At 48.0% G+C, this 66,854-nt stretch overlaps 1 protein-coding gene across 1 annotated transcript; it reads right to left on the reverse strand.

Moving 5' to 3' along the window:
* Positions 1-25,618: 25,618 nt before the first annotated feature.
* On the reverse strand, positions 25,619-41,596 carry LOC144122718 (uncharacterized). Its single transcript, XM_077655814.1, has 7 exons — positions 41,070-41,596; positions 40,648-40,952; positions 39,675-39,904; positions 32,079-32,215; positions 26,614-26,667; positions 26,213-26,385; positions 25,619-25,623 (listed from the first exon to the last, which is right to left on the reverse strand). The coding sequence occupies exons 1-7, from the start codon at positions 41,282-41,284 to the stop codon at positions 25,619-25,621; spliced, it is 1,119 nt and encodes a 372-aa protein (XP_077511940.1). The 5' UTR covers positions 41,285-41,596.
* Positions 41,597-66,854: the final 25,258 nt, after the last annotated feature.

Here is a 66,854-nt window from a genome sequence, read left to right on the forward strand (position 1 = left end):
TCAACTTCTGGATTGTTCCAGTGAAGTGCGATTCAATTCGACGCTTTTAACCTTCCTGGTGGCGCAGGACATCCTCAACGAATGGCATGCGAAGTACGGCCCAGCAAGATCTTTCCTTGACAAGTCGGTTCATAATTGAACAAAGGTAGACATGTATTCCGCAAATGAGACATTAAGAGTAATTTCGCCTGCTGCGTTTTTTGAATGTCATTTCCGCGGCTCATCTACCTACATTCGATGTAGCAAAAGCCATGCTTCCGCCACAAATATGAATAAAGGATTAGTAATCCGCGAGTGCTTTCGGCCCTCAGGAAAAAGTATATGCACATTTTTTTCCGGCAATTTTAAAATTTTTCTTAAACTTCGATTGAAGAGACTTTGCAGGATTCGGAATACTTTGCCCACAGAATAAAATAGAACTGAAAAGCATTCTGCAACCCAGACCTCCCAGTGTAGTTCTGCGCGAAACAGCATACGGCCATAGCTACAGCACTGAGAAATCGTAAATAAGAAAGTAATGCCCACGGAGAAATCGAGAGCGTTTTATTCTCGATAGCTTCCGTGCGCTCGATATATTGAATCAGGCTAACAGGTGCTACTTTTTGCACCAAATTTAGGTATTGATTGCTGCCTCGCGCGCAGTGTGTGAGCGGTGCAAAAATAAAAGTGCATTTACGTTACCGACACCTCCTGTGTGGAATAGGCGCTCTAAACAACGCTGTAGCACCAAAGTCAAACGCAAGCGCGATTAAGAGAGGCGCGTACTCTAGAGCGTAGCATGGTACACGAAAGAATCGAAAGGCGGCGGCTTTTTCACATTTCCAACTCACACGCAGGGCGGCAGGAGCAGCGAGGTCTGCATGCACCTCTCCAAGATGTGGCCTCGCGGGAGGCAGGTTTCGCGCCTTTGATTCCAAATGCAGGACTGGTCTGCACCCTGGTTGTTCCGGTGGTCGCCTGAAGTTGCGGTGCGAACGCAAGTTCTTTTCTCCAGGTCGACGTGTGGATGGGTCAGCAGTCGAGGGAATTGTGTGCGGCAGTTGACCCGACTGTCCTTTCTCAACTGGAAATAATGATGGCCGGGAGCTTGTTTTTCTTCACGAGACTGATCTTATATCTACCGAATACGCTGCACATTCCTATACGACACCTGCGTCTTCCATTGCAGCAAATTTTCAGAATCTAAGTACAGATCTCAATACGCGTGGTACTCCGGAGAACTGTGGTTGGCTCCGAGGTAATTGCCATCCCCCAGACTGTTCACGCCACATTAATTATTAGTGAACGTGGAAGGAACCCTAACTTGAAAAGAAGTTGAGCTTTCGCGAACATGGTTTGATTTTATGCAGGAGATGTTTCTGCACTCTCTAAAAACTATTCTGAAGTTAGTGACCGGAAACATTGTAATCGATTGCAGTTTGTGCACAAACAGTTATTTAAGTTTGAAATCATCAACCTCGAAATGAAAAAGAGAAATATAACATGATATTATATAGCATGCTTTCGAAATAGCGCCGGTAAGCAGCGCCCATTGTAGGAGGTGAGCACAGGATATTAATAAGTTCGTGCATTTGGTCCTGCGAAATCAAACACATTAAGAACACTGGATTACCATGAAAAGAATAAACTAAGGCCATTCAGGCTCTATCAAAGATTTCGTCAAGCATTTCGTACAGGCGGATCTTATCGTGGCAGCACGTGAAACACAAAGTTCACATCAGGTTTCTCATTATTAAAGCTACGAGAGGGCACGTTGAAGTGCTCTCAGCGACGCTAATCTGTATGTGGGTGGTAGCCATACTTACCTCGGGGGTAGCTGGATGGATGGCGCCCGTGCACTCTATGGCCTTCCACTTTGGACGACCCTGCGGCGGCCGCATAGAGAGGGCTGTCCCGGATTTTCCTCTCCCTTTCAGCGACGATGACGGGCTGCTGTTGCTCGGCGACGAACGGCCACACCACAGCCTTGGCGCTGCAACTGTCGTAGCATGGCACAAGGCAAGGCTGTGGCTTCAGTGAAAGAAGCAGGGCCCAGTATTCTGAGGGAAGAAGCGAGCGCCGAACGCCTTGAATATTTTTGGAGCGGTTCCCATCGACATTGCTGAAAAAATAAAAGGGGGGGGGGGGGGGGGTCGACGCCGTGAGAAAGAACCGGAGCAAGTTGGCGTTAGAGCAGTGCACACAGACAAGACAGAACGTGGACCCCTACCTGGAAAGGCGTTGGATGAACAGGGCTCGGCGGGAGGAGGTCTCCTCGAACACCCTGCAGGGCATCAGGAAAAGCTGCGAATCGTAGGTCGGTCCCTGCCGCTTCCCGAAGTTGCAACAGCGTTTTTGGTGGTTCGATTGATGCTGCGTGCTGGTGGCCGCGGAAGACAGAGCTGCACTTCGCTGCGCATATGAAGAGCCACCCGCGTGGGTCATACCCCGCAGGGCGAGCTAAACTCTACTGCTCGCAAGCGGTAGTTTGGCTGTTGGGCGGCGAGAACACCTGGCTGCCGGCGGCTGACGCAACAAAAGGTCCTCGGGGGCACGCAGAAGCGAGAGCTCGCGGTGGTGGAGCCGCGATGGCCGTGAGCACTGGCGCCCTCTTCGTTTTCGTCGCACGTGTTCGTGCGCCATTAATATCAACGCAAGGTGGCCGACGAACCATGGGGCTCATATCAGCGCACTGAGAAGGGTGTGATGGAAAAGTGCGAAAAATATAAAAAACAGAATTGAACTCACACTCTGCAACGAAGGGTGATTGGTAGATGTTCACGATTTCTATTCTTCGCCCCTGAAAACTGCTGCTGCCTCCAGGTCCATGTTGATGAAAAGACCGCTGGTGGGGCGTTACGAAAAAAGCCACTTCCGGCACACACAGTGGCCAGCACGCCTTGGCTGCAGTCATCTTAACAAACCCTTAAAGTTGGAGTTTTATTTTATGGCATCCTATACAGCACTGACACCGGCGACATCTGCGCTGTAGAAGGTTCCCCACGAAAATTAAGTGAAACTGAGAGAAATGACGGAAACACAAGTCTGAAAACAACAAAAGATGATGGCGACACGGCAGAGAGAAGCTAAAAGAGTTAAGTTGCAGCAGAAAAATCGAAATACTCAGCCACAGAAAAATAGTGAGGTTCGTAATCATTCTTCCACTCATAGTAATTTTTCGCTAGAGTCTAACCGAAGTGCGACCTCTTCCTTACCTTAAAAATTGGTTGGGAAATGAAGAGCAAAAGCAAAAATTAAAAATCACAAGGCGTACAACGAGTAGAACTTTCATCTTTGTCAGCTCGATGTATGGAGCAAGCAAACTGTAGAATCACAAAGTAGCAAAGAAGAGGTGATCATACATCTGATGGATAAGCGAGGAAACAGTAGGATAAAACTGACGGTAAGTTTCGGAAATTGAAGAATGTGCGAATCAAGTTCAACCTCACTCAAGTGGCAGTTGCAAGATGAAGCATACTACAGACATGACGCAATGAAATCAGTTACAGGCGATCATGATCAGAGCTTTCAAATGTCTCTACAAATTACAGAAATATAGAACGTGGACTGAAATTTAACATTACATTGACATTGTTAAAAGCTTCGACTACCTCCCAATCTGTCGTGTCATTACAGCTGTCGATAAATCTTCCCAGTTTTGGACTTCTTGACGGAGCCCACGATTTTTAGAGTGGTGCTCTAAGAAACCACTCTGATAAGCTGTGTCCTGTGCTTTTTAATAAAATCAACCCATTTCTCTAATAAAATCCGCATGTATAGCGTGTTTCATAAAAGTGTTTAAAAGAAAATTCAGTGGGACATTTTCTTGACCTTAAGTGCGAAAGGCGAAAACCTTTAGCGCGGTATTGCTGATTGTGTCACTGATCAGTGCTTAAAATTTTAATTAAGCACCCAATTGTTGGTTAATCCTAAATGCTGGAGACACTGGGGGGCGTTTGGAAGCATCCGTCAGGTTCGACGACTTTTCGCAAACACTCTCTAGCGTCCTAGACAAGGAGAACTACATATGCGTTGGCAGTATTTAGAGTAGTACATTTCTTCGAATGCGCATTTCTTCTGCAGTAAAAACATTCTTCTTTAAACTGAACACGTCTATGCTGCCTGTGAAGGCGTGGCTTAATATTAAGGAGATGCTTGCGCCATGGTCGGTCAACGGCCGCCTGAGCAGTTCACCAGAGAAAATTGACCAATGTTTTATTCTCTGCGTCGACGCTGTCTTGTTCTGGGATATTTTACAACGTACAATTAAGAAGGACATAGACATTACACCCAACAATATAAGTTTTTTGCCTGCGGAGAAAAACTGTGTTGTGCCATATGATCAATTTATCTTGCTGGGCAATTTAGTCTGTGGATGGCCCGCATGATACATCGCGACGAAGAATAACCACGGTTGTCGAAATCTTTGTTTCGTGAACAATGCTCTTTGGTGCGGGGAGTACATGCTGCCCTGCAAACGCCGCCTAGCTGACTCCCATATCTGGATGCTCGTGTGTACCTCCCAGACTTTTGGTGTTTTGAAACGACGGGTCATGCAGGGGTATGGTGGCCTGGTGTTTTGTGGCGTAAGCATGCGCAGATTTATCTTTTCGGCACTATTTCTATGCTGTAAAGAAAAAAGGAAGTAGCGTTGCCAATAGCACGCTTTGCTGCGGAACGGAAGGATGGTGTTTCGAATCCAATCGTGCACAAAGACGTTTTTCTTATCGAGTTTAAGAGCTTAACGGGCGGACGGACTGACGGACCCAAGCATGATCCGTTAAATGCTTTCGCCTTAAAATTAGGCTTTTAATACTTCCTTAAAGGCAACAATAATGAGTACTTAAAACCGATTTCTGTACAATCTGTCTCGCCAGTGCTCCGTGCTATACAAGCTAGATGAGGAAGGATCGAGAAGAGAGGCAATATTATCAAAAAATGCTGCTTCCCTTCGCCTGATCATTCAATTCGTACACGTTTATCTACATACATGATTCGAAAGGGAATCTAACGAAAGGAGACCTAATCAGGAGATCGAACACAACGCAATGAGCCGGATTTGGATTCCGCGCATGCACAGTTCTACAACCGTGCACGCGCTGTTGCAGTCAACAATATGAGCTGCATTCTTCATGAATGATAGTGGCACAGGCTTAGCACGAATGATAGAGAATGTGACTTGGACTGGCGCCAAAACATCAAAGAGATAGTCGTCGGGGGGAGATAATGTAGGCGCACTAAGCTGCCTAAGCTCGCGCGCCCGGCGAGTTTATGCCAAATGCTTCAGATCTAACAAAACAATGTTATGAGCAGTGCGGAGAGCTTCAAAGTTTACACATACAGGACGGAACATTGGGCAGCGCACTAGACTGCCCATTAATTATTTTCTTAGATCGGCAGCCTTCGTACAAATCTCGTAAGGCGCGCGAGATGAGGGAGCTTGAAGCGCAATTTTTGGTTCCAGCGATAAGGAAACTGCAAGGAGAAGGAATAAAAAGAGCGGAGAGGAGAGGAGTCCAGTGCTTGCAGATGAAGCTGGCGCCTGGGCGGGAAATACGAACTGGACACGCAACAGCACAGCGGCCTTCTTGACCTATAGGAATTTCGTTACAAGGCCTGACACGGACGGCTTTTCTTGAGAACGAAAGCTTTAATGCCATCAGCATTCAAGCGGCATCGGTAATGACGTCGCTTCTTGATATCTTGAACACGCAATTACCGCGTTCATCCGTTCACGCATGAGACTGCTGTGGAAATGATTTTCAGAATGGGCACTGACAGGATGTCCCGGGTTTATAGTAAAGCGCTGTTCTTCCTGCTTATTACCAATCTAGCAGGTGAAGGTGTCGGCTTGTCTTATCAGATGACTGGATAAATGATGTTCGTGTGCCTTGTGGTATTTGCCGAGCCGAATCAGAAACACTCAGTCACCATTCAGAGTGACCTATTGGAGGTGACCTTGCGTTCTACTAGCGCCGCCCCAGAAACGCGTCAAGCTCGCTGTGCGCAACAGTCACGCGTTTTCTTCCACTTTTTGCGCTGGAGACCTTCAACACGCCGCGTGACTGCGGCACACAACGAGGTTGACACGTTTCTGGTGCGGCGCTGGTACATAGCGAGGTCACTTCCAATGGTTGTCTCTGCATGATATGTGGCTGAGCGTTTCTGGTTCGGTACCAGACTCTACTGCACGTTGCGCTTGCGCGAAAAGCTTCCACTAAAACAGCAATCCAACTTAGTTGTGTTCGGTTACCAGCTCGATTCGGTTAACGATTGAGTATAAATGAAAAGCTATTAAAATTACAGAGGTACCGGGAAGTAAGGTTCAAAAAAAGAGGATGAAAATAGCCCTTAGAGAATGCTCTCAGCAGTTTTTCTAATTCCTGGTACTCGTCCGTGGACACTGCTCGCTAAAGCACATAGTGCGTTGACTTAAAAAAATTGCATACTGCTCAAGATTTTTCATTTTCTATGTACAAGTTTCTGAGAGTCTTCTGATCGGCGTCGCTTCTTTTCGGGAGCCAATTGTCACTGCCGCTTGTGCAAAATCTCTCCCGAAGAAGTAGATCCACTAGGAGGCGACCAAAAAGCTATAAATACATTGTCAAGAAAATTAAGATCACGTCATAACTGTCACCATTATGTTTACAGTGTGGACGTCTGGTGCATCAAATGAAAATTACCGTTACGAGAAAACGCATGCCTACAACACCGTCTCGAAACGCTAGTTACACTTAACTGGACAAATATACCAAAATATAAAAGCAGTCTATACTTTTTCATGCACCCAATGGCTAGGCGACATGGTAGCCACTTTTGTTGTGCTCGAATTTCGCATGAGGTGACCTGCTTGTCCTCAGTCAATATCAACATCTGCGTACACAGTGCCAGATATTTGGTCAGGTCATACATCTTCTGCTTGCAAGCGCTCCAGCATCGCACCTAGCTCCTTTTTTCTCAAGAAAAATAAGTTTGAACAGTCCCGTGAAGGGAAAAAAATAATTACCTTTTTTTTTGTCCAGTAAATTTTAATTCCTCATCTTTCTATAGAATTGATCGATAGTGTGCGGGGCTTCTCGACATTTCAACCTAGCCTTCTTTAGCTCCACAAATTGATAGTAGGCTATTTAAGCCCGCTAACACTGCAACAAACCATCCTCCTAAAGCTAAAGTCGATTAGAACTATATTCCCGCCTCCACTCTGACAATTGAAGAGGCCAACAACCTCAGTATAAAAGATACGAAATGCATTTTATTGTTTTTAATCGTCGCAGCCTGCATAGTAATAGAAGCCAGAATAAAAAGAATGCAAGTAGATATATAAAGAAAAGGACGTCCTCGCTGTCCAGACGCAGGTCGACGACCCCAGCAGCAGCAGCAGCAGCAGCAGCAGCAGCAGCAGCAGCAGCAGCAGACAATTAGCTGATGGCAGCACCACGCAACCACTCTTTCACCGCCACCCCTCCAGCCGCGCCGCCATCGGACCATAACGGTGCTGGGGGTGCAGCTGATCCACGAGGCCCGAAAGAAGGGCGGGTGGCTCTAGGTTATCAGGGCCGCCTCCTCGTATCCGCTGCTGTTCACAGCCAGTATACGTGGGACCACAAAAAAGCAAGGCACCGAGATTGCCAGGACCAACTCCTCGTCTCCGCTCCTCTAGGTAACCAGCGGACGCGGAAAGACAGATGAGCCGGGCGCCCAGCTTGCCGGGGCCGCCTCCTCGTCTCCGCTCCTGTGGGTAGCCAGTGGACGCGGAACAACAAGGAAGCAGGGCTGACAGCTTGTCGAGGCCGCTTCCTCGTCTCCGCTCCTCTGCGTAACAAGTGGACGCATGACAACAAGGAGGGAGGGCACCCAGGTGTCGGGGCCGCCTCCTCGTCTCCGCTCCTGTGGGTAGCCAGTGGACGCAGGACAACAAAGGAGCGGGGCACCCATATTGTCGGGGCCGCCTCCTCTCGGCTCCTGTGGGTAGCCAGTGGACGCGGGACAACAATGCAGCGGGGCACCCATCTTGTCAGTGCCACCTCCTCGTCTCCGCTCCTGTGGGTAGCCAGGAGACGCGGAAAAATAAACAACCGGGGACCCATCTTGTCGCGGCCGCCTCCTCGTCTCCGCTCCTGTGGGTAGCCAGTGGCCGCGGGACAACAAAAGAGTGGGGCACCCATCTTGTCGGCGCCACCTCCTCGTCTCCACTCCTGTGGGTAGCCAGTGGACGCGGGACAACAAATGAGTGGGGCACCCATCTTGTCGGCCCCGCCTCCTCGTCTCCGCTCCTGTGGGTAGCCAGTGCACGCGGAACAACAATGGAGCGGGGCACCCATTTTGTCGGGGCCGTCTCCTCGTCTCCGCTCCTGTGGGAAGCCAGTGGACGCGGGACAACAAAAGAGTGGGGCACCCATCTTGTCGGCGCCGCCTCCACGTCTCCGCTCCTGTGAGTAGCCAGTGGACGCGGAACAACAAATGAGCGGGGCATCCATTTTGTCGGGGCCGCCTCCTCGTCTCCGCTCCTTTGGGTAGCCAGTGGACGCGGGACAATAAAAGAGCACAGCAGACAGCTTGTAGGGGCCACCTCGACGTCTCCGCTCCTGAGGGTAGCTTGTGCACGCGGGCCGACAGAGGATCGGGGCTCCAAGATCGCCGAGGCCACCTCCTCGTCTCCGCTCCTGTGGGTAGTTAGTGCAAGCGGGCCGACAGAGGAGCGGGGCGCCCAGCTTGTCGAGGCCACCTCCTCGTCTCCGCTCCGGTGGGTAGCCAGTGCATGCGAGACGACAGAAGAGTGGGGCACCAACCTTGTCGGGGCCGACTCCTTGTCTCCGCTCCACGTCCTCAGAGAAGACGGAGTCTCCTGTTTCGGACCAGTTCCACACAGGGTGTTACCATCGGTGGCTCCTGCCGCCCGGAGCAGAACAAGTAGTGCAGCCTGGCTGTGGGCGGTGACCCAAGCGAGGAGGCAACACGATATGTGGGTCCAAAATTCCACTGTCCAAACCGTGCACAGAAGGCGTATCACAATGACTCCTGCAAGCAACTGGCCGTATCGGCCGGCACCAAAGGAATTAATCTGAGAATTTCTGGAAGGTAAGAGCGCAGTGCTCCTTTTAATTTTAAGGTTCATTTTTGTTATGAAATATTCATCTCACCAAAACAGGAAATACCTAGAGGCATGGGCAAACCGAATGCCGAACGGCGGACGTATACCTAATCGGCGTTTCCGGCTTTCGGTGGCGTGACAAGCTGTGTTTTTGCACGTTTAGTGTTGACGCAATTCACCTCAATGCGTGAGCGTTACTTTCTCTATTTGTATCTCGCGGTAGGCACCCTCCGCGAAGAAGTTGTGCTGAGACTAGGTGTCGCGGTTTGGTACCACCCACAGTGATCGTTGCGCAAACTCCCGTGAGGGCGCGTTTGGTGCCCGTGTGCGGTCGCCGCCGCCTTGAAGCGGTTATGTTTTGCTTTGCGCGGCACACCTACGAAGTCGACTCGGGCCCGGAAGCACTCGACACGATCATGGCTAATGCGTGCTTAGTACCCAGCTGCAGTTGGAGCTATCAGACTTGCGTTATTCGAATGCCGCGTTTTAAAGCCCCTTCGGTTCATGATCTCCTGGAACTGTAGCGCAGGGCATTCACCAGGGTAGACAGGGTACTGCAACCCAGCGATTATGTCTTATGCAGTTATCAGTCCAGCATTTAGTGGACGTATGTTCCTGAAAATTAAAGTATTTATCGTCCAAGTAGACGGGTGCAATGATTGCATAAACTGCTGCCACATTCTGACTACCAGAAAATTGTACATCAAGCTGCGACTAATTGTTTTGTGCCTAATGTTATGAATACACGAAATCACATTTCTCACAAGCCCATTTGTTCAAATAAATGTTATGACACGGAATCGTCATTAAGGCCGCTGTGGATTAATGACTATAGTAAACTGTCCAGTCTAACTCCCCGGAGCGACACATTGGCTACATGAGGGAAGTCGAGCTGGAGGGCTCCACACTAATTCATGCCACCTGAGATTCTTTAATGTGCGCTCACATCGCAAAGCACACGGGCGCCTTTTGCTCGAAACGCGGTCACCGCAGCCGGGACTGAACCCATGTCCGCCGGCACAGTAGCCGAGCGTCGTAACCGCTGAGGTATTCCCTTGCTCAAAACTCTGGAGGTCCCAATGTCAGAAAACAAAATAATTTGCGCTACTAACAGTGGTATGGACCCTTCCTAGTCTCACCTATCACTCTTCACTTTCCAGACCCTCTAACGTAGGCGCACTAGATGCGAATGGTATGTTAGCGCACCAATAAATTTCGACTGGCGATCTCACGGTGTTCAGCAGTTTGCACTCACTATGCATTTTGGTGCCACAAAACAGGGCAGTATGAAAGGCAGAAAATATGCCTGAATGTTTATAACAAATATGCAGCCGCATAATTTTCACGACTTTGGAATGTCGCTGGGGCATTTTGTGGCAGAACGTTACTAACGGATCATACTTGAGCAGGCTCACTGCCATTCTTCGCCACGAACATTAACAGAGTCCAGTTAACAGTCTCAAGTATTATCTTTGTGCGTGCACCTCGGTCTTTTAGCCTCATTGGTGCGGCGGAAAAGAAAAGCGCGGCAGGAGGAAGGGCAGGGGCGCTTTAGCAAATCATTTTCACGTCACGTAGCTAAAAGTACACAACACTAGTCACTAAATTGTACTCCAGGCTTCGCTTCGCCTCCGGCGCTTGCGCGTATAGCGGCGGTGGCGTTCTTCTACCGAGCAAGAGAGTGCATTTCCAATTCCTGGCTTCGGAGGCAGTATTTGTGAAGCAGGCGGAGTGCGGAAACGCCCTTCAAATTTCTGTGCACATTAAAGAACCTAGGTCGCTCAAGTTAGCCATGTTCTCTGCACAGTGAACCTAATCTTGTTGCATCATCGGCTCATTACACTTATCAAGCATTATTTGTGACTTGTGGTCTGTGGGGTTTAACGTCCCAAAACGAGTCAGGCTATGAGGGACGCCGTAGTGAAGGGCTCCGCAAATTTGGACCACCTAGGATTCTTTAACGTGCAGTGACATCGCACAGCGCACGGGTCTCTAGAATTTCGCCTCCATCGAAACTCGACTGCCTTGGCCGGGATCGTACCCGCGTCTTTCGGGTCAGCAGCCGAGCGCCATAACCACTGAGCAACCGCGGCGGCTTGATCAAGCATTATTTAAATGTACGCGCCGGTTCTTTGGCCCAAATGTGGCAGCGTGAACGTTGAGGCAGACCGTTTATCATTAAGTGCGGTGTATTTAACCGTGCTCTCGGAAGTCGTACTGATAAACGAAAAAACCCTGCAATTAACGTATCTCGATAACAAGATCCAAAGGACCATACCATCGCGTCCTCTCTGCTGTTCTGTCCCTTCATGTAGTCTCAGCAAGAAGAACACGAAGAAGCAAAACACGGTGTCGACGCACTTTGTATTTGTCAAATTGAGGAATCCATTTACACGCCGTCGCATGCTTGGCTTTTGTAATACTTCTGGCAACTCGGACATCGTTTGCGCGCTCTCTAAATGTGTCATTTAAGCAACGGCCTTTCTGGCCGACATAAACTAGTCAAGCATGCGAGAGCGTGGAAAGGCATTCCACAGTTTCTAAAATGCAAAGTGCATCGCACTTACGCACGTCTAATGAACGAAGCTTTTGTTATCCATATAAGAGGCGACAAGTGCTTGAGTGTGCCTTCGCTTCGCCTATCGAAGAAAGAGAACGGCTTCTTAGATATGGACCAGTAAGTAGGACATATTGGATTGATGTTGTTTTGCTTGTGTCGCATGCCTTCTGTGTATTTATTGCGATATCGAATGCAATACACTCAGTTTTTAGTTCGGTGTTGTGCCTGTCGCTCCTTGAATTCCTGTCCCTTATATCGCCGCGTTTTGTTGCGGTAAGGCGTCAGTTTCGTAACTCAGTGCAACGACGTAGCAACGTTTTTTTTTTTTTGGCGTCGAGGCTCTGCGCTGAGAGCGTTGCCTTCTTGTTTATGTTGAAAATCTGTCTCCGTCGAAGAAGAGGGGAAAAGCACCGGTCGACTCGACGCCTAAGGAATGCTGCATTGATTTTTTTTAGAGCGAAAGCTGTAATAGCTTAGCGCGAGCTAAACACCAGTTGTGGGTAACAACAGCAGCCGTGTGACGCACAGGCGCCCCATGCGTAACTCCATCTAGTCTACGGTAGCGGTGGAGAGGAGGTCAAGCCACACAGGGTAGGCGGTGCAACAGCAGCCATTTAACGCATCATTATCACGTGCGTACCGCGATCTAGCCGGCGGTAATTTTTCAGACTTCGGAGTTCAAGCGTCTGCCTACTAAGAGATCCAGCTATGTGCCTTTCGTTTCCTCAAAACTAAAAGAATGCTAAGACAACGAATAAGATTGGACTGTCTGATTCCGAGCATAGCCTTATTAGCAGCCTAGCTTTTCCGCTGGAATTGAGGAAAGGAGAGACGCAAACATTCACGCTCTTCCGTGAAGGTGCGGTTGAGGTGTCCACCAGAAAAATAAGTCAGTTATGCGCCTTTCCTTCCTCAAACCCAGCGATTCATTCTAGACCGCTTCTAGCACCGTGATCTAAACTGCGAGTAAAACGAGACTAGGTACTAGACTGTGTAAGTTGCTTCGTGCGAGCGGACCCTGGACAGTAACCGGGAAGGACTGAAAGGGGCAGTCCATGATGCAGAACAACACTATGTATGAGGCGTGCCTCTGTCGTCGTGCACTGCGCTTTATATTCGCGTCCTCCTCTCCACTCGCACGTAATTCTAGGTCAGTCCCGGCCGCGGCAGCCGCCTTTTAAAGGAAAATGGGATCAAACAGACTTACATCAAGTGGTGTTGCCAGCCATGCTTTCGCCGTAAGTTAAGTATCCGTTAATCTTTGCGTCTTTTTGCACTTTAAACTAGTTTAACCGGCGTGAAGTGCGGCAGTACTATTTACGGCGCTTCCCGCGCGTTGGTTACGGTACGTGCTCAATTTGGGGGTATGCTGTCGGGTTCGTTGGTTTCTTTCAATCATCATGGAACCCACAGCACCGGCAGACAAAGGCATAAAGGCGTGAACGATAAAAACACTGCGCGCATAATTCCACATTGGATATCTCGAAAAACAGTGCCGACTTAGAAATCTTAAAACTGTTTTCGCTTGCACTATTGCATGCCTCAAATTCAGTCATACAACATTGTGCCCTACAGCTCGAAATTAAGATATAATTAATAGTTAACTAATCTGCTTTAACCCCTGCTACCACGGGCATTATGTCCGCCATGCCGTATGTTTCAACAAAGTGGGCATATCGCATTGCATAACTTTCTTGTCTTAAAAAACATTTGCACAGATTAAAAAAAACACATAGTAAAACATTGATAACTACTTTAACAAAGCCGTAACGCCAATATTGAGACATATTATTTGGGCTATAATGTGATTTTTTCTTCTTATTTCGAATAACACTTTTACGCAACTACAGCAAAGTACAGGTTTTCTATGCCCATGGAGGACGCAAATGGCATGACTGCATCACAGCAACGTTCAATGTAACCAAGCCTCAAAACTGCTTTCGCTACTTTAGCCGATCAGTGATCTGTTGAAGTCTCTCTAGAGTAGAACACAGAATGTAGCCCTATTTTCTGCCCCAATCTCCGAAGAGATGAGCTGTCCAAAAAGTTTCAACATTTTCCTAAAAGGAGTGTGGCAACAACACCTGGCTCAATGGGCAGCCATCAGGGTAGAGGTGTCTCGCTAGTGCCATGAAATCTTCCCAAGTTCATGAGATGTCAACTTCTGGATTGTTCAGGTGAAGTGCGATTCAATTCGACGCTGTTAACCTTCCTGGTGGCGCAGGACATCCTCAACGAATGGCATGCGAAGTACGGCCCAGCAAGATCTTTCCTTGACAAGTCGGTTCATAATTGAACAAAGGTAGACATGTATTCCGCAAATGAGACATTAAGAGTAATTTCGCCTGCTGCGTTTTTTGAATGTCATTTCCGCGGCTCATCTACCTACATTCGATGTAGCAAAAGCCATGCTTCCGCCGCAAATATGAATAAAGGATTAGTAATCCGCGAGTGCTTTCGGCCCTCAGAAAAAAGTATATGCACATTTTTTTCCGGCAATTTTAAAATTTTTCTTAAACTTCGATTGAAGAGACTTTGCAGGATTCGGAATACTTTGCCCACAGAATAAAATAGAACTGAAAAGCATTCTGCAACCCAGACCTCCCAGTGTAGTTCTGCGCGAAACAGCATACGGCCATAGCTACAGCACTGAGAAATCGTAAATAAGAAAGTAATGCCCACGGAGAAATCGAGAGCGTTTTATTCTCGATAGCTTCCGTGCGCTCGATATATTGAATCAGGCTAACAGGTGCTACTTTTTGCACCAAATTTAGGTATTGATTGCTGCCTCGCGCGCAGTGTGTGAGCGGTGCAAAAATAAAAGTGCATTTACGTTACCGACACCTCCTGTGTGGAAAAGGCGCTCTAAACAGCGCTGTAGCACCAAAGTCAAACGCAAGCGCGATTAAGAGAGGCGCGTACTCTAGAGCGTAGCATGGTACACGAAAGAATCGAAAGGCGGCGGCTTTTTCACATTTCCAACTCACACGCAGGGCGGCAGGAGCAGCGAGGTCTGCATGCACCTCTCCAAGATGTGGCCTCGCGGGAGGCAGGTTTCGCGCCTTTGATTCCAAATGCAGGACTGGTCTGCACCCTGGTTGTTCCGGTGGTCGCCTCAAGTTGCGGTGCGAACGCAAGTTCTTTTCTCCAGGTCGACGTGTGGATGGGTCAGCAGTCGAGGGAATTGTGTGCGGCAGTTGACCCGACTGTCCTTTCTCAACTGGAAATAATGATGGCCGGGAGCTTGTTTTTCTTCACGAGACTGATCTTATATCTACCGAATACGCTGCACATTCCTATACGACACCTGCGTCTTCCATTGCAGCAAATTTTCAGAATCTAAGTACAGATCTCAATACGCGTGGTACTCCGGAGAACTGTGGTTGGCTCCGAGGTAATTGCCATCCCCCAGACTGTTCACGATTCATTAATTATTAGTGAACGTGGAAGGAACCCTAACTTGAAAAGAAGTTGAGCTTTCGCGAACATGGTTTGATTTTATGCAGGACATGTTTCTGCACTCTCTAAAAACTATTCTGAAGTTAGTGACCGGAAACATTGTAATCGATTGCAGTTTGTGCACAAACAGTTATTTAAGTTTGAAATCATCAACCTCGAAATGAAAAAGAGAAATATGACATGATATTATATAGCATGCTTTCGAAATAGCGCCGGTAAGCAGCGCCCATTGTAGGAGGTGAGCACAGGATATTAATAAGTTCGTGCATTTGGTCCTGCGAAATCAAACACATTAAGAACACTGGATTACCATGAAAAGAATAAACTAAGGCCATTCAGGCTCTATCAAAGATTTCGTCAAGCATTTCGTACAGGCGGATCTTATCGTGGCAGCACGTGAAACACAAAGTTCACATCAGGTTTCTCATTAATAAAGCTACGAGAGGGCAGGTTGAAGTGCTCTCAGCGACGCTAATCTGTATGTGGGTGGTGGCCATACTTACCTCGGGGGTAGCTGGATGGACGGCGCCCGTGCACTCTATGGCCTTCCACTTTGGACGACCCTGCGGCGGCCGCATAGAGAGGGCTGTCCCGGATTTTCCTCTCCCTTTCAGCGACGATGACGGGCTGCTGTTGCTCGGCGACGAACGGCCACACCACAGCCTTGGCGCTGCAACTGTCGTAGCGTGGCACAAGGCAAGGCTGTGGCTTCAGTGAAAGAAGCAGGGCCCAGTATTCTGAGGGAAGAAGCGAGCGCCGAACGCCTTGGATATTTTTGGAGCGGTTCCCATCGACATTGCTGAAAAAATAAAAGGGGGGGGGGGGGGGGTCGACGCCGTGAGAAAGAACCGGAGCAAGTTGGCCTTAGAGCAGTGCACACAGACAAGACAGAACGTGGACCCCTACCCGGAAAGGCGTTGGATGAACAGGGCTCGGCGGGAGGAGGTCTCCTCGAACACCCTGCAGGGCATCAGGAAAAGCTGCGAATCGTAGGTCGGTCCCTGCCGCTTCCCGAAGTTGCAACAGCGTTTTTGGTGGTTCGATTGATGCTGCGTGCTGGTGGCCGCGGAAGACAGAGCTACACTTCGCTGCGCATATGAAGAGCCACCCGCGTGGATCATACCCCGCAGGGCGAGCTAAACTCTACTGCTCGCAAGCGGTAGTTTGGCTGTTGGGCGGCGAGAACACCTGGCTACCGGCGGCTGACGCAACAAAAGGTCCTCGGGGGCACGCAGAAGCGAGAGCTCGCGGTGGTGGAGCCGTGATGGCCGTGAGCACTGGCGCCCTCTTCGTTTTCGTCGCACGTGTTCGTGCGCCATTAATATCAACGCAAGGTGGCCGACGAACCAAGGTGCTCATATCAGCGCACTGAGAAGGGTGTGATGAAAAAGTGCGAAAAATATAAAAAACAGAATTGAACTCACACTCTGCAACGAAGGGTGATTGGTAGATGTTCACGATTTCTATTCTTCGCCCCTGAAAACTGCTGCTGCCTCCAGGTCCATGTTGATGAAAAGACCGCTGGTGGGGCGTTACGAAAAAAGCCACTTCCGGCACACACAGTGGCCAGCACGCCTTGGCTGCAGTCATCTTAACAAACCCTTAAAGTTGGAGTTTTATTTTATGGCATCCTATACAGCACTGACACCGGCGACATCTGCGCTGTAGAAGGTTCCCCACGAAAATTAAGTGAAACTGAGAGAAATGACGGAAACACAAGTCTGAAAACAACAAAAGATGATGGCGACACGGCAGAGAGAAGCTAAAAGAGTTAAGTTGCAGCAGAAAAATCGAAATACTCAGCCGCAGAAAAATAGTGAGGTTCGTAATCATTCTTCCACTCATAGTAATTTTTCGCTAGAGTCTAACCGAAGTGCGACCTCTTCCTTACCTTAAAAATTGGTTGGGAAATGAATAGCAAAAGCAAAAATTAAAAATCACAAGGCGTACAACGAGTAGAACTTTCATCTTTGTCAGCTCGATGTATGGAGCAAGCAAACTGTAGAATCACAAAGTAGCAAAGAAGAGGTGATCATACATCTGATGGATAAGCGAGGAAACAGTAGGATAAAACTGACGGTAAGTTTCGGAAATTGAAGAATGTGCGAATCAAGTTCAACCTCACTCAAGTGGCAGTTGCAAGATGAAGCATACTACAGACATGACGCAATGAAATCAGTTAGAGGCGATCATGATCAGAGCTTTCAAATGTCCCTACAAATTACAGAAATATAGAACGTGGACTGAAATTTAACATTACATTGACATTGTTAAAAGCTTCGACTACCTCCCAATCTGTCGTGTCATTACAGCTGTCGATAAATCTTCCCAGTTTTGGACTTCTTGATGGAGCCCACGTTTTTAGAGTGGTGCTCTAAGAAACCACTCTGATAAGCTGTGTCCTATGCTTTTTAATAAAATCAACCCATTTCTCTAATAAAATCCGCATGTATAGCGTGTTTCATAAAAGTGTTTAAAAGAAAATTCAGTGGGACATTTTCTTGACCTTAAGTGCGAAAGGCGAAAACCTTTAGCGCGGTATTGCTGATTGTGTCACTGATCAGTGCTTAAAATTTTAATTAAGCACCCAATTGTTGGTTAATCCTAAATGCTGGAGACACTGGAGGGCGTTTGGAAGCATCTGACAGGTTCGACGACTTTTCGCAAACACTCTCTAGCGTCCTAGACAAGGAGAACTACATATGCGTTGGCAGTATTTAGCGTAGTACATTTCTTCGAATGCGCATTTCTTCTGCAGTAAAAACATTCTTCTTTAAACTGAACACGTCTATGCTGCCTGTGAAGGCGTGGCTTAATATTAAGGAGATGCTTGCGCCATGGTCGGTCAACGGCCGCCTGAGCAGTACACCAGAGAAAATTGACCAATGTTTTATTCTCTGCGTTGACGCTGTCTTGTTCTGGGATATTTTACAACGTACAATTAAGAAGGACATAGACATTACACCCAACAATATAAGTTTTTTGCCTGCGGAGAAAAACTGTGTTGTGCCATATGATCAATTTATCTTGCTGGGCAATTTAGTCTGTGGATGGCCCGCATGATACGTCGCGACGAAGAATAACCACGGTTGTCGAAATCTTTGTTTCGTGAACAATGCTCTTTGGTGCGGAGAGTACATGCTGCCCTGCAAACGCCGCCTAGCTGACTCCCATATCTGGATGCTTGTGTGTACCTCCCAGACTTTTGGTGTTTTGAAACGACGGGTCATGCAGGGGTATGGTGGCCTGGTGTTTTGTGGCGTAAGCATGCGCAGATTTATCTTTTCGGCACTATTTCTATGCTGTAAAGAAAAAAGGAAGTAGCGTTGCCAATAGCACGCTTTGCTGCGGAACGGAAGGATGGTGTTTCGAATCCAATCGTGCACAAAGACGTTTTTCTTATCGAATTTAAGAGCTTAACGGGCGGACGGACTGACGGACCCAAGCATGATCCGTTAAATGCTTTCGCCTTAAAATTAGGCTTTTAATACTTCCTTAAAGGCAACAATAATGAGTACTTAAAACCGATTTCTGTACGCACTGTCTCGCCAGTGCTCCGTGCTATACAAGCTGGATGAGGAAGGATCGAGAAGAGAGGCAATATTATCAAAAAATGCTGCTTCCCTTCGCCTGATCATTCAATTCATACACGTTTATCTACATACATGATTCGAAAGGGAATCTAACGAAAGGAGACCTAATCAGGAGATCGAACACAACGCAATGAGCCGGATTTGGATTCCGCGCATGCACAGTTCTACAACCGTGCACGCGCTGTTGCAGTCAACAATATGAGCTGCATTCTTCATGAATGATAGTGGCACAGGCTTAGCACGAATGATAGAGAATGTGACTTGGACTGGCGCCAAAACATCAAAGAGATAGTCGTCGGGGGGAGATAATGTAGGCGCACTAAGCTGCCTAAGCTCGCGCGCCCGGCGAGTTTATTCCAAATGCTTCAGATCTAGCAAAACAATGTTATGAGCAGTGCGGAGAGCTTCAAAGTTTACACATACAGGACGGAACATTGGGCAGCGCACTAGACTGCCCATTAATTATTTTCTTAGATCGGCAGCCTTCGTACAAATCTCGTAAGGCGCGCGAGATGAGGGAGCTTGAAGCGCAATTTTTGGTTCCAGCGATAAGGAAACTGCAAGGAGAAGGAATAAAAAGAGCGGAGAGGAGAGGAGTCCAGTGCTTGCAGATGAAGCTGGCGCCTGGGCGGGAAATACGAACTGGACACGCAACAGCACAGCGGCCTTCTTGACCTATAGGAATTTCGTTACAAGGCCTGACACGGAAGGCTTTTCTTGAGAACGAAAGCTTTAATGCCATCAGCATTCAAGCGACATCGGTAATGACGTCGCTTCTGGATATGTTGAACACGCAATTACCGCGTTCATCCGTTCACGCATGAGACTGCTGTGGAGATGATTTTCAGAATGGGCACTGACAGGATGTCCCGGGTTTATAGTAAAGCTGTTCTTCCTGCTTATTACCAATCTAGCAGGTGAAGGTGTCGGCTTGTCTTATCAGATGACTGGATAAATGATGTTCGTGTGCCTTGTGGTATTTGCCGAGCCGAATCAGAAACACTCAGTCACCATTCAGAGTGACCTATTGGAGGTGACCTTGCGTTCTACTAGCGCCGCCCCAGAAACGCGTCAAGCTCCCTGTGCGCAACAGTCACGCGTTTTCTTCCACTTTTTGCGCTGGAGACCTTCAACACGCCGCGTGACTGCGGCACACAACGAGGTTGACACGTTTCTGGTGCGGCGCTGGTACATAGCGAGGTCACTTCCAATGGTTGTCTCTGCATGATATGTGGCTGAGCGTTTCTGGTTCGGTACCAGACTCTACTGCACGTTGCGCTTGCGCGAAAAGCTTCCACTAAAACAGCAATCCTTAGTTGTGTTCGGTTACCAGCTCGATTCGGTTAACGATTGAGTATAAATGAAAAGCTATTAAAATTACAGAGGTACCGGGAAGTAAGGTTCAAAAAAAGAGGATGAAAATAGTCCTTAGAGAATGCTCTCAGCAGTTTTTCTAATTCCTGGTACTCGTCCGTGGACACTGCTCGCTAAAGCACATAGTGCGTTGACTTAAAAAAATTGCATACTGCTCAAGATTTTTCATTTTCTATGTACAAGTTTCTGAGAGTCTTCTGATCGGCGTCGCTTCTTTTCGAGAGCCAATTGTCACTGCCGCTTGTGCAAAATCTCTCCCGAAGAAGTAGATCCACTAGGAGGCGACCAAAAAGCTATAAATACATTGTCAAGAAAATTAAGATCACGTCATAACTGTCACCATTGTGTTTACAGTGTGGACGTCTGGTGCACCAAATGAAAATTACCGTTACGAGAAAACGCATGCCTACAACACCGTCTCGAAACGCTAGTTACACTTAACTGGACAAATATACCAAAATATAAAAGCAGTCTATACTTTTTTATGCACCCAATGGCTAGGCGACATGGTAGCCACTTTTGTTGTGCTCGAATTTCGCATGAGGTGACCTGCTTGTTCTCAGTCAATATCAACATCTGCGTACACAGTGCCAGATATTTGGTCAGGTCATACATCTTCTGCTTGCAAGCGCTCCAGCATCGCACCTAGCTCCTTTTTTCTCAAGAAAAATAAGTTTGAACAGTCCCGTGAAGGGAAAAAAATATTTACCTTTTTTTTTGTCCAGTAAATTTTAATTCCTCATCTTTCTATAGAATTAATCGATAGTGTGCGGGGCTTCTCGACATTTCAACCTAGCCTTCTTTAGCTCCACAAATTGATAGTAGGCTATTTAAGCCCGCTAACACTGCAACAAACCATCCTCCTAAAGCTAAAGTCGATTAGAACTATATTCCCGCCTCCACTCTGACAATTGAAGAGGCCAACAACCTCAGTATAAAAGATACGAAATGCATTTTATTGTTTTTAATCGTCGCAGCCTGCATAGTAATAGAAGCCAGAATAAAAAGAATGCAAGTAGATATATAAAGAAAAGGACGTCCTCGCTGTCCAGACGCAGGTCGACGACCCCAGCAGCAGCAGCAGCAGACAATTAGCTGATGGCAGCACCACGCAACCACTCTTTCACCGCCACCCCTCCAGCCGCGCCGCCATCGGACCATAACGGTGCTGGGGGTGCAGCTGATCCACGAGGCCCGAAAGAAGGGCGGGTGGATCTAGGTTATCAGGGCCGCCTCCTCGTATCCGCTGCTGTTCACAGCCAGTATACGTGGGACCACAGAAAAGCAAGGCACCGAGATTGCCAGGACCAACTCCTCGTCTCCGCTCCTCTAGGTAACCAGCGGACGCGGAAAGACAGATGAGCCGGGCGCCCAGCTTGCCGGGGCCGCCTCCTCGTCTCCGCTCCTGTGGGTAGCCAATGGACGCGGAACAACAAGGAAGCAGGGCTGACAGCTTGTCGAGGCCGCTTCCTCGTCTCCGCTCCTCTGCGGAACAAGTGGACGCATGACAACAAGGAGGGAGGGCACCCAGGTGTCGGGGCCGCCTCCTCGTCTCCGCTCCTGTGGGTAGCCAGTGGACGCACGACAACAAAGGAGCGGGGCACCCATATTGTCGGGGCCGCCTCCTCTCGGCTCCTGTGGGTAGCCAGTGGACGCGGGACAACAATGCAGCGGGGCACCCATCTTGTCAGTGCCACCTCCTCGTATCCGCTCCTGTGGGTAGCCAGGAGACGCGGAAAAATAAACAACCGGGGACCCATCTTGTCGCCGCCGCCTCCTCGTCTCCGCTCCTGTGGGTAGCCAGTGGCCGCGGGACAACAAAAGAGTGGGGCACCCATCTTGTCGGCGCCGCCTCCTCGTCTCCGCTCCTGTGGGTAGCCAGTGGACGCGGGACAACAAATGAGTGGGGCACCCATCTTGTCGGCCCCGCCTCCTCGTCTCCGCTCCTGTGGGTAGCCAGTGCACGCGGAACAACAATGGAGCGGGGCATCCATTTTGTCGGGGCCACCTCCTCGTCTCCGCTCCTGTGGGTAGTTAGTGCAAGCGGGCCGACAGAGGAGCGGGGCGCCCAGCTTGTCGAGGCCACCTCCTCGTCTCCGCTCCGGTGGGTAGCCAGTGCATGCGAGACGACAGAAGAGTGGGGCACCAACCTTGTCGGGGCCGACTCCTTGTCTCCGCTCCACGTCCTCAGAGAAGACGGAGTCTCCTGTTTCGGACCAGTTCCACACAGGGTGGTACCAGCGGTGGCTCCTGCCGCCCGGAGCAGAACAAGTAGTGCAGCCTGGCTGTGGGCGGTGACCCAAGTGAGGAGGCAACACGATATGTGGGTCCAAAATTCCACTGTCCAAACCGTGCACAGAAGGCGTATCACAATGACTCCTGCAAGCAACTGGCCGTATCGGCCGGCACCAAAGGAATTAATCTGAGAATTTCTGGTAGGTAAGAGCGCAGTGCTGCTTTTAATTTTAAGGTTCATTTTTGTTATGAAATATTCATCTCACCAAAACAGGAAATACCTAGAGGCATGGGCAAACCGAATGCCGAACGGCGGACGTATACCTAATCGGCGTTCCCGGCTTTCGGTGGCGTGTCAAGCTGTGTTTTTGCACGTTTAGTGTTGACGCAATTCACCTCAATGCGTGAGCGTTACTTTCTCTATTTGTATCTCGCGGTAGGCACCCTCCGCGAAGAAGTTGTGCTGAGACTAGGTGTCGCGGTTTGGTACCACCCACAGTGATCGTTGCGCAAACTCCCGTGAGGGCGCGTTTGGTGCCCGTGTGCGGTCGCCGCCGCCTTGAAGCGGTTATGTTTTGCTTTGCGCGGCACACCTACGAAGTCGACTCGGGCCCGGAAGCACTCGACACGATCATGGCTAATGCGTGCTTAGTACCCAGCTGCAGTTGGAGCTATCAGACTTGCGTTATTCGAATGCCGCGTTTTAAAGCCCCTTCGGTTCATGATCTCCTGGAACTGTAGCGCAGGGCATTCACCAGGGTAGACAGGGTACTGCAACCCAGCGATTATGTCTTATGCAGTTATCAGTCCAGCATTTAGTGGACGTATGTTCCTGAAAATTAAAGTATTTATCGTCCAAGTAGACGGGTGCAATGATTGCATAAACTGCTGCCACATTCTGACTACCAGAAAATTGTACATCAAGCTGCGACTAATTGTTTTGTGCCTAATGTTATGAATACACGAAATCACATTTCTCACAAGCCCATTTGTTCAAATAAATGTTATGACACGGAATCGTCATTAAGGCCGCTGTGGATTAATGACTATAGTAAACTGTCCAGTCTAACTCCCCGGAGCGACACATTGGCTACATGAGGGAAGTCGAGCTGGAGGGCTCCACACTTATTCATGCCACCTGAGATTCTTTAATGTGCGCTCACATCGCAAAGCACACGGGCGCTTTTTGCTCGAAACGCGGTAACCGCAGCCGGGACTGAACCCATGTCCGCGGGCACAGTAGCCGAGCGTCGTAACCGCTGAGGTATCCCCTTGCTCAAAACTCTGGAGGTCCCAATGTCAGCAAACAAAATAATTTGCGCTACTAACAGTGGTATGGACCCTTCCTAGTCTCTACCTATCACTCTTCACTTTCCAGACCCTCTAACGTAGGCGCACTAGATGCGAATGGTATGTTAGCGCACCAATAAATTTCGACTGGCGATCTCACGGTGTTCAGCAGTTTGCACTCACTATGCATTTTGGTGCCACAAAACAGGGCAGTATGAAAGGCAGAAAATATGCCTGAATGTTTATAACAAATATGCAGCCGCATAATTTTCACGACTTTGGAATGTCGCTGGGGCATTTTGTGGCAGAACGTTACTAACGGATCATACTTGAGCAGGCTCACTGTCATTCTTCGCCACGAACATTAACCAAGTCCAGTTAACAGTCTCAAGTATTATCTTTGTGCTTGCACCTCGGTCTTTTAGCCTCATCGGTGTCGGCGGAAAAGAAAAGCGCGGCAGGAGTAAGGGTAGGGGCGCTTTAGCAAATCATTTTCACGTCACGTAGCTAAAAGTACACAACACTAGTCACTAAATTGTACTCCAGGCTTCGCTTCGCCTCCGGCGCTTGCGCGTATAGCGGCGGTGGCGTTCTTCTACCGAGCAAGAGAGTGCATTTCCAATTCCTGGCTTCGGAGGCAGTATTTGTGAAGCAGGCGGAGTGCGGAAACGCCCTTCAGATTTCTGTGCACATTAAAGAACCTAGGTCGCTCAAGTTAGCCATGTTCTCTGCACAGTGAACCTAATCTTGTTGCATCATCGGCTCATTACACTGATCAAGCATTATTTGTGATTTGTGGTCTGTGGGGTTTAACGTCCCAAAACGAGTCAGGCTATGAGGGACGCCGTAGTGAAGGGCTCCGGAAATTTGGACCACCTAGGATTCTTTAACGTGCAGTGACATCGCACAGCGCAGGGGTCTCTAGAATTTCGCCTCCATCGAAACTCGACTGCCTTGGCCGGGATCGTACCCGCGTCTTTCGTGTCAGCAGCCGAGCGCCATAACCACTGAGCAACCGCGGCGGCTTGATCAAGCATTATTTAAATGTACGCGCCGGTTCTTTGGCCCAAATGTGGCAGCGTGAACGTTGAGGCAGACCGTTTATCATTAAGTGCGGTGTATTTAACCGTGCTCTCGGAAGTCGTACTGATAAACGAAAAAACCCTGCAATTAACGTATCTCGATAACAAGATCCAAAGGACCATACCATCGCGTCCTCTCTGCTGTTCTGTCCCTTCATGTAGTCTCAGCAAGAAGAACACGAAGAAGCAAAACACGGTGTCGACGCACTTTGTATTTGTCAAATTGAGGAATCAATTTACACGCCGTCGCATGCTTGGCTTTTGTAATACTTCTGGCAACTCGGACATCGTTTGCGCGCTCTCTAAATGTGTCATTTAAGCAACGGCCTTTCTGGCCGACATACACTAGCCAAGCATGCGAGAGCGTGGAAAGGCATTCCACAGTTTCTAAAATGCAAAGTGCATCGCACTTACGCACGTCTAATGAACGAAGCTTTTGTTATCCATATAAGAGGCGACAAGTGCTTGAGTGTGCCTTCGCTTCGCCTATCGAAGAAAGAGAACGGCTTCTTAGATATGGACCAGTAAGTAGGCCATATTGGATTGATGTTGTTTTGCATGTGTCGCATGCCTTCTGTGTATTTATTGCGATATCGCATGAAATACACTCATTTTTTAGTTCGGTGTTGTGCCTGTCGCTCCTTGAATTCCTGTCTCTTATATCGCCCCGTTTTGTTGCGGTAAGGCGTCAGTTTCGTAACTCAGTGCAACGACGTAGCAACGTTATTTTTTTTTTGGCGTCGAGGCTCTGCGCTGAGAGCGTTGCCTTCTTGTTTATGTTGAAAATCTGTCTCCGTCGAAGAAGAGGGGAAAAGCACCGGTCGACTCGACGCCTAAGGAATGCTGCATTGTTTTTTTTAGAGCGAAAGCTGTAATAGCTTAGCGCGAGCTAAACACCAGTTGTGGGTAACAACAGCAGCCGTGTGACGCACAGACGCCCCATGCGTAACTCCATCTAGCCTGCGGTAGCGGTGGAGAGGAGGTCAAGCCACACAGGGTAGGCGGTGCAACAGGAGCCATTTAACGCATCATTATCACGTGCGTACCGCGATCTAGCCGGCGGTAATTTTTTAGACTTCGGAGTTCAAGCGTCTGCCTACTAAGAGATCCAGCTATGTGCCTTTCGTTTCCTCAAAACTAAAAGAATGCTAAGACAACAAATAAGATTGGACTGTCTGATCCCGAGCATAGCCTTATTAGCAGCCTAGATTAGCAACCTAGAATATGACATATTACATAGCATGCTTTCGAAATAGCGCCGGTAAGCAGCGCACATTGTAGGAGCTGAGCACAGGATATTAATAACTTCGTGCATTTGGTCCTGCGAAATCAAACACATTAAGAACACTGGATTACCATGAAAAGAATAAACTAAGGCCATTCAGGCTCTATCAAGGATTTCGTCAAGCATTTCGAACAGGCGGATCTTATCGTGGCAGCAAGTGAAACACAAAGTTCACATCAGGTTTCTCATTATTAAAGCTACGAGAGGGCACGTTGAAGTGTTCTCAGCGACGCTAATCTGTATGTGGGTGGTGGCCATACTTACCTCGAGGGTAGCTGGATCGACGGCGCCCGTGCACTCTATGGCCTTCCACTTTGGACGACCCTGCGGCGGCCGCATAGGGAGGGCTGTCCCGGATTTTCCTCTCCCTTTCAGCGACGATGACGGGCTGCTGTTGTTCGGCGACGAACGGCCACACCACAGCCTTGGCGCTGCAACTGTGGTAGCGTGGCACAAGGCAAGGCTGTGGCTTCAGTGAAAGAAGCAGGGCCCAGTATTCTGAGGGAAGAAGCGAGCGCCGAACGCCTTGGATATTTTTGGAGCAGTTCCCATCGACATTGCTGAAAAAATAAAAGGGGGGTGGGCATGTAGGCGCCGTGAGAAAGCACAGGGGCAAGTTGGCCTTAGAGCAGTGCACACAGACAAGGCAGAGCGTGGACCCCTACCTGGAAAGGCGTTGGATGAACAGGGCTCGGCGGGAGGAGGTCTCCTCGAACACCCTGCAGGGCATCAGGAAAAGCTGCGAATCGTAGGTCGGTCCCTGCCGCTTCCCGAAGTTGCAACAGCGTTTTTGGTGGTTCGATTGATGCTGCGTGCTGGTGGCCGCGGAAGACAGAGCTACACTTCGCTGCGCATATGAAGAGCCACCCGCGTGGATCATACCCCGCAGGGCGAGCTAAACTCTACTGCTCGCAAGCGGTAGTTTTTCTGTTGGGCGGCGAGAACACCTGGCTGCCGGCGGCTGACGCAACAAAAGGTCCTCGGGGGCACGCAGAAGCGAGAGCTCGCGGTGGTGGAGCCGCGATGGCCGTGAGCACTGGCGCCCTCTTCGTTTTCGTCGCACGTGTTCGTGCGCCATTAATATCAACGCAAGGTGGCCGACGAACCAAGGTGCTCATATCAGCGCACTGAGAAAGGTGTAATGAAAAAGTGCGAAAAATATAAAAAACAGATTTGAACTCACACTCTGCAAAGAAGGGTGATTAGCAGAATTTCACGATTTTTATTCCTCGCTCCTGAAAAGTGCTGCGGCCTCCAGGTAAATGTAGATGAAAAGACCACTGGCAGCGCCTTCCCAAAAAGCCGCTTCCGGCACACACTGTGGCCCGCATGCCTTGGGAGGAGTCATCTTAACAAACACTTAAAGTTGGAGTTTTATTTTATGGCATCCTATACAGCCCTGACACTGGCGATGTCTACGCTGGACAAGGTCCTCCATGACAATTATTTATAACTGAGCGAAATGACGGCAACACACGACTAAAAACAACAAAAGATGAAGGCGACACGGCTGAGGGGGCCTAAGGTGTCAAGTTGCACCAACAAAATTGAAATGCTCAGCCGCAGAAAAATAATGAGGTTCGAAATCATTCTTCAACTCACCGTAATTTTTTCCCTAGAATCGAAATGAAGTGCGACCTCTTCCTTACCTTAAAAATTGGTTGGGAAAATGAAGACCAAAGGCAAAAATTAAAAATCACAAGGCGTATAATGAGTAGAAATTTCATCTTTGTCGCCTCGATGTATGGAGCAAGTATACTGTAGAATCACAAATTAGCAAAGAAGAGTTGATCATACATCTTATGGATAAGCGAGGAAACAATAGGATAAAAACTGACGGTAAGTTTCGCAAATTGAAGAATGTGCTAATCTAGTTTAACCTCACTCAAGTGGCAGTTGCAAGATGAAGCATACTACAGGCATGACGCAATGGAATCAGTTACAGGCGAACATGATCAGAGCTTTCAAATGTCTCTACAATTGACAGAAAAATAGAACGTGGACTCAAATTTAACATTGCTTTGGCAATGTTAAAAGCTTCTACTACCTCCCAAACAGTCGTCTCATTACAGCTGTGGATAAATCTTCCCAGTTTTAGAATTCTTGACGGCGCCCACGATTTTTAGAGTGGTGCGCTAAGAAAAGACCCTAATGAGTTGTGTTTTATGGCTTTTAATAAAAACAACCCATTTCTCCGAAAAAATCCGCATGTATAGGGTGTTTGATAAAACGTGTGTAAAAGAAAATTCAGCGGGACATTTTCTTGACCTAAAGTGCAGAAAGGCGAAAACCTTTAGCGCGGTATCGCTGACTGTGTCACTGATCTGTGCTTAAGATGTTAATTAAGTACACAATTGTTGGTGAATCTTAAATGCTGGATACACTGGAGGGCGTTTGAAAGCATACGTCTGGTTCGACGTCTTTTCGCAAACACTCTCTAGCGTCCTAGGCAAGGAGAACTACATATGCGTTGCCAGGATTTAGCGTAGTACATTTCTGCGAATGTGCATTTCTTCTGCAGCAAAACCATTCTTCTTTAAACTGAACACGGCTACGCTGCCTGTCAAGGCATGACTTCATATTAAGGAGATGCTTGCGCCATGGTCGGTGAACTGCCGCCTTAGGAGTACACCGGAGACATTTGACCATTGTTTTATTCTGTGCGTTGATGCTGTGTTCTTCTGGCATATTTTACAACGTACAATTAAGAAGGACATAGACTTTACACCAAACAATATAAGTTTTTGCCTGCGGAGAAAAACGTTGTTGTGCCATATGATCAGTTTATGTTGGTGGGCTATTTAGTCTGTGGATGGCCCGCATGATATATCGCGACGAAGAATAACCACGGTCGTCGAAATCTTTGTTTCGTGAACAATGCGCTTTGGGGCGGCGAGTACAAGCTGCCTTGAAGAGCCGCCTACCTGTCTCCCCTATCAGGATCCTTGTGTGTACCTCCCAGATTATTTTTGTTTTAAAACTGCGGGTCATGCTGGGGTATGGCGGCCTGGTGTTTTGAGGCGTAAGCATGCTTAGATTTGACTTTTCTGCACTATTTCTATGCAATAAAGAAAAAAAAGAACTAGCGTTGAAAATAGCACGCTTTGCAGCGGAACGGAAGGATGGTGGTTCGAATATAATCGTGCACAAAGGTTTTTCTTATCGAGTCTAAGAGCGTAACGGGAGGACAGACGGACGGACCCGAGCATGAGCTATTAAATGCTTTCGCCTTAAAATTAGGCTTTTATTACTTCTTTAAAGGCAACAATGAGGAGTACTTAAAACCGATTTCTGCACGCACTATCTGGCCAGTGTTCCGTGCTGTACCAGCTGGATGTGGGAGGATCGAGAAGAGAGGCAATATTACCAAAAAATGCTGCTTCCCTTCACCTCATCATTCGATTCATACATGTTTATCTACATACCCGATTCGAAAGGAGACCTAACCAGGAGATCGAACATGACGCTAAGAGCCGGATTTGAATTCTGCGCATGCACAGTTCTGCAACCCTGCACGCGCTGTTGCTGTCAACAATATGAGCTGCATTTTTCATGAATGATAGTGGCATAGGCTTAGCACGAATGATGGAGAATGCGACTTGGACTGGCGCCAAAGCATCGAAGAGATAGTCGTCGGGGGGAGATAATGTAGGCGCCCTGAAAGTTTATTCCAAATGCTTCAGATCTAACAAAACAATGTTATGAGCAGTGCAGTGAGCTTCAAAGTTTACTCATACAGGACGGAACGTTGGGCAGCGCACTAGACTGCCCATTAATTATTTTCTTAGATCGGCAGCCTTCGTACAAAACACGTAAGGCGCGCGAGATGAGGCAGCTTGAAGCGCGATTTTTGGTTCCAGCGATAAGGAAACTGTAAGGAGAAGGAAGAAACAAAGCGGAGAGGAGACTAGTCTTGCAGAAGAAGCCGTCGCCTGGGCGGGAAATACGAACTGGACACGCGACAGCACAATGGCCTTCTTGACCTATAGGAATTTCGTTACAGGGCCTGACGCGGACGGCTTTTCTTGAGAACGAAAGCTTTAATGCCATCAGCATTCAAGCGGCATCCGTAATGACGTCGCTTCTTGATATGTTGAACACGCAAATTCCCGCGTTCTTCCGCTAGCGCATGAGAGGGCTGTGCAGATGATTTGCAGAACAGGCACTGGCATGATGTTCCGGGTTTACAGTACAACTGTTCTTGCTACTTATAAGCAATCTAGCAGGTAAAAGAGTCTAATTACCTTATCAGGTCCCTGGATTATTGTGGTTTGTTTGCCTTGTGGAATTTGCCAAAACGAACCAGAAACGCTCAGCCACCAGTCAGAGAGACCTCTTGGAGGTGACCTTGCGTTCTACTAGCGCCGCCCCAGAAACTTGTCAACCTCGATGTGCGCATCAGTCAGGCGTCGTGTTGAAGGTCTCCAGCGCAAAAGCCACCGTTTTCTTCAACTTTTTTGCCCTGGAGACCTTCAACACGCCACGTGACTGATGCACAAAGCGAGGTTTACACGTTTCTGGTGCGGCGCTAGTACATAGCGAGGTCACATCCAATGGTTGTCTCTGCATGATTGGTGGCTGAGCGTTTCTGGTTCGGTTCAAGACTCTAGTGCACTTTGCCCTTGTCCAAAAAGCTTCCACTAAAACAGCATTTCAACTTAGTTGGTTTCGGTTACCAGCTCGATTCGGTTAACGATTGAGTATAAATGAAAAGCTATTAAAATTACATAGCTTCCGGGAAATAAGGTTCAACAAAAGAGGATGAAGATAGACTTGAGAGATTGCTAAACACTGGTCCGTAAACACCGGTTCCTACAGTACTTAGTGCGTTGACTTAAAAAAAATTATATATTGCTCAATATTTTTCACTTTTTTAGGTACGTGTTTCTCAGAGCCTTCTGATCGCCGTCGCTTCTTTACGAGAGCCAGTTGTCACTGCCGTTTGTGCAAAATCTTTCCCGAAGAAGTAGATCTACTAGGAGGCGACGAAAAAGCTATAAATGCACTGTCAAGAAAATTCAGATGACCTCATAACTGTCACCATTGTGTTTATAGTGTGGACGTCTGGTGCATAAAATGAAAATTACTGTTACGAGAAAACGCATGCCTACAACACCGTCTCGAAACGCCAGTTACAATTAACTGGACAAATATGTCAACATATAAAAGCAGTGTACACTTTTTATGCACCCAATGGCTAGGCGACCTCGAAGCCACTTTTGTTGTGCTCGAATTTCGCTTGAGGTGACCTGCTTGTCCTCAGTCAATATCAACATCTGCGTACACAGTGCGATATTTGGTCAGGTCACATATCTTCGTCTTGCAAGCGTTCCAGCATCGCACCTAGCTCCTTTTTCTCAACAAAAATAGGTTTTAAGAGTCCCGTGAAGGGAAAAAATAATTACCATTTTTATCCTGCATTAAAATTTTATTCCTCATCTTTTTATAGAATTAATCGATAGTTGGCGTGGGCTTCTCGACATTTCAACCTAGTCTTCTCTAGCTCCATACATTGATAGTAAGCTATTTAAGACCGCTAACACTGCAACAAACCACTCCTCCTAAAGCTAAAGTCAATTAGAACTATATGCCCGCCTCTACTCGGACAATTGAAGAGGCCAACGACCTCAGTATAAAAGATACGGAATGCATTTTATTGTTTTTAATCGTCGCAGCCTGCATAGTAATAGAAGCCAGAATAAAAAGTAAGTAAGTAGATATATAAACAAAAGGAGGTCCTCGCTGGCCAGACGCAGGTCCCCGACCCCAGCAGCAGCAGCAGCTGCAGCAGCTAGATCATTAGCCTATTGCAACACCTAGCAACCACAATTTCACAACCACCCCTCCAGCCGCGCCGCCATCCGACCAAAATGGTGCCGGGAGTTCAGCTGATGCACGAGGCCCGGCAGAAGGGCGGGTGACTCTAGTTTATCAGGGCCGCCTCCTCGTATCCGCTGCTGTTGACAGCCAGTGCACGTGGGACCACAGAAAAGCAAGGCACCGAGATCGACGGGGCCACCTCCTCGTCTCCGCTCCTATTGGTAGCCAGGCACGGGGACCACAGAGAAGTGCGGCACCGAAATTGCCCGTGCCGACTCCTCGCCTCCGCTCCTCTAGGTAGCCAGCTCACGCGCAAAGACAGATGAGCAGGGCGCCCAGCCTGCCGGGGCCGCCTCCTCGTCTCCGCTCCTGTGGGTAGTCAGTGCACGCGGGCCGACAGAGGCGAGGTGCACCCAGGTTGTCGGGGCCGCTTCCTCGTCTTCGCTCCTGTGGGCAGCCAGTGAACGCGGAACAACAACCGAGCAGGGCTCAAAGCTTGTCGAGATCGCTTCATCGTCTCCGCTCCTCTTGGTAACCAGTGGACGCAAGACAACAAGAGAGCGGGGCACCAAGGAGTCGGGGCCGCCTCCTCGTCTCCGCTTCTGTGGGTAGCCAGTGGACGCGGGACAAGAAAGGAGCGGGTCACCCATCTTGTCGGGCCGCCTCCTAGTCTCTGCTCCTGTGGGTAGCCGGTGCGCGCGGAACAGAAAGGAGCGGGGCACCCATCTTGTCGGGGCCGCCTCCTCGTCTCCGCTCCTGTGGGTAGCCTGTGGACGCGGAACTACAAAGGAGCGGGGCATCCGTCCTCTCGGGGCCGCCTCTTCGTCTCCGCTCATGTGGGTAGACCGTAGACACGGAACAACAAAGGAGCGGGGCACCCAGCTTTTCGAGGTCACCTCCTCGTTTCTGCTCCTGTGGATAACCAGTGCGGGCGGGACGACAGAGGAGCGGGGCACCAAGCTTGTCGGGGCCGCCTCCTTGTTTCCGCTGCACGTCCTCCCAGAAGGCGGAGTCTCCCGTTTCGAACCAGTTCCACGCAGGGTGGTAGCAGCAGTGGCTCCTGCCGGCCGGAGCAGAACAAGAAGTGCAGCCTGGCTGTGTGCGCAGACCCAAGCCAGGAGGCAGCGCAGGGTGTGGGCCCAAAATTCCGCTGTCCAAACCGTGCACAGAAGGCGCACCGCAATGACTTCTGCAAGGAACTGGCCGTAACGGCCGGCACCATAGAGATTAATCTGAGAATTTCTCGTAGGTATGTAAAAGCGCAATGCTGCTTTTAATTTTAAGGTTCATATCCGTAATGAAATATTCATCTCACTACAACAGAAACTGCGGCGGGCCGTGGGCCTACCGAATGCTGAGTGGCGTGCGTGTACCTAATCGGCGTACCCGGCTTTCGGTGGCGTGTCAAGCTGTGTTTTTGGACGTTTTGTGCTGCCGCAATGCACCTCAATGCATGAGCGTTAGCTTCTCTGCTTGTATGGCGCAGTGGGAACCCTGCACGAACAACTTCTGCTAAACCTAGTGTTTTGTGTCGCGGTTTGGCACCACCCTCGGTGATCGTTGCTCAAGCTCCCGTGAGGGCGCGTTCGGGGCCCGTGGGAGGTTGCCGCCGCCTTGCCGCCGCCTTTGCGCTGTACAGCTACGCAGTCGAACCGGGCTCGAAGGCACTCGACACGATCATGGGTAATGTGTGCTTAGTACCCAGCTGCTGTTCGGACTAGCAGACTTCCGTGAATCGAGTGCCGCGTTTTAAAGCTCCTTCGGTTCATGCTCTCCTCGAACTACAGCGCATAGATTTCACCAGATTAGGTAGGGTACTGCAACCGAACGGCCATGCATTATGTAGTTTTCAGTCCGGCATTTTCGTGGAGGTATGTTCCTGAAAAGTTACGTATTTATGGTGCAAGTATAGTGATGCAGTGTTTGACAAAACTGCTGCCACAGCCTGGCTGCCACAAAATTGACCATCAAGCTGCGACTAACTGTTTCGTGCCTAATCTGATGAATACAAGAAATTACATCTCTAAGTAAGTCCACTTGTTGAAATAAATTTTTTGTGACACACATGGCCATTACGGCCGCTGTGGATTAAATAATATAGTGAATTGTGCAGTGTAACTCCCCGGAGCGACATATCGTCTATATAAGGGAAGTCGGGCTGGAGTGCTCCGCAATAATTCATGCCACCTGAAACGCTTTAATGTGCGCTGGCATCGCAAAGCACATGGGCGCCTTTTGCTCGAAACGCGGTCGCCGCAGCCGGGGCTGAACCCATGTTCTCCGGCACAGTAGCCGAGCGCCGTTACCACGAAGGTATCCCCTTGCTCAAAACTCTGGAGGTCCCGATGTCAGGAAACAAAATAACTTGCGCTACTAACAGCGGCATGGACCCTCCCTAGTATGTAACTATCACTCCTCACCTTCCGAAGACCCTCTAACGTAGGCACACTAGATGTGAGGTGGCATGGTAGAGCTCCAGTTAATTTTGGTTGGCGATCTCACGGCCTCCAGCAGTTCCAGCCCACTATTCATTTTGGTGCCACAAAACTCGGTGGTATGAAAGAAAGAAAATAAGCCAGAAAGATTATACTATACAGCTGTAAAGTATTCGAATAGCTGTATAGTATTCACAATATTCGAATGATCGTAGGAGAATTTTATGGCAAAACATTATTAAGGGCAACACATTACCTTAGCAGACCAGCTGCAGTTCTCCACCTCAAAGTCCCCCAAGTCCACTTTACAGAGTCCAATATTATCTCTCCATGCACGCCAGTCTTTTAGCATCATCGTTGTCGGAGTAAAAGATGAGCACTGCGCAAGGAATGTCACTACCCTTTTCTCAAATCATCTTGACTTCGCTGCACAGCGCTGAAAAGTGCACTGCACTAGTTACTAAAATGCCGTACTCTTGGTTGCCTTTCGATTCCGGCGCTCGTGCGTATAGCGGCGGAGGCGTTCTGCTGCCGGGCATGACAGTGCGTGTCCCATTACCGGCTTCGCAGGCAGTATTTGTGAAGCAGGCGGAATGCGGAAATGCCCTTGAGATTTCTGTCCCTATCAAACAACATAGGTCACTAAAGTTAGCCACATTCTCTGCACAGTGATCCTAATCGCGTCACAGTTTCGGGTAATTATACTGATAAAGCAATGTTTAAATGTAGGCGCAAGTGTTTTGCCCAAACATTCGAACGTTACCATTGAGGCCGACCATTTATCATTAAGTTGCGGTATAATTTACCGTGTTCTCGGTATTCGTGCCTCTGGATGAACGAAAAACCCTGCAGTGAACGTATTTTCATAACGAGATCCAAAGAACCGACGGACCGCGTCCTCTCTGCTGTTCTGTCCATTCATGCAGCCCCAACAAGCAGAACACGAAGTAACAAATTATCACCGTGTCGATAGCAGTTTCAATCTCTCTGCCTGGCGGCACTTAAACAAGCACACATAGAACTTTCCGCGGCACTGAACGATCCCGCAACACCAGCAGTATGGCCACCGCAGCTCGGCGACTTGACAAGCCTACATCGAGCGGATCCATCTGCCTGCATTCAAAAGAAGTACGAAGAGCGACGAACAAGATCCGGACGAGCCGTGGGCCGATTGCCACACCTAAATAGACATGGTGATTTTTGATTTATTCTTTACAGATTTTTAATTTCAAAAACAGAGAGATACGTCAGTGAGGTCTCTTGAGCTTAGTACAACCAGGCGGACCTTATGTTCATCAATACTTATTTGACTAACTTTATTACTTTGAAACTTTTTAGTTTTTATACAAGATATGTCGGAAAACTAATGTCAGTGAGACGATTAAAGAAATTTTTGATAAAATCGGTACAACACATAATAGGTTTCAAAATAGGCTCCTCCTGCGTCGATATATCGCTTCCAGCAAGATTTTCAGACATTGAAGGCATCACGGTAGGCCTCCTAAGCAGTTCCCTTGGAACAAAGGATTGCCTTCAAGTTTTGTGTGAATCTCTGTCGCAACTTTGTCAACTGTCCGCATATGATATCCTTTCATGGGAGTTCTCAATCACGCAAAGATAAATAGGTCTGGGGGAGCCACGTCAGGATTCCATTGCGGCTGGGGAACCGTTGTCACCTTTGACTCGGCCAGGAAGCGGGTCACGAGGAAGGCGGTGTGGGCTCGCGCGTTGTCATGACAAAGTTTTCAATCTCACACGATGTCTGGCAGGACACTATGAATCCTTTGAGTCTCTTGAGCACGTCCACGTAGAATATGGTGTTGACGGGTGTACCATGTGGAAGGGCTACAAACTCATGGTTTAGAAGCCCTTAAGTGCACAATGCTGGTCTTGACCTTTGACTAGCTCAACGTGGCTTTCTTGGGGCGAGGGGACGCCAAGGTTTTCCCCTGGTCACTCACTTTGCTGTCTCGCATGCAGCATATTTCGCTGCTGCATGTTTCTGGGGGTCATACTGGTATTCAAACACCCAAGCCTCGTCACCTGTGACCACGTTTTCAAAAAACTGACGGTCACTTTCACAAAAGCTTCAAAGGTGCCGGAGCGTTTGAACACGGTGAGACTTTTGGTCGTCGATCCGATAAAACTTTGGGCACAGTCGTCGTGCAAACTTTTCTCATCTGCAAATTGTTCGTCAAAATCTTATGGGCGGTAATTTTTTGATTTTTTATTCTCCAAGCCACTAAACGGATACTCAAACGAGGGTCTGAGGTCAAAAGATCTCTCACAAGCATCACATTTCATTCGGTGATGGTTGTTAATGGCCCTCTAGAGCGGGCATCATGCCTGGCGTGTTGAAGACTCTAAAAAAGCATTGTGCCACCGGTAGACTCGATGTCCCGACAAACAATTATCACCAAAGGCCGTCTTTATCGATGAAAATTTTCCACTGCAAACATGCAGAGTATAACACAAAATTTACGGCAATCCTTTGTAGTAACGATCGCTTCATTACGCCTTGCACGGGAGATGAAAACGAATTTTACGGAAAAGCCTTGCCTTAGTCTGCAGATGGTGGCGGATAACTGTCCGACCGCGCGTGCGTAGCTAACTTCCCCTCCAGCAATCCGCCGCGACGCGTAGCCGCTTCACAGTACAATCAGTGACATTACTTTTCGGACAAACCCTGCATAATGAGTCAGGGTTATAGAGAGAAATTGATAGCTGTCAACATTGCAGGTGAGCCCTGAAAAGGTGACAAGATGGGTCTTAAATTTTCTTAACCGGCATTGCAATTGGAAATATTGAACGTAAATACTGCTCAATTGAATTCTCGTTTACTTTTCTTTCCTGCATACATTTTTTACAATATGGCGTCTCTCACACTTCTTACGTGTCACATACAGGCGCAGTTGGGGTACTTAACGACGAAGATGAAGTTGAATTGATTTCGGAGACAGTACCACGCGCAGCGACACTATATTGGGGTAAATACGAGAACGTTGGCTCAAGAAGTTTTCAAATGCATATTTTAACGTTCGATATTTCCAACCACATTGCCAGTTAACAAAATTTAAAAAAAGAGGCACACCTTCGTTGTTGACGGCCACCAATCTTGCAATAATACATTGCCTCCTGAAATCAAAATATATAATGCATCAGTCAATAATGTCAATTAGTCATCTAAATGTTGTTCCATATAAGGTACATAGTTTCAGCCTAGCTGTACAATCCAGCTTAAGAGACCGCGCTAGTGTATCTCTAATAGCTTTTAAAATTAAAATCTGTAAAACTTTAAAGAAGTCACCCTGTATTCTTACACAGGCATTCTATACACCTTTTCACTGTTCACAGCTTCCATGTACAACATTTATCATAAAAATTTTGAATACTGAAAAATTATAAGGTACTGTTATGTAAATTTTTAAGGTTATGGTTTGTTCTTCAAAACAGTACCAGAAGTTTTCTTTTAAAGTGTTTCCATCGCTAACATCGAGGAATTAAGACCGCCATATAAAACCAATGGGGGAAAGTTTTTCACGATCGCAAAAAACTTAAAAGCAAAAATATGCATGCCTGCCGACGGGAGATCTGCGGATATATTTATTGCGAGTGAAATATTGAATATATGAATAAAATGCGTTCATAAAAACTTTTCTTTTCATGAATACTTTTGTGTATAATTGCTGAGTATGTGAGCGCGCGTATGTGCTATACTATGCTGCGCAGGCGCATTAGGTGCCTGTATAAAATCCGCCAATCAATGGACTGCTTTCACAGCCCAGTGTCCATATTGCTGCGCTCAAAAATGCAAATGTGAAAAGGTATACGTGGTGGCACAAAAGTGGAGACAGCAGAGCAGCAGCCAGTCTCGCCTGTCACCAATGCATTTTCTTTTACGGCGCTGCCGTGGTGAACAATGCGTCAGTTAAGGGGAAGATTGCTAGGCCAATTGGTACCAGATGATATCAAGGGAACGGGGAGAAAAACAGGAGAGCAAGAAGCTACAGACGAAGCGCCGAACTTACAGTTGAGTGCATTTTATGCTCTATCGCAATAACACACAAGGCATACAACAGAAGTTGAACGTCAATTCAATATCGTCATACTTAATGGTCCATATCTAAGAAGCCTTTCTCTTTCTTCGATAGGCTAAAATCAGGCACTGTCAAGCACTTAGCGCCTCTTTTATGAATAACGAAATCTTGGTAGAGTTCTCGTTTTCTTTACACATGCGTAAGTGCGAAGCAATTTGCATTTTTGAAACCAAGGAATGAATTTGCACGCGGTCGAATGCTAGGCTATAGTAATACCTCTGCCAACTCTGAGATCTTTTGCGTGCTTTCTTAATGTGTCCTTTAAACAACAGTCAGTCTGGCCGGCATACACAAGCCAAGCATGAAACAGTGTGAAAATCCGTTCCTCTTTTTCAAAAATGCAAAGATCTCCGCACATGCGCAGGTCCAATGAAAAGGAGAACTGTACGAAGCTTTTGTTATCCATAGAAGAGGAGACAAGTGCTTGAGTGTGGCTTCGCTCCGCCTCTCTAAGAAAGAGAAAGGCTTCTTAGATATGTGCCAGTAAGTATGACGATATTAGATTGATGTCGTCCTGCTTGTCTTGTATGCCTTCTGTATTAATTGCGATATCGCATGAAATACACACAGTTTTATGTTCGTTGCTGTGCCTGTCGCTCTTTGAACTCTTGCCCGTTATTTTGCGCTGTTTCATTGCTGTACGGTCTAGCTAAAACTTTCTGGAGAAGTTGGTTCATATTGATCACAGGTAGATGTATTCCGCAAATGAGACAATAAGAGAAATTTCGCCCGTTGCGTTTTGTGACTGCGATTTCCGCAGCTCATATACCTGCATTCAATGTAGCAGAAAACATGTTTCCTCCACAAATAAGAAAAAAAACGATTAGTAATCCTAGAGTGCTTTCGGCCCTCAGGATAAACTCTATGTACATTTTTTTCCCGGCAATTTTAAAATAATTTCTTAAACTTCGCTTGAAGCGTCTTTTCAGGAGTGGGAATGTTTGCCCACTCAATAAAATAGAACTGAAAAGCATTCTGCACCTTGACTGCCCCAGAATAGTTCTGCACGAAACGGCACACGGCCATGGTTACAGCACTGAGCAATCGTAAATACGAAAGTAATGCCCACGGAGTAATCGATGGCGTTTTCTTCTCGATAGCTTCCGTGCGCTTGATATTTTGATTCAGGCTAACAGGTGCTACTTTTGCACCAAATTTAAGTATTGATTGCTGCCTCCCGCGCAGTATGTGAGTTGTGTAAAAATAAAAGCGCATTTGCGCCAACGGCACCTCCTGCGTGCAATAGACGCTCTAAACAGCGCAGCATGACCTACGTCAAACACAACCGCGATTAAGAGCGGCGCGTACTCTAGAACGTAGCATGGTACACGAAATAATCTAAAGGCGGCCGGCTTTTTCACATTTCCAACTCACACGCAGGGCGGCAGCAGCAGCGAGATCTGCATGCACCTCTCCAAGATGGGGCCTTGCGGGAGGCAGGTTTCGCGCCTGAGATTCCAAATGGAGGAGTCCGAACCCTGGTTGTTCCGGTGGTGGCCTCAAGTTGCGGTGCGAAAGCAAGTTCTTTTCTCCAGGTCGACGTGTGGATGGGTCAACAGTCGAGGGAATTGTGTGCGGAAGTCTTCCCGACTGTACTTTCTCAACTGGAAAGATAGATGGCAGGAAGCTTGCTTTTCTTCGCGAGGCTGCTCTTATATCTACCGAAAACGCTGCACATTCCTCCACGAGACCTGTGTTATTGATTGCAGCAAATTTTCAGAATCTAAGTACAGATCTCCATACGCGTGGTACTCCGGAGAGTTGTGGTTGGTTCCGAGGTCATTGCCATCCACCAGACAGTTCACGCATCATTAAATATAACTGAACGTGGAAGGAATTCTACGTTGAAAAGAAGTTGAGCTTTCGCGAACATGGTTTGAGTTTATGAAGGAGATCTTTCTGCACTCTCTAAAAACTATTCTGAAGTTAGTGAGAGGAAACATTGTAATCGATTGCAGTTTGTGCACTAACAGTTATTTATGTTTTAAATCATGAACCTCGAAATGAAAAAGGTAAATATGACGAGATATTATATAGCTTGTTTCGAAATAGCGGCTCTTAGCCGCCCACACTGTAGGATGCGCGCACAGAATATCAATAATTTCATGCATTTTGTCCAGCGAAATCAAACAAATTAAGAACACTGGATTACCATAAAAAAGAATAAACTTAGGCCATTCAGGCTCTATCAAGGATTTCGTCAAGGGTTTCGATCAGGCGGATCTTATCGTGACAGCACATGAAACACAAAGTTCTCATCAGGTTTCTCATTATTAAAGCTACGAGAGTGCATGTTAGTGTGCTCTTTACGACGCTATTCTGTATGTGGGTGGGGGCCCATACTTACCCCGGGGGTAGCTGGATCGTCGGCGCCCGTGCACTCTATGGCCTTCCACTTTGGACGAACCTGGGGCGGCCGCATAGTGAGGGCTGTCCCGGATTTTCCGCTCCGTTGCGGCGACGATGACAGCCTGGTGTTGCTCGGCGACGAACGGCCAGACCACAGCCTTGGCGCTGCCTCTGTGGTAGCGTGGCACAATGCATGGCTGTGTATTCAGTGCAGGAATGCGCTCCAACCAGGCCCCGTCTTCTGGGGGAAGGAGCGTGCGCCGAACGCCTTGGACATTCTTTGAGCGGTTCCTACCTACATTCCTGAAAAAAAAGAGCGGGGTAGGGGGGGGGGGGGGGCATGTAGGCGCCGTGAGAAAGCACAGGGGCAAGTTGGCCTTAGAGCAGTGCACACAGACAAGGCAGAGCGTGGACCCCTACCTGGAATGGCGTTGGATGAACAGGGCACGGCGGGAGGAGGTCTCCTCGAACACCCTGCAGGGCATCAGGAAAAGCTGCGAATCGTAGGTCGGTCCCTGCCGCTTCCCGAAGTTGCAACAGCGTTTTTGGTGGTTCGATTGATGCTGCGTGCTGGTGGCCGCGGAAGACAGAGCTGCACTTCGCTGCGCATATGAAGAGCCACCCGCGTGGGTCATACCCCGCAGGGCGAGCTAAACTCTACTGCTCGCAAGCGGTAGTTTGGCTGTTGGGCGGCGAGAACACCTGGCTGCCGGCGGCTGACGCAACAAAAGGTCCTCGGGGGCACGCAGAAGCGAGAGCTCGCGGTGGTGGAGCCGCGATGGCCGTGAGCACTGGCGCCCTCTTCGTTTTCGTCGCACGTGTTCGTGCGCCATTAATATCAACGCAAGGTGGCCGACGAACCAAGGTGCTCATACAAGCGCACTGAGAAAGGTGTAATGAAAAAGTGCGAAAAATATAAAAAAAAGATTTGAACTCACACTCTGCAAAGAAGGGTGATTAGCAGAATTTCACGATTTTTATTCCTCGCTCCTGAAAAGTGCTGCGGCCTCCAGGTAAATGTAGATGAAAAGACCACTGGCAGCGCCTTCCCAAAAAGCCGCTTCCGGCACACACTGTGGCCCGCATGCCTTGGGAGGAGTCATCTTAACAAACACTTAAAGTTGGAGTTTTATTTTATGGCATCCTATACAGCCCTGACACTGGCGATGTCTACGCTGGACAAGGTCCTCCATGACAATTATTTATAACTGAGCGAAATGACGGCAACACAGGACTAAAAACAACAAAAGATGAAGGCGACACGGCTGAGGGGGCCTAAGGTGTCAAGTTGCACCAACAAAATTGAAATGCTCAGCCGCAGAAAAATAATGAGGTTCGTAATCATTCTTCAACTCACCGTAATTTTTCGCTAGAATCGAAATGAAGTGCGACCTCTTCCTTACCTTAAAAATTGGTTGGGAAAATGAAGACCAAAGGCAAAAATTAAAAATCACAAGGCGTATAATGAGTAGAAATTTCATCTTTGTCGCCTCGATGTATGGAGCAAGTATACTGTAGAATCACAAATTAGCAAAGAAGAGTTGATCATACATCTTATGGATAAGCGAGGAAACAGTAGGATAAAAACTGACGGTAAGTTTCGCAAATTGAAGAATGTGCGAATCTAGTTTAACCTCACTCAAGTGGCAGTTGCAAGATGAAGCATACTACAGGCATGACGCAATGGAATCAGTTACAGGCGAACATGATCAGAGCTTTCAAATGTCTCTACAATTGACAGAAAAATAGAACGTGGACTCAAATTTAACATTGCTTTGGCAATGTTAAAAGCTTCTACAACCTCCCAATCAGTCGTCTCATTACAGCTGTGGATAAATCTTCCCAGTTTTAGAATTCTTGACGGCGCCCACGATTTTTAGAGTGGTGCGCTAAGAAAAGACCCTAATGAGTTGTGTTTTATGGCTTTTAATAAAAACAACCCATTTCTCCAATAAAATCCGCATGCATAGGGTGTTTGATAAAACGTGTGTAAAAGAAAATTCAGCGGGACATTTTCTTGACCTAAAGTGCGGAAAGGCGAAAACCTTTAGCGCGGTATCGCTGACTGTGTCACTGATCTGTGCTTAAGATGTTAATTAAGTACACAATTGTTGGGGAATCTTAAATGCTGGATACACTGGAGGGCGTTTGAAAGCATCCGTCTGGTTCGACGTCGTTTCGCATACACTCTCTAGCGTCCTAGGCAAGGAGAACTACATATGCGTTGCCAGGATTTAGCGTAGTACATTTCTGCGAATGTGCATTTCTTCTGCAGCAAAAACATTCTTCTTTAAACTGAACACGGCTACGCTGCCTGTCAAGGCATGACTTCATATTAAGGAGATGCTTGCGCCATGGTCGGTGAACTGCCGCCTTAGGAGTACACCGGAGATAATTGACCATTGTTTTATTCTGTGCGTTGATGCTGTGTTCTTCTGGGAAATTTTTCGATGTACAAATAAGAAGGACATAGACATTGCACCCAACAGTATAAGTTTTTTGCCTGCGGAGAAAAACGTTGTTGTGCCATATGATCAATTTATGTTGGTGGGCTATTTAGTCTGTGGATGGCCCGCATGATATATCGCGACGAAGAATAACCACGGTCGTCGAAATCTTTGTTTCGTGAACAATGCGCTTTGGGGCGGCGAGTACATGCTGCCCTGAAGAGCCGCCTAGCTGTCTCCCCTATCAGGATCCTTGTGTGTACCTCCCAGATTATTTTTGTTTTAAAACTGCGGGTCATGCTGGGGTATGGCGGCCTGGTGTTTTGAGGCGTAAGCATGCTTAGATTTCACTTTTCTGCACTATTTCTATGCAATAAAGAAAAAAAAGAACTAGCGTTGAAAATAGCACGCTTTGCAGCGGAACGGAAGGATGGTGGTTCGAATATAATCGTGCACAAAGGTTTTTCTTATCGAGTCTAAGAGCGTAACGGGAGGACAGACGGACGGACCCGAGCATGAGCTATTAAATGCTTTCGCCTTAAAATTAGGCTTTTAATACTTTTTAAAGGCAGCAATGAGGAGTACTTAAAACCGATTTCTGCACGCACTGTCTGGCCAGTGTTCCGTGCTATACAAGCTGGATGTGGGAGGATCGAGAAGAGAGGCAATATTACCAAAAAATGCTGCTTCCCTTCACCTGATCATTCGATTCATACATGTTTATCGACATACCCGATTAGAAAGGAGACCTAACCAGGAGATCGAACATTACGCTAAGAGCCGGATTTGAATTTTGCGTATGCGCAGTTCTGCAACCCTGCACGCGCTGTTGCTGTCAACAATATGAGCTGCTTTCTTCATGAATGATAGTGGCATAGGCTTAGCACGAATGATGGAGAATGTGACTTGGACTGCCGCCAAAACATCGAAGAGATAGTCGTCGGGGGGAGATAATGTAGGCGCACTAAGCTGCCTCAGCTCGCGCGCCCTCCGAGTTTATTCCAAATGCTTCAGATCCAAAAAAACAATGTTATGAGCAGTGCAGTGAGCTTCAATTTTTAGTCATACAGGACGGAACATTGGGCAGCGCACTAAACTGCCCATTAATTATTTTCATAGAGCGGCAGCCTTCGTACAAAACTCGTAAGGCGCGCGAGATGAGGCAGCTTGAAGCGCGATTTTTGGTTCCAGCGAAAAGGAAACTGTAAGGAGAAGGAATAAAAAGAGCGGAGAGGAGACTAGTCTTGCAGAAGAAGCCGTCGCCTTGGCGAGAAATACGAATTGGACACACGACAGCACAATGGCCTTCTTGACCTATAGGAATTTCGTTACAAGGACTGACGCGGACGGCTTTTCTTGAGAACGAAAGCTTTAATGCCATCAGCATTCAAGCGGCATCGGTAATGACGTCGCTTCTTGATATGTTGAACAAGCAAATTACCGCGTTCATCCGCTAGCGCATGAGAGGGCTGTTGAGATGATTTGCAGAACAGGCACTGGCATGATGTTCCGGGTTTACAGTACAACTCTGACGCGGACGGCTTTTCTTGAGAACGAAAGCTTTAATGCCATCAGCATTCAAGCGGCATCGGTAATGACGTCGCTTCTTGATATGTTGAACAAGCAAATTACCGCGCTCATCCGCTAGCGCATGAGAGGGCTGTCGAGATGATTTGCAGAACAGGCACTGGCATGATGTTCCGGGTTTACAGTACAACTGTTCTTACTACTTATTAGGAATCTAGCAGGTAAAGGAGTCTAATTACCTTATCAGGTCCCTGGATTATTGTGGTTTGTTTGCCTTGTGGAATTTGCCGAAACGAACCAGAAACGCTCAGCCACCAATCAGAGAGGCATATTGGAGGTGACCTTGCGTTCTACTAGCGCCGCCCCAGAAACTTGTCAACCTCGCTGTGCGCATCAGTCACGCGTCGTGTTGAAGGTTTCCAGCGCAAAAGCCACCGTTTTCTTCAACTTTTTTGCCCTGGAGACCTTCAACACGCCACGTGACTGATGCACAAAGCGAGGTTTACACGTTTCTGGTGCGGCGCTAGTACATAGCGAGGTCACTTCCAATGGTTGTCTCTGCATGATTGGTGGCTGAGCGTTTCTGGTTCAGTTCAAGACTATAGTGCTCTTTGCCCTTGTCCAAAAAGCTTCCACTAAAACAGCATTCCAACTTAGTTGGGTTCGGTTACCAGCTCGATTCGGTTAACGATTCCGGGAAATAAGTTTCAACAAAAGAGGATGAAAATAGACTTGAGAGATTGCTAAACACTGGTCCGTAAACACTGGTCCCTATAGCAGTTAGTGCGTTGACTTAAAAAAAAAATTTCATATTGCTCAATATTTTTAACTTTTTTAGGTACGTGTTTCTGAGAGTCTTTTGATCGCCGTCGCTTCTTTACGAGAGCCAGTTGTCACTGCCGCTTGTGCAAAATCTTTCCCGAAGAAATAGATCTACTAGGAGGCGACGAAAAAGCTATAAATGCACTGTCAAGAAAATTCAGATTACCTCATAACTGTCACCTTTGTGTTTATAGTGTGGACGTCTGGTGCATAAAATGAAAATTACTGTTACGAGAAAACGCATGCCTACAACACCGTCTCGAAACGCTAGTTACACTTAACTGGACAAATATGTCAACATATAAAAGCAGTCCATACTTTTTTATGCACCCAATGGCTAGGCGACCTGGAAGCCACTTTTTTTGTGCTCGAATTTCGCTTGAGGTGACCTGCTTGTCCTCAGTCAATATCAATATCTGCGTACAGAGTGCCAGATATTTGGTCAGGTCACATATCTTCGTCTTGCAAGCGTTCCAGCGTCGCACCTAGCTCCTTTTTTTCAACAAAAAAAGGTTTTAAGAGTCCCGTGAAGGGAAAAAATAATTACCATTTTTATCTTGCATTAAATTTTTATTCCTCATCTTTCTATAGAATTAATCGATAGTTGGCGTGGGCTTCTCGACATTTCAACCAAGACCTCTCTAGCTCCATACATTGATAGTAAGCTATTTAAGCCCGCTAACACTGCAACAAACCACTTCTCCTAAAGCTAAAGTCAATTAGAACTATATTCCCGCCTCTACTCTGACAATTGAAGAGGCCAACGACCTCAGTATAAAAGATACGGAATGCATTTTATTGTTTTTAATCGTCGCAGCCTGCATAGTAATAGAAGCCAGAATAAAAAGAAAGTAAGTACATATATAAACAAAAAAAGGTCCTCGCTGGCCAGACGCAGGTCCACGACCCCAGCAGCAGCAGCAGCTGCAGCAGCTAGATCCTTAGCCTATGGTAACACCTAGTAACCACTATTTCACCACCACCCCTCCAGCCGCGCCGCCATCCGACCATAATGGTGCCGGGGGTGCAGCTGATGCACGAGGCCCGGCAGAAGGGCGGGTGACTCTAGTTTATCAGGGCCGCCTCCTCGTATCCGCTGCTGTTGACAGCCAGTGCACGTGGGACCACAGAAAAGCAAGGCACCGAGATCGACGGGGCCACCTCCTCGTCTCCGCTCCTATTGGTAGCCAGGCACGGGGACCACAGAGAAGTGCGGCACCGAAATTGCCCGTGCCGACTCCTCGCCTCCGCTCCTCTAGGTAGCCAGCTCACGCGCACAGACAGATGAGCCGGGCGGCCAGCTTGCCGGGGCCGCCTCCTCGTCTCCGCTCCTGTGGGTAGTCAATGCACGCGGGCCGACAGAGGCGAGGTGCACCCAGGTTGTCGGGGCCGCTTCCTCGTCTTTGCTCCTGTGGGCAGCCAGTGAACGCGGAACAACACGCAAGCAGGGCTCACAGCTTGTCGAGATCGCTTCATCGTCTCCGCTCCTCTTGGTAACCAGTGGACACAAGACAACAAGGGAGTGGGGCACCCAGGAGTCGGGACCGCCTCCTCGTCTCCGCTTCTGTGGGTAGCCAGTGGACGCGGGACAACAAAGGAGCGGGGCACCCATCTTGTCGGGCCGCCTCCTCGTCTCCGCTCCTGTGGGTAGCCAGTGCGCGCGGAACAGAAAGGAGCGGGGCACCCATCTTGTCGGGGCCGCCTCCTCGTCTCCGCTCCTGTGGGTGGCCAGTGGACGCGGGACAATAAAGGAGAACAGCACACAGCTTGTCGGGGCCGTCTCCTCCTCTCCGCTCCTGTGGGTAGCCAGTGTACGCGGAACAACAAAGGAGCGGGGCACCCATCTTGTCGGGGCCGCCTCCTCGTCTCCGCTCCTGTGGGTAGCCAGTGGACGTGGAACAACAAAGGATCGGGGCACCCATCTTGTCGGGGCCGGCTCCTCGTCTCCGCTCCTGTGGGTAGCCAGTGGACGCCGAACTACAAAGGAGCGGGGCACCGATCTTCTCGGGGCCGCCTCTTCGTCTCCGCTCATGTGGGTAGACCGTAGACACGGAACAACAAAGGACAGGGGCACCCAGCTTTTCGAGGTCACCTCCTCGTCTCTGCTCCTGTGGATAACCAGTGCGGGCGGGACGACAGAGGAGCGGGGCACCAAGCTTGTAGGGGCCGCCTCCTTGTCTCCGCTGCATGTCCTCCCAGAAGGCGGAGTCTCCCGTTTCGAACCAGTTCCACGCAGGGTGGTACCAGCAGTGCCTCCTGCCGACCGGAGCAGAACAAGAAGTGCAGCCTGGCTGTGTGCGCTGACCCAAGCCAGGAGGCAGCACACGGTGTGGGCCCAAAATTCCGCTGTCCAAACCGTGCACAGAAGGCGCACCGCAATGACTTCTGCAAGGAACTGGCCGTAACGGCCGGCACCATAGGGATTAATGTGAGAATTTCTCGTAGGTATGTAAAAGCGCAATGCTTCTTTTAATTTTAAGGTTCATATCCGTAATGAAATATTCATCTCACTACAACAGGAACTGCTGCGGGGCGTGGGCCAACCGAATGCTGAGTGGCGTGCGTGTACCTAATCGGCGTACCCGGCTTTCGGTGGCGTGTCAAGCTGTGTTTTTGGACGTTTTGTGCTGCCGCAATGCACCTCAATGATGAGCGTTAGCTTCTCTGCTTGTATGGCGCAGTGGGAACCCTGCACGAACAACTTCTTATAAACCTGGTGTTTTGTGTCGCGGTTTGGCACCACCCTCGGTGATCGTTGCTCAAGCTCCCGTGAGGGCACGTTCGGCGCCCGTGGGAGGTTGCCGCCGCCTTATAGCGGTTATGTCTTGCTTTGCGCTGTAAAGCTACGCAGTCGAACCGGGCTCGAAGGCACTCGACACGATCATGGGTAATGCGTGCTTAGTACCCAGCTGCAGTTCGGACTAGCAGACTTCCGTGAATCGAGTGCCGCGTTTTAAAGCTCCTTCGGTTCATGCTCTCCTGGAACTGCAGCGCATAGCATTCACCAGATTAGATAGGGTACGGCAACCGAGCGGCCATGTATTATGTAGTTATCAGTCCGGCATTTTCATGGAGGTAGGTTCCTGAAAAGTTACGTATTTGTGGTGCAAGTATAGTGATGCAGTTATTGACATAACTGCTGCCACAGTCTGGCTACCACAAAATTAACCATCAAGCTGCGACTAACTGTTCCGTGCCTAATATGATGAATAAAAGAAATTACATCTCTCAGTAAGACCACTTGTTGAAATAAATTTTTTGTGACACAGAATGGCCATTACGGCCGCTGTGGATTAAATAATATAGTGAATTGTGCACTGTAACTCCCAGGAGCGATATATCGTTATATAAGGGAAGTCTGGCTGAAGGGCTCCGCAATAATTCATGCCACCTGAAACGCTTTAATGTGCACTGGCATCGCAAAGCACATGGGCGCCTTTTGCTCGAAACGCGGTCGCCGCAGCCGGGACTTAACCCTTGTTCTCCGGCACAGTAGCCGAGCGCCGTTACCACGAAGGTATCCCCTTGCTCAAAACTCTGGAGGTCCCGATGTCAGCAAACAAAAAAATTTGCGCTACTAACAGCGGCATGGACCCTCCCTAGTATTTAACTATCACTCCTCACTTTCCGAAGACCCTCTAACGTAGGCACACTAGATGCGAGGTGGCATGGTAGAGCTCCAGTTAGTTTTGGTTGGCGATCTCACGGCCTCCAGCAGTTCGAGCCCACTATTCATTTTGGTGCCACAAAACTTGGTGGTATGAAAGAAAGAAAATAAGCCAGAAAGATTATACTATACAGCTGTAAAGTATTCGAATAGCTGTATAGTATTCACGATATTCGAATGATCATAGGAGAATTTTATGGCAAAACATTATTAAAGGCAACACATTACCTTATCAGGCCAACTGCAGTTCTTCACCTCACAGTCCCCCAAGTCCACTTTACAGACTCCAGTATTATATCCCCATGCACACCAGTCTTTTAGCATCATCTTTGCCGGAGTAAAAGATGAGCTCTGCGCAAGGAATGTCACTACCCTTTTCTCAAATCATTTTGACTTCGCTGCACAGCGCTGAAAAGTGCACTGCACTAGTTACTAAAATGCCGTACTCTTGGTTGCCTTTCGATTCCGGCGCTCGTGCGTATAGCGGCGGAGGCGTTCTGCTGCCGGGCATGACAGTGCGTGTCCCATTACCGGCTTCGCAGGCAGTATTTGTGAAGCAGGCGGAGTGCGGAAATGCCCTTGAGATTTATGTCCCTATCAAACAACCTAGGTCACCAAAGTTAGCCACATTCTCTGCACAGTGAACCTAATCGCGTCACAATTTCGGCTCATTATACTGATAAAGCAATGTTTAAATGTAGGCGCAAGTGCTTTGCCCAAACATTCGAACGTTACCATTGAGGCCGATCATTTATCATTAAGTTGCGGTATAATTTACCGAGTTCTCGGTATTCGTGCCTCTGGATGAACGAAAAATGCTGCAGTGAACGTATTTTTATAACGAGATCCAAAGAACCGACGGACCGCGTCCTCTTTGCTGTTCTGTCCATTCATGCAGCCCCAACAAGCAGAACACGAAGTAACAAATTATCACCGTGTCGATAGCAGTTTCAATCTCTCTGCCTGGCGGCACTTAAACAAGCACACATAGAACTTTCGGCGGCACTGAACGATCCCTCAACACCAGCAGTAGGCCACCGCAGCTCGGCGACTTGACAAGCCTACATCGAGCGGATCCATCTGCCTGCATTCAAAAGAAGTACGAAGAGCGACGAACCAGATCCGGACGAGCCGTGGGCCGATTGCCACACCTAAATAGACATGGTGATTTTTCTTTTATTCTTTACAGATTTTTAATTTCAAAAACAGAGAGATACGTCAGTGAGGTCTCTTGCGCTTAGTACAACCAGGCGGACCTTATGTTCATCAATACTTATTTCACGATTTAACTTTATTACTGGGAAACTTTTTAGTTTTTATACAAGATATGTCGGAAAACTAATGTCAGTGAGACGATTAAAGAAATTGTTGATAAAATCGGTACAACACATAATAGGTTTCAAAATAGGCTCCTCCTGCGTCGATATATCGCTCCCAGCAAGATTTTCAGACATTTAAGGCATCACGGTAGGCCTCCTCAGCAGTGCCCTTGGAACAAAGGATTGCCTTCAAGTTTTGTGTGAAACTCTGTCGCAACTCTGTCAACTGTCCGCATATGATATCCTTTCATGGGAGTTCTCAATCACGCAAAGATAAATAGGTCTGGGGGAGCCACGTCAGGATTCCATTGCGGCTGGAGAACCGTTGTCACATTTGACTCGGCTAGGAAGCGGGTCACGAGGAAGGCGGTGTGGGCTCGCGCGTTGTCACGGCAAGGTTTCCAATCTCGCACGATGTCTGGCAGGACACTATGAATTCTTTGTTTGAGTCTCTTGAGCACGTCCACGTAGAATATGGTGTTGACGAGTGTACCATGTGGTAGGGCTACAAACTCATGGTGGAGAAGCCCTAAAGTGCACAATGCTGGTCTTGACCTTTGGCTAGCTCAACAAAGCTTTCTTGGGGCGAGGGGACGCCAAGGTGTGCCCCTGGTCACTCACTTTGCTGTCTCGCATGCAGCATATTTCGCTGCTGCATGTTTCTGGGGGTCATACTGGTATTCAAACACCCAAGCCTCGTCACCTGAGACCACTTTTTCAAAAAACTGACGGTCACTTTCACGAAAGCTTCAAAGGTACCGGCGTGTTTGTACACGGTGAGACATTTGGTCGTCGATCCGATAAAGCTTTAGGCACAGTCGTCGTGCAAACTTTTCTCATCTGCAAATTGTTCGTCAAAATCTTATGGGTGGTACTTTTTTGATTGTTTATTCTCTAAGCCACTAAACGGACACTCAAACGAGGGTCTCAGATCAAAAGATCTCTCACAAGCATCACATTTCCTTCGGTGATGGTTGCTAATGGCCCTCTAGAGCGGGCATTATGCCTGGCGTGTTGAAGACTCTAAAAAAGCCTTGTGCCACCGGTAGACTCGATGTCCCGACAAACAATTATCTCCAAAGGCCGTCTTTATTGATGACAATTTTCCACTGCAAACATGCAGAGTATAACACAAAATTTACGGCAATCCTTTGTAGTAACGATCGCTTCATTACACCTTGCACAGGAGATGAAAACGACTTTTACGGAAAAGCCTTGCCTTAGTCTGCAGATGGTGGCGGACGACTGTCCGACCGAGCGTGCGTAGCTAACTTCCCCTCCAGCAATCCGCCGCGACGCGTAGCCGCTTCACAGTACAGTCAATGACATTACTTTTCGGACAAACCCTGCATAATGAGTCAGGGTTATAGAGAGAAATTGATAGCTGTCAACATTGCAGGTCAGTCCTGAAAAGGTGACAAGATGGGTCTGAAATTTTTTTAACCGGCATTGGAATTGGAAATATTGAACGTAAATACTGCTCAATTGAATTCTCGTTTACTTGTCTTTCCTACATACATTTTTTACAATATGGCGTCTCTCAGACTTCTTATATGTCACATACAGGCGCAGTTGGGGTATTTAACGATGAAGATGAAGTTCAATTGATTTCGGAGGCAGTACCGCGCGCAGCGACACTATATTGAGGTAAATACGGGAAAGTTGGCTCAAAAAGTTTTCAAATGCATATTTTAACGTTCGATATTTCCAACCACATTGCCAGTTAACAAAATTTAAAAAAAGAGGCACACCTTCGTTGTTGACGGCCACCAATCTTGCAATAATACATTGCCTCCTGAAATCAAAATATATAATGCATCAGTCAATAATGTCAATTAGTCATCTAAATGTTGTTCCATATAAGGTACATAGTTTCAGCCTAGCTGTACAATCCAGCTTAAGAGACCGCGCTAGTGTATCTCTAATAGCTTTAAAAATTAAAATCTGTAAAACCTTAAAGAAGTCACCCTGTATTCTTACACAGGCATTCTATACTCCTTTTCACTGCTCACGGCTTGAATGTACAACATTTATCATAAAAATTTTGAATACTGAAAAATTATAAGGTACTGTTATGTAAATATTTAAGGTTATGGTTTATTCTTCCAAACAGTACCAGAATTTTTCTTTTAAAGTGTTTCCATCGCTAACATCGAGGAATTAAGACCGCCATATAAAACCAATAGGGGAAAGCTTTTCACGATCGCAAAAAACTTAAAAGCAAAAATATTCATGCCTGCCGACGGGAGATCTGCGGATATATTTATTGCGAGTGAAATATTGAATATATGAATAAAATGCGTTCATAAAAACTTTTCTTTTCATAAATACTTTTGTGTATAATTGCTGAGTGTGTGAGCGCGCGTGCGTGCTAGACTATGCTGCGCACGCGCATTAGGTGGCTGTATAAAATCCGCCAATCAGTGGACTGCTTTCACAGCCCAGTGTCCATATTGCTGCGCTCAAAAAGGCAAATGCGAAAAGGTATACGTAGTGACACAAAAGTGGAGACAGCAGAGCAGCAGCCAGTCTCGCCTGTCACCGATGCATTTTCTTTCACGGCGCTGCCGTGGTGAACAATGCGTCAGTTAAGGGGAAGATTGCTAGGCCAATTGGTACAAGATGATATCAAGGGAACGGGGAGAAAAACAGGAGAGCAAGAAGCTACAGACGAAGCGCCGAACTTACAGTTGAGTGCATTTTATGCTATATCGCAATAACACACAAGGCATACAACAGAAGTTGAACGTCAATTCAATATCGTCATACTTATGGGCCATATCTAAGAAGCCTTTCTCTTTCTTCGATAGGCTAAAATGAGGCACTGTCAAGCACTTAGCGCCTCTTTTATGAATAACAAAATCTTGGTAGAGTTCTCGTTTTCTTTAGACATGCGTAAGTGCGAAGCAATTTGCATTTTTGAAACCAAGGAATGAATTTGCACGCGGTCGAATGCTAGGCTATAGTAATACCTCTGCCAACTCTGAGATGTTTTGCGTGCTTTCTTAATGTGTCCTTTAAGCAACAGTCAGTCTGGCCGGCATACACAAGTCAAGGATGAAACAGTGTGAAAATCCGTTCCTCTTTTTCAAAAATGCAAAGATCTCCGCACATGCGCAGGTCCAATGAAAACGAGAACTGTACGAAGCTTTTGTTATCCATAGAAGAGGAGACAAGTGCTTGAGTGTGGCTTCGCTCCACCTCTCTAAGATAGAAAAAGGCTTCTTAGATATGTGCCAGTAAGTATGACGATATTAGATTGATGTCCTGCTTGCCTTGTATGCCTTCTGTATTAATTGCGATATCGCATGAAATACACACAGTTTTATGTTCGTTGCTCTGCCTGTCGCTCTTTGAACTCCTGCCCGTTATTTTGCGCTGTTTCATTGCTGTACGGTCCAGCTAAAACTTTCTGGAGAAGTTGGTCCATATTGATCACAAGTAGATGTATTCCGCAAATGAGACAATAAGAGAAATTTCGCCCGTTGCGTTTTGTGACTGCGCTTTCCGCAGCTCATATACATGCATTCGATGTAGCAGAAAACATGTTTCCTCCATAAATAAGAAAAAAACGATTAGTAATCCTTGAGTGCTTTCGGCCCTCACGATAAACTCTATGCACATTTTTTTCCGGCAATTTTAAAATAATTTCTTAAACTTCGCTCGAAGCGTCTTTTCAGGAGTGGGAATGTTTGCCCACTCAATAAAATAGAACTGAAAAGCATTCTGCACCCTAGACTGCCCCAGAATAGTTCTGCACGAAACGGCACACGGCCATGGCTACAGCACTGAGCAATCGTAAATACGAAAGTAATGCCCACGGAGTAATCGATAGCGTTTTCTTCTCGATAGCTTCCGAGCGCTAGATATTTTGATTCAGGCTGACAGGTGCTACTTTTGCACCAAATTTAAGTATTGATTGCTGCCTCGCGCGCAGTTATGTGAGTGGTGTAAAAGTAAAAGCGCATTTGCGCCAACGACACCTCCTGCGTGCAATAGACGCTCTAAACAGCGCAGCAGGACCTACGTCAAACACAACCGCGATTAAGAGCGGCGCGTACTCTAGAACGTAGCATGGTACACGAAATAATCTAAAGGCGGCCGGCTTTTTCACATTTCCAACTCACACGCAGGGCGGCAGCAGCAGCGAGATCTGCATGCTCCTCTCCAAGATGGGGCCTTGCGGGAGGCAGGTTTCGCGCCTGAGATTCCAAATGGAGGACTGGTCTGCACCCTGGTTGTTCCGGTGGTGGCCTCAAGTTGCGGTTCGAAAGCAAGTTCTTTTCTCCAGGTCGACGTGTGGATGGGTCAACCGTCGAGGGAATTGTGTGCGGCAGTCTTCCCGACTGTACTTTCTCAACTGGAAAGATAGATGGCAGGAAGCTTGCTTTTCTTCACGAGGCTGCTCTAATATCTACCGAAAACGCTGCACATTCCTCCACGAGACCTGTGTCATCCATTGCAGCAAATTTTCAGAATCTAAGTACAGATCTCCATACGCGTGGTACTCCGGAGAATTGTGGTTGGCTCCGAGGTCATTGCCATCCACCAGACAGTTCACGCCACATTAATTATAACTGAACGTGGAAGGAATTCTACGTTGAAAAGAAGTTGAGCTTTCGCGAACATGGTTTGAGTTTATGGAGGAGATCTTTCTGCACTCTCTAAAAACTATTCTGAAGTTAGTGACAGGAAACATTGTAATCCATTGCAGTTTGTGCACTAACAGTTATTTAAGTTTTAAATCATGAACCTCGAAATGAAAAATGTAAATATGACGAGATTTTATATAGCTTGTTTCGAAATAGCGGCTCTTAGCCGCCCACACTGTATGATGCGCGCACAGAATATCAATAATTTCATGCATTTTGTCCAGTGAAATCAAACAAATTAAGAACACTGGATTACCATAAAAAAGAATGAACTTAGGCCATTCAGGCTCTATCAAGGATTTCGTCAAGGGTTTCAATCAGGCGGATCTTATCGTGACCGCACATAAAACAGAAAGTTCTCATCAGGTTTCTCTTTATTAAAGCTACGAGAGTGCATGTTAGAGTGCTCTTCACGACGCCATTCTGTATGTGGGTGGGGGCCCATACTTACCCCGGGGGTAGCTGGATCGTCGGCGCCCGTGCACTCTATGGCCTCCCACTTTGGACGAACCTGGGGCAGCCGCATAGTGAGGGCTGTCCCGGATTTTCCTCTCCGTTGCGGCTACGATGACAGCCTGGTGTTGCTCGGCGACGAACGGCCAGACCACAGCCTTGGCGCTGCCTCTGTGGTAGCGTGGCACAATGCATGGCTGTGTATTCAGTGCAGGAATGCGCTCCAACCAGGCCCCGTCTTCTGGGGGAAGGAGCGTGCGCCGAACGCCTTGGACATTCTTGGAGCGGTTCCTACCTACATTCCTGAAAAAAAAAAGAGCGGGGTAGGGGGGGGGGGGGGGGCATGTAGGCGCCGTGAGAAAGCACAGGGGCAAGTTGGCCTTAGAGCAGTGCACACAGACAAGGCAGAGCGTGGACCCCTACCTGGAAAGGCGTTGGATGAACAGGGCACGGCGGGAGGAGGTCTCCTCGAACACCCTGCAGGGCATCAGGAAAAGCTGCGAATCGTAGGTCGGTCCCTGCCGCTTCCCGAAGTTGCAACAGCGTTTTTGGTGGTTCGATTGATGCTGCGTGCTGGTGGCCGCGGAAGACAGAGCTGCACTTCGCTGCGCTTTTGAAGAGCCACCCGCGTGGATCATACCCCGCAGGGCGAGCTAAACTCTACTGCTCGCAAGCGGTAGTTTGGCTGTTGGGCGGCGAGAACACCTGGCTGCCGGCGGTTGACGCAACAAAAGGTCCTCGGGGGCACGCAGAAGCGAGAGCTCGCGGTGGTGGAGCCGCGATGGCCGTGAGCACTGGCGCCCTCTTCGTTTTCGTCGCACGTGTTCGTGCGCCATTAATATCAACGCAAGGTGGCCGACGAACCAAGGTGCTCATACAAGCGCACTGAGAAAGGTGTAATGAAAAAGTGCGAAAAATATAAAAAAAAGATTTGAACTCACACTCTGCAAAGAAGGGTGATTAGCAGAATTTCACGATTTTTATTCCTCGCTCCTGAAAAGTGCTGCGGCCTCCAGGTAAATGTAGATGAAAAGACCACTGGCAGCGCCTTCCCAAAAAGCCGCTTCCGGCACACACTGTGGCCCGCATGCCTTGGGAGGAGTCATCTTAACAAACACTTAAAGTTGGAGTTTTATTTTATGTCATCCTATACAGCCCTGACACTGGCGATGTCTACGCTGGACAAGGTCCTCCATGACAATTATTTATAACTGAGCGAAATGACGGCAACACAGGACTAAAAACAACAAAAGATGAAGGCGACACGGCTGAGGGGGCCTAAGGTGTCAAGTTGCACCAACAAAATTGAAATGCTCAGCCGCAGAAAAATAATGAGGTTCGTAATCATTCTTCAACTCACCGTAATTTTTCGCTAGAATCGAAATGAAGTGCGACCTCTCCTTACCCTAAAAATTGGTTGGGAAAATGAAGACCAAAGGCAAAAATTAAAAATCACAAGGCGTATAATGAGTAGAAATTTCATCTTTGTCGCCTCGATGTATGGAGCAAGTATACTGTAGAATCACAAATTAGCAAAGAAGAGTTGATCATACATCTTATGGATAAGCGAGGAAACAGTAGGATAAAAGCTGACGGTAAGTTTCGCAAATTGAAGAATGTGCGAATCTAGTTTAACCTCACTCAAGTGGCAGTTGCAAGATGAAGCATACTACAGGCATGACGCAATGGAATCAGTTACAGGCGATCATGATCAGAGCTTTCAAATGTCTCTACAACTGACAGAAAAATAGAACGTGGACTCAAATTTAACATTGCTTTGGCAATGTTAAAAGCTTCTACTACCTCCCAATCAGTCGTCTCATTACAGCTGTGGATAAATCTTCCAAGTTTTAGAATTCCTGACGGCGCCCACGATTTTTAGAGTGGTGCGCTAAGAAAAGAATCTAATGAGTTGTGTTTTATGGCTTTTAATAAAAACAACCCATTTCTACAATAAAATCCGCATGTATAGGGTGTTTGATAAAACGTGTGTAAAAGAAAATTCGGCGGGACATTTTCTTGACCTAAAGTGCGGAAAGGCGAAAACCTTTAGCGCGGTATCGCTGACTGTGTCACTGATCTGTGCTTAAAATGTTAATTAAGTACACAATTGTTGGTGAATCTTAAATGCTGGATACACTGGAGGGCGTTTGAAAGCATCCGTCTGGTTCGACGTCTTTTCGCATACACTCTCTAGCGTCCTAGGCATGGAGAACTACATATGCGTTGCCAGGATTTAGCGTAGTACATTTCTGCGAATGTGCATTTCTTCTGCAGCAAAAACATTCTTCTTTAAACTGAACACGGCTACGCTGCCTGTCATGGCATGACTTCATATTAAGGAGATGCTTGCGCCATGGTCGGTGAACTGCCGCCTTAGGAGTACACCGGAGACAATTGACCATTGTTTTATTCTGTGCGTTGATGCTGTGTTCTTCTGGCATATTTTACAACGTACAATTAAGAAGGACATACACTTTACACCCAACAATATAAGTTATTGCCTGCGGAGAAAAACTGTGTTGTGCCATATGATCAATTTATGTTGGTGGGCTATTTAGTCTGTGGATGGCCCGCATGATATATCGCGACGAAGAATAACCACGGTCGTCGAAATCTTTGTTTCGTGAACAATGCGCTTTGGGGCGGCGAGTACATGCTGCCCTGAAGAGCCGCCTAGCTGTCTCCCCTATCAGGATCCTTGTGTGTACCTCCCAGATTATTTTTGTTTTAAAACTGCGGGTCATGCTGGGGTATGGTGGCCTGGTGTTTTGAGGCGTAAGCATGCTTAGATTTGACTTTTCGGCACTATTTCTATGCAATAAAGAAAAAAAAGAACTAGCGTTGAAAATAGCACGCTTTGCAGCGGAACGGAAGGATGGTGGTTCGAATACAATCGTGCACAAGGGTTTTTCTTACCGAGTCTAAGAGCGTAACGTGAGGACAGACGGACGGACCCGAGCATGAGCTATTAAATGCTTTCGCCTTAAAATTAGGCTTTTAATACTTCTTTAAAGGCAACAATGAGGAGTACTTAAAACCAATTTCTGCACGCACTGTCTGGCCAGTGTTCCGTGCTGTACCAGCTGGATGTGGGAGGATTGAGAAGAGAGGCAATATTACCAAAAAATGCTGCTTCCCTTCACCTGATCATTCGATTCATACATGTTTATCTACATACCCGATTCGAAAGGAGACCTAACCAGGAGATCGAACATGACGCTAAGAGCCGGATTTGAATTCTGCGCATGCACAGTTCTGCAACCCTGCACGAGCTGTTGCTGTCAACAATATGAGCTGCATTTTTCATGAATGATAGTGGCATAGGCTTAGCACGAATGATGGAGAATGTGAGTTGGACTGGCGCCAAAGCATCGAAGAGATAGTCGTCGAGGGGAGATAATGTAGGCGCACTAAGCTGCCTCAGCTCGCGCGCCCTGCCAGTTTATTCCAAATGCTTCAGATCTAACAAAACAATGTTATGAGCAGTGCAGTGAGCTTCAAAGTTTACTCATACAGGACGGAACGTTGGGCAGCGCACTAGACTGCCCATTAATTATTTTCTTAGATCGGCAGCCTTCGTACAAAACACGTAAGGCGCACGAGATGAGGCAGCTTGAAGCGCGATTTTTGGTTCCAGCGATAAGGAAACTGTAAGGAGAAGGAAGAAAAAAAGCGGAGAGGAGACTAGTCTTGCAGAAGAAGCCGTCGCCTGGGCGGAAAATACGAACTGGACACGCGACAGCACAATGGCCTTCTTGACCTATAGGAATTTCGTTACAAGGCCTGACGCGGACGGCTTTTCTTGAGAACGAAAGCTTTAATGCCATCAGCATTCAAGCGGCATCCGTAATGACGTCGCTTCTTGATATGTTGAACACGCAAATTACCGCGTTCTTCCGCTAGCGCATGAGAGGGCTGTGCAGATGATTTGCAGAACAGGCACTGGCATGATGTTCCGGGTTTACAGTACAACTGTTCTTGCTACTTATAAGCAATCTAGCAGGTAAAAGAGTCTAATTACCTTATCAGGTCCCTGGATTATTGTGGTTTGTTTGCCTTGTGCAATTTGCCGAAACGAACCAAAAACGCTCAGCCACCAGTCAGAGAGACCTATTGGAGGTGACCTTGCGTTCTACTAGCGCTGCCCCAGAAACTTGTCAACCTCGATGTGCGCATCAGTCAGGCGTCGTGTTGAACGTCTCCAGCGCAAAAGCCAACGTTTTCTTCAACTTTTTTGCCCTGGAGACCTTCAACACGCCACGTGACTGATGCACAAAGCGAGGTTTACACGTTTCTGGTGCGGCGCTAGTACATAGCGAGGTCACTTCCAATGGTTGTCTCTGCATGATTGGTGGCTGAGCGTTTCTGGTTCGGTTCAAGACTCTAGTGCACTTTGCCCTTGTCCAAAAAGCTTCCACTAAAACAGCATTTCAACTTAGTTGGGTTCGGTTACTAGCTCGATTCGGTTAACGATTGAGTATAAATGAAAAGCTATTAAAATTACATAGCTTCCGGGAAATAAGGTTCAACAAAAGAGGATGAAAATAGACTTGAGAGATTGCTAAACACTGGTCCGTAAACACCGGTTCCTACAGCACTTAGTGCGTTGACTTAAAAAAAATTATATATTGCTCAATATTTTTCACTTTTTTAGGTACGTGTTTCTCAGAGCCTTCTGATCACCGTCGCTTCTTTACGAGAGCCAGTTGTCACTGCCGCTTGTGCAAAATCTTTCCCGAAGAAGTAGATCTACTAGGAGGCGACGAAAAAGCTATAAATGCGCTGTCAAGAAAATTCAGATCACCTCATAACTGTCACCATTGTGTTTATAGTGTGGACGTCTGGTGCATAAAATGAAAATTACTGTTACGAGAAAACGCATGCCTACAACACCGTCTCGAAACGCTAGTTACACTTAACTGGACAAATATGTCAACATATAAAAGCGGTCTATACTTTTTTATGCACCCAATGGCTAGGCGACCTCGAAGCCACTTTTCTTGCGCTCGAATTTCGCTTGAGGTGACCTGCTTGTCCTCATTCTATATCAACATCTGCGTACACAGTGCCAGATATTTGGTCAGGTCACATATCTTCGTCTTGCAAGCGTTCCAGCATCGCACCTAGCTCCTTTTTCTCAACAAAAATAGGTTTTAAGAGTCCCGTGAAGGGAAAAAATAATTACCATTTTTATCCTGCAATAAATTTTTATTCCTCATCTTTCTATAGAATTAATCGATAGTTGGCGTGGGCTTCTCGACATTTCAACCTAGTCTTCTCTAGCTCCATACATTGATAGTAAGCTATTTAAGCCCGCTAACACTGCAACAAACCACTCCTCCTAAAGCTAAAGTCAATTAGAACTATATTCCCGCCTCTACTCTGACAATTGAAGAGGCCAACGACCTCAGTATAAAAGATACGGAATGCATTTTATTGTTTTTAATCGTCGCAGCCTGCATAGTAATAGAAGCCAGAATAAAAAGTAAGTAAGTAGATATATAAACAAAAGGAGGTCCTCGCTGGCCAGACGCAGGTCCCCGACCCCAGCAGCAGCAGCAGCTGCAGCAGCTAGATCATTAGCCTATGGCAACACCTAGCAACCACTATTTCACCACCACCCCTCCAGCCGCGCCGCCATGCGACCATAATGGTGCCGGGGGTGCAGCTGATGCACGAGGCCCGGCAGAAGGGCGGGTGACTCTAGTTTATCAGGGCCGCCTCCTCGTATCCGCTGCTGTTGACAGCCAGTGCACGTGGGACCACAGAAAAGCAAGGCACCGAGATCGACGGGGCCACCTCCTCGTCTCCGCTCCTATTGGTAGCCAGGCACGGGGACCACAGAGAAGTGCGGCACCGAAATTGCCCGTGCCGACTCCTCGCCTCCGCTCCTCTAGGTAGCCAGCTCACGCGCACAGACAGATGAGCCGGGCGCCCAGCTTGCCGGGGCCGCCTCCTCGTCTCCGCTCCTGTGGGTAGTCAGTGCACGCGGGCCGACAGAGGCGAGGTGCACCCAGGTTGTCGGGGACGCTTCCTCGTCTTCGCTCCTGTGGGCAGCCAGTGAACGCGGAACAACACGCAAGCAGGGCTCACAGCTTGTCGAGATCGCTTCATCGTCTCCGCTCCTCTTGGTAACCAGTGGACACAAGACAACAAGGGAGTGGGGCACCCAGGAGTCGGGACCGCCTCCTCGTCTCCGCTTCTGTGGGTAGCCAGTGGACGCGGGACAACAAAGGAGCGGGGCACCCATCTTGTCGGGCCGCCTCCTCGTCTCCGCTCCTGTGGGTAGCCAGTGCGCGCGGAACAGAAAGGAGCGGGGCACCCATCTTGTCGGGGCCGCCTCCTCGTCTCCGCTCCTGTGGGTGGCCAGTGGACGCGGGACAATAAAGGAGAACAGCACACAGCTTGTCGGGGCCGTCTCCTCGTCTCCGCTCCTGTGGGTAGCCAGTGGACGCGGAACAACAAAGGAGCGGGGCACCCATCTTGTCGGGGCCGCCTCCTCGTCTCCGCTCCTGTGGGTAGCCAGTGGACGTAGAACAACAAAGGATCGGGGCACCCATCTTGTCGGGGCCGGCTCCTCGTCTCCGCTCCTGTGGGTAGCCAGTGGACGCGGAACTACAAAGGAGCGGGGCACCCATCTTCTCGGGGCTGCCTCTTCGTCTCCGCTCATGTGGGTAGACCGTAGACACGGAACAACAAAGGAGAGGGGCACCCAGCTTTTCGAGGTCAGCTCCTCGTCTCTGCTCCTGTGGATAACCAGTGCGGGCGGGACGACAGAGGAGCGGGGCACCAAGATTGTCGAGGCCGCCTCCTTGTCTCCGCTGCACGTCCTCCCAGAAGGCGGAGTCTCCCGTTTCGAACCAGTTCCACGCAGGGTGGTACCAGCAGTGGCTCCTGCCGCCCGGAGCAGAACAAGAAGTGTAGCCTGTCTGTGTGCGCTGACCCAAGCCAGGAGGCAGCACACGGTGTGGGCCCAAAATTCCGCTGTCCAAACCGTGCACAGAAGGCGCACCGCAATGACTTCTGCAAGGAACTGGCCGTAACGGTCGGCACCATAGGGATTAATCTGAGAATTTCTCGTAGGTATGTAAAAGCGCAATGCTACTTTTAATTTTAATGTTCATATCCGTAATGAAATATTCACCTCACTACAACAGGAACTGCTGCGGGGCGTGGGCCAACCGAATGCTGAGTGGCGTGCGTGTACCTAATCGGCATACCCGGCTTTCGGTGGCGTGTCAAGCTGTGTTTTTGGACGTTTTGTGCTGCCGCAATGCACCTCAATGCATGAGCGTTAGCTTCTCTGCTTGTATGGCGCAGTGGGAACCCTGCACGAACAACTTCTGCTAAACCTGGTGTTTTGTGTCGCGGTTTGGCACAACCCTCGGTGATTGTTGCTCAAGCTCCCGTGAGGGCACGTTCGGCGCCCGTGGGAGGTTGCCGCCGCCTTATAGCGGTTATGTCTTGCTTTGCGCTGTAAAGCTACGCAGTCGAACCGGGCTCGAAGGCACTCGACACGATCATGGGTAATGCGTGCTTAGTACCCAGCTGCAGTTCGGACTAGCAGACTTCCGTGAATCGAGTGCCGCGTTTTAAAGCTCCTGCGGTTCATGCTCTCCTCGAACTGCAGCGCATAGCATTCACCAGATTAGATAGGGTACTGCAACCGAGCGGCCATGTATTATGTAGTTATCAGTCCGGCATTTTCATGGAGGTATGTTCCTGAAAAGTTACGTATTTATGGTGCAAGTATAGTGATGCAGTGATTGACAAAACTGCTGCCACAGTCTGGCTGCCACAAAATTGACCATCAAGCTGCGACTAACTGTTCCGTGCCTAATCTGATGAATAAAAGAAATTACATCTCTCAGTAAGACCACTTGTTGAAATAAATTTTTTGTGACACAGAATGGCCATTACGGCCGCTGTGGATTAAATAATATAGTGAATTGTGCAGTGTAACTCCCCGGAGCGACATATCGTCTATATAAGGGAAGTCGGGCTGGAGGGCTCCGCAATAATTCATGCCACCTGAAACGCTTTAATGTGCGCTGGCATCGCAAAGCACATGGGCGCCTTTTGCTCGAAACGCGGTCGCCGCAGCCGGGACTTAACCCATGTTCTCCGGCACAGTAGCCGAGCGCCGTTACCACGAAGGTATCCCCTTGCTCAAAACTCTGGAGGTCCCGATGTCAGCAAACAAAATAATTTGCGCTACTAACAGTGGCATGGACCCTCCCTAGTATTTAACTATCACTCCTCACTTTCCGAAGACCCTTTAACGTAGGCACACTAGATGCGAGGTGGCATGGTAGAGCTCCAGTTAGTTTTGGTTGGCGATCTCACGGCCTCCAGCAGTTCGAGCCCCCTATTCATTTTGGTGCCACAAAACTCGGTGGTATGAAAGAAAGAAAATAAGCCAGAAAGTTTATACTATACAGCTGTAAAGTATTCGAATAGCTGTATAGTATTCACGATATTCGAATGATCGTAGGAGAATTTTATGGCAAAACATTATTAAGGGCAACACATTACCTTATCAGGCCTACTGCAGTTCTTCACCTCAAAGTCCCCCAAGTCCACTTTACAGACTCCAGTATTATATCTCCATGCACGCCAGTCTTTTAGCATCATCGTTGTCGGAGTAAAAGATGAGCTCTGCGCAAGGAATGTCACTACCCTTTTCTCAAATCATTTTGACTTCGCTGCACAGCGCTGAAAAGTGCACTGCACTAGTTACTAAAATGCCGTACTCTTGGTTGCCTTTCGATTCCGGCGCTCGTGCGTATAGCGGCGGAGGCGTTCTGCTGCCGGGCATGACAGTGCGTGTCCCATTACCGGCTTCGCAGGCAGTATTTGTGAAGCAGGCGGAGTGCGGAAATGCCCTTGAGATTTCGGTCCCTATCAAACAACCTAGGTCAGCAAAGTTAGCCACATTCTCTGCACAGTGAACCTAATCGCGTCACAGTTTCGGCTCATTATACTGATAAAGCAATGTTTAAATGTAGGCGCAAGTGTTTTGCCCAAACATTCGAACGTTACCATTGAGGCCGACCATTTATCATTAAGTTGCGGTATAATTTACCGAGTTCTCGGTATTCGTGCCTCAGGATGAACGAAAAACCCTGCAGTGAACGTATTTTCCTAACGAGATCCAAAGAACCGACGGACCGCGCCCTCTCTGCTGTTCTGTCCATTCATGCAGCCCCAACAAGCAGAACATGAAGTAACAAATTATCACCGTGTCGATAGCAGTTTCAATCTCTCTGCCTGGCGGCACTTAAACAAGCACACATAGAACTTTCCGCGGCACTGAACGATCCCGCAACACCAGCAGTATGGCCACCGCAGCTCGGCGACTTGACAAGCCTACATCGAGCGGATCTATCTGCCTGCATTCGAAAGAAGTACGAAGAGCGACGAACAAGATCCGGAGGAGCCGTGGGCCGATTGCCACACCTAAATAGACATGGTGATTTTTGTTTCATTCTTCACAGATTTTTAATTTCAAAAACAGAGAGATACGTCAGTGAGGTCTCTTGCGCTTAGTACAACCAGGCGGACCTTATGTTCATCAATACTTATTTGACGATTTAACTTTATTACTGGAAAACTTTTTAGTTTTTATACAAGATATGTCGGAAAACTAATGTCAGTGAGACGATTAAAGAAAATTTTGATAAAATCGGTGGAACACATTAAAAGGTTTCAAAATAGGCTCCTCCAGCGTCGATATATCGCTTCCAGCAAGATTTTCAGACATTGAAGGCATCACGGTAGGCCTCCTCCGCAGTGCCCTTGGAACAGAGGATTGACTTCAAGTTTTGTGTGAAACTCTGTCGCAACTCTGGCAACTGTCCGCAAATGATATCCTTTCATGAGAGTTCTCAATCACGCAAAGATAAATAGGTCTGGGGGAGCCACGTCAGGACTACACGGCGGCTGGGGATCCGTTGTCAACTTTGATTCGGCCACTAAGCGGGTCACGAGGAAGGCGGTGTGGGCTCGCGCGTTGTCATGGCAAGGTTTTCAATCTCGCGCGATGTCAGGCAGGACACTATGAACCCTTTGTTTGAGTCTCTTGAGCCCATCCATGTAGAATATGGAGTTGAGGGGTGTACCATGTGGAAGGGCTACAAACTCATGGTGGACAAGCCCCAAAGAGCACAATGAACTGGTCTTGACCTTTGACTTGCTCAACGTGGCTTTCTTGAGGCGAGGGGACGCCGAGGTGTGCCCCTCGTCATTCACTTTGCTGTTTCGCATGCTGCATATTTCGCGGCTGCATGTTTCTGGGTGTCATACTGGTATTCAAACATCCAACACTTGTCACCTGTGAGCACTTTTTCAAGAAAGTGACGGTCACTTTCACAAAAGTTTCAAAGTTTCCGGCGCGTTTCATCCCGGTGCGATATTTGGTCGGTTGATCCGTTTAATCTTTGGGCAGAGTCATCGTGAAAACTTTTCTCATCTGCAAATTGTTCGTCAAAATCTTATGAGTGGTACTTTTTGGATTGTTTATTCTCTAAGCCACTAAACATACACTCAAACGAGGGTCTGAAGTCAAGAGATCTCTCACAAGCATCACATTTCCTTCGGTGATGGTTGTTAATGGCCCTCTAGAGCGGGCATCATGCCTGGCGTGTTGAAGACTCTAAAAAAGCATTGTGCCACCGGTAGACTCGATGTCCCGACAAACAATTATCACCAAAGGCCGTCTTTATCGATGAAAATTTTCCACTGCAAACATGCAGAGTATAACACAAAATTTACGGCAATCCTTTGTAGTAATGATCGCTTCATTACGCCTTGCACGGGAGATGAAAACGACTTTTACGGAAAAGCCTTGCCTTAGTCTGCAGATGGTGGCGGACGACTGTCCGACCGCGCGTGCGTAGCTAACTTCCCCTCCAGCAATCCGCCGCGACGCGTAGCCGCTTCACAGTACAATCAGTGACATTACTTTTCGGACAAACCCTGCATAATGAGTCAGGGTTATAGAGAGAAATTGATAGCTGTCAACATTGCAGGTGAGCCCTGAAAAGGTGACAAGATGGGTCTTAAATTTTCTTAACCGGCATTGCAATTGGAAATATTGAACGTAAATACTGCTCAATTGAATTCTCGTTTACTTTTCTTTCCTGCATACATTTTTTACAATATTGCGTCTCTCACACTTCTTACGTGTCACATACAGGCGCAGTTGGGGTATTCAACGATGAAGATGAAGTTCAATTGATTTCGGAGACAGTACCACGCGCAGCGACACTATATTGGGGTAAATACGAAAACGTTGGCTCAAGAAGTTTTCAAAT

The sequence above is a fragment of the Amblyomma americanum genome, chromosome 1 (genome assembly GCF_052857255.1).
Source record: "Amblyomma americanum isolate KBUSLIRL-KWMA chromosome 1, ASM5285725v1, whole genome shotgun sequence".
NCBI lineage: Eukaryota > Metazoa > Arthropoda > Arachnida > Ixodida > Ixodidae > Amblyomma > Amblyomma americanum.

What these genes read in the sequence shown, in the direction of transcription:
- LOC144122718 (XM_077655814.1), bottom strand. Translation starts at nt 41,284, where the DNA reads ATGACCCACGCGGGTGGCTCTTCATATGCGCAGCGAAGTGCAGCTCTG. An exon ending in TTCATCCAACGCCATTCCAG is followed by an intron (nt 40,953 to 41,069) that starts GTAGGGGTCCAC and finishes CTTTTTTTTCAG; the next exon opens with GAATGTAGGTAGGAACCGCT. An exon ending in ACGATCCAGCTACCCCCGGG is followed by an intron (nt 39,905 to 40,647) that starts GTAAGTATGGGC and finishes CTATCTTTCCAG; the next exon opens with TTGAGAAAGTACAGTCGGGA.